This window comes from Syngnathus typhle, linkage group LG12, assembly GCF_033458585.1.
Source record: "Syngnathus typhle isolate RoL2023-S1 ecotype Sweden linkage group LG12, RoL_Styp_1.0, whole genome shotgun sequence".
Classification (NCBI taxonomy): domain Eukaryota; kingdom Metazoa; phylum Chordata; class Actinopteri; order Syngnathiformes; family Syngnathidae; genus Syngnathus; species Syngnathus typhle.
This window is the reverse complement of record NC_083749.1, coordinates 12,989,349-13,061,437: the sequence shown is the minus strand read 5'-3', so window position 1 is coordinate 13,061,437 and position 72,089 is coordinate 12,989,349. Positions and strand designations below refer to the sequence as shown.

The 72,089-nt window shown below is 44.6% G+C and overlaps 2 protein-coding genes across 4 annotated transcripts in view; both read left to right on the top strand.

Moving 5' to 3' along the window:
* slc12a2 (solute carrier family 12 member 2) overlaps positions 1–29,443 on the top strand; it is a 133,076-nt gene extending 103,633 nt beyond the window's left edge. For all 3 annotated transcript variants that reach the window (XM_061293726.1, XM_061293725.1, XM_061293724.1), the window contains 7 exons: positions 1,791–1,838; positions 2,888–3,010; positions 4,526–4,637; positions 22,964–23,050; positions 23,533–23,668; positions 27,608–27,675; positions 27,864–29,443. In XM_061293726.1, the coding sequence (XP_061149710.1) occupies positions 1,791–1,838; positions 2,888–3,010; positions 4,526–4,637; positions 22,964–23,050; positions 23,533–23,668; positions 27,608–27,675; positions 27,864–27,999 (710 nt within the window). In that variant the 3' untranslated portion in view covers positions 28,000–29,443. The remainder of the gene's footprint in view (positions 1–1,790; positions 1,839–2,887; positions 3,011–4,525; positions 4,638–22,963; positions 23,051–23,532; positions 23,669–27,607; positions 27,676–27,863) is intronic.
* A 14,572-nt stretch (positions 29,444–44,015) lies between these two features.
* On the top strand, positions 44,016–67,192 carry ajm1 (apical junction component 1 homolog). The gene is made up of 2 exons (XM_061294280.1): positions 44,016–44,193; positions 61,637–67,192. Exon 2 carries the CDS (start codon positions 61,685–61,687, stop codon positions 64,910–64,912), a length of 3,228 nt encoding a protein of 1,075 aa, XP_061150264.1. The 5' UTR covers positions 44,016–44,193; positions 61,637–61,684; the 3' UTR covers positions 64,913–67,192.
* The last annotated feature ends 4,897 nt before the right edge of the window (positions 67,193–72,089 follow it).

Genomic DNA, 72,089 nt, shown 5'->3' with positions numbered 1-72,089 from the left:
GCAATATAAAAAACAAGAAGGCACAAACAATAAATAATAAGAGTAACAATAAATAATAAATAAATAGATAACACAACGAATAAAAGCCAGTGTGCATACAGACAGTAAAAGTACAGAACGCTACGCAGAACGGGGAAGCGAGTTCAGGATCCTGACAACCTGGAGTATGAAGCTGTTTGAGAGTCTGGTGGTGCGGGAGCGCAGGCTTCTGTACCTCTTCCCAGACGGCAGAAGCTCGAACAAAGAGTGAGCGGGGTGACTCACATCACTCACAATCATGGTCGCCTTGCGGGTGAGATGGGAGGTGTAAATGTCCTTCAAGGAGGGGAGCGAAGCACCAATAATCTTACCAGCCGTATTCACTATGCGCTGCAGGGCCTTCAAGTTGTAGTCAGTGGAGCCGCCACCCCAAACAGCAATACAGCTGGAGAGGACGCTCTCAATGGTGCCGCGGTAAAATGTAGTCATGACGGCCGGAGGGGCGCTCGCTCGCCTGAGTTTCCGCAGGAAGTACAGGCGGCGCTGGGCTTTCTTTGTCAGTGATGCGGTGTTTGACACCCCTGGTTTAGCCTGTTGTTGCTCGTTCATGTCTGCTTTTGGTGTTGGATTTTGTCAAATACATTTCCCCCAAAATGCGACTGATACTCCGGTGCGACTTACGTATATATGTTTTGTTTTTTCACTTTATTGTGCATTTTATGGCTGATGCGACGTATATTCCCGAGCGACTTTTAGTCCGAAAAATACGGTAATCATTTGTTGCAGCCCTACATACAAGTTAGGGTTAGTGGTCACCAGGTCTTAAAATTTCTGTGTTTCTTAACACTGTCGTCTGTCGTTTTTGTCATGTCCAATTTTTATATTATCTATCTGCTTGTTTATGTATTGATTAATTTATACTGCTGGCAACTGAATTTCCCTGCGAGAATCAATAAACTATCCATCCATCATCCATCCATCCAACCGTCAGTGTTGTCAGTCCTTTTTACACATTCTTAAATATGAATTTGTAGCAATTAGCATTGTATTTGTTTATTCATAGCTGTACTAATGAGAATCCTGTTGAAGTTTGTGTGTTTTTCTGACTCAGAGATTGAGGGGTTTTTGGTCAACCATTATGAGGTTGTAGGTAAGGTAGTAAGGTAGCTCAAAAGTCCCTGTCAGTCATAAATAAAAAGTGGTTTATACTAGAGTTTTCACAAGATTAGACTCAATGTTTTATTCACACATCTTCCAAATGACTGATCTGAATAATACATGACATTCTACATAAAAGAACACTGTAACGTTGTTTATTATTTATTACTTATTTCCCAAATCATTAAATCCATCGATCAAATTTCTCGTCCTTTCTGTCATCCTGGTGACAGAGGACATGTCCAGAGGATACGGCACTTTAAAGTGTTAATTACTGTATTTGATTTTTTTCTCTCTATTTTTCATGTTTTGAATATGTTCAAGATAAAGATATCAAAGCATGTGAAGTGATCAACTATACTAAAAATAACATGTGAAGTGGTCAACTATACTTGTAAGTAAGTGATGTGTTAATAATCGAGTAAACATTTGTGACAAAAAAACATATATAAGTCGCTCCTGAGTATAAGTCGCCCCCCCCCACCCAAACTATGAAAAAAAACGCGACTTATAGTCCAAGAATTACGGTAAGTGTTTTTATTGTCTATTGACATTTCTGAAACAATTTGGATCTTCAGCCACAAGAACTCTTATGGGAATGAAATTGTAATTGTAAGTTAAGTTTTTCTCTACTTTTGTCTTATATTTCCCAGATGATGAAGATGATGGCAAATCTACATTCCAGCCCCTGTTGAAAAAAGGCAGGATATCCACTTAAATGAGTGGCATTATGTTTTTCTTTCGCAGCATAACGCTTTCTTTTCTACACTTTTCTTCTTTTGTTCATCCTTTGTACTAATACAACTTTTCCTTAAACTACCTTTTTAAATCATACAACAGTGGTACCTTGACTTACAAGTTTAATGTGTTCCATGATAAAAGGCGTAACTATTGACTCATATCAGATAAACTTTTCCACTAATTGAAACTCTATTCCAGTTCCCACCACATTTTTTGTTACATTCAAAAAATGGATGGATGGATGGATGGATGGTATAGTACAGTCGATAGGATAAATACTAGGTACCAGACTGGCCTGCCATTAGCAAAAATAAATAAAAGATTCTGTGAATATATAAATCCTTAGGTGCCGAAGTGCGAGGTGTAGACTGTATGTGTGATGGTCGGGCTCTACTGTCTGTCACAATTGTTTGTTGTTTAGGTACTATATTTTTTCTTTTCCTGCTATTCAAGTGCAAGACTATTTGCTCAACCGTGCTGTGTGTTCTAGTGCCTGAAACCATACCCAATTCTCTGTGCCAACATTTGTTTCCTCCAAATAGCTTGCGTCTGCTGCTCTTCTCTTCTCTTCTCTTCTCTTCTCTTCTCTTCTCTTCTCTTCTCTTCTCTTCTCTTCTCTTCTCTGCAATTGCCACATTGTCTGTCAGGTGTCTAGCCAACTTGACTAGCCAAGGATGCTTCAAAGCTGGAAAGCTGTTTTCTGTTGTTGATTGTTTATATTTTCTCAGTATTGATGCAATATCAGTACCCATGTTTCTAAAGATTCTGAAAATCACCAGAGTGCTCCTAACTCAACCTAAAAATCCTAGCAAGGATTCTTAGCTCGGGAGTGTTTTAAGAACATTCTCAGTTGTGCACACTAGACATTTAATTTTGTTTGGGTTGGGTTGAAAACCAGCCGTAAATGACAATATAAAATCGACTGTACTCTAAAAGAGTTTAATTGTTTTGTTAGTTTGTTTCCTTGTGCTGTTGTGTACATGCATGTAACTAGCAACCCTCCCTGCAGATAAGAAGAACATGAGTGTGCCATTGAATGTATCTGATCAGAGATTGTTGGAGGCCAGCCAGCAGTTCCAGAAGAAACAAGGGAAGGGCACAGTTGATGTCTGGTGGCTGTTTGATGATGGAGGTGAGGCTTTAAAAGAATGATATATACAGTATATTGGGCTTGATTCCCAAATATGATTGGACTATACATTATTGATTCCCATCATGATTGGACTATCAATTTTTAGACTGTTTAAGAAAATCACTGTCGTGGTGCATTCATTCAGCTGATTTTGGTAGGCAGCATGGGTCCAGTTCCGTGACGGTGGGAATGTACGAGTAAAAAGGGTTCACCAAAGCCTGGGGCACACGACAAGATTGATGACAATAGTTTTGAACGTACCGTGTCTGCTGTGCAGTCACACGGCAAGCCTGAACACATCACACATGAAGGGATTTCCTTCACAAGTGTAAATAAACACAGTGGACAATTTTTTAGCAGAAAAACATTTTTAGCTGAAAAAAGTGCCATAAAAAGATAAAGCCTTTGTCAAAGGAGTGGAGACACTGCAAACACAGACTTTCTGTTGCGCAATGATTGTTTTCATTCTGGATTCAGCGCCGCCTTTGGCACCGTGCTTTCTGATTGGCTGCAAGTCACTGTTAACTGCCCCGTTTGTCCTAGGGGGACGCCACACAATTCTAGGGGTCTGCAGCTCTTCAAGCACGAACATTACCTATCACGATAAATGAGTGCGACTAGTGTTCCCTCTAATTTTTCAAGTGTCTGTGCAAACACACAAGCTCCCTGTGCACACTGTGGACCACTGTGTGCAACACCAGATTAAATTAATGAATACGTAAATAAATAAGTAAATAAATATTGTCAATGAGTACTTTAACTTGCTCGGGGTCGGATTTTGTTTTGTGTGACAGCTCGTCCCTTTCCTGTCGATCTTTTGCGCTTTCTCGCAATAATGTACCGATCCCCTGTCCCATCTTGAGTCTTTGTACAACTCCAACACATTTCAAATAACATTTCTGCTGAATGTGACACTTGAAGTAGTCACACTTCCATTCCTTCCATATTTCTCTCTCCGTAAACTCACCCGCCATCCAATCTTAAAAGAACTGCCGCATCTCTTATTTATTTTGGCTTGGCGAGTGGATGTGTCGATGCTCATTCGTTTCGCCATGATTAGTTAATTTAGCATTTGCATCGCTTGACTCCGCCGCACTGTCGTTAGCTAGCTAACCTGCGCGGCACAGATGGGCAGGACCCATATGTGTCATACATATATGTAGCGTAAGTGAACCATATCATATCATTGGCTGGACACCTGTCAATTACTGATTTACACTATAAAAAGGCACAGAAAGAAAATTATTCATCCACTTAATTAGATTAGATTAGATTAGATTTGATTAGATTAGATTACGTCTAACATTAGATATTAATCAATTAGTTTCCGTTGAATTTTATTTTGTGCGCAGTATGGTGTTTCTTGTGCGCAAAGACTGTGCGACCAGTGCCCAATTGCGCAGCTGCGCAGCTTAGACGGAACACTGAGTGCGACCCAATTCAAGTATTCAAGCAGTATTCACGTATGTATTTATTTAGTTTTTAACATTTGTTCTGTTTCATTTTTTTATGAAGGTTTGACTCTACTTATTCCCTATCTGTTAACCAACAAGAAGCGATGGAAGGATTGTAAGATTCGTGTTTTTATTGGTGGCAAGATAAACAGGATTGACCATGACCGCAGAGCGTAAGTACTGCTCAGTCCTTTCCAAATTTTCCAAGTTTGGAGTAAAATAATGTTGGAAATTAAATTACTTTTGCATATACTGTACATACGAACGCGTACAAGTGAGTGAATATTATAGTGTGTATAGTATAGAATAGTGAATGAATAGTATAGTATAGTATTCTGTATATGCTTTTGTATATACTAAGGATGGGAAGATGAACCAATAAGTACAGGAAAATGCGAGGCCACAATGCAAACGCATCGGTGGAGCAGTTGCAAGTTTCGAACAAAATCAAGATACAATTTTTATGCCACTGCATTGATACAGTAGGATCCATTTAATTAGTATTTGTTCGGTGTCATCTTTTATAAAAGTAATATGTCCATCAATTTGAGTAAGGTACAGTTAACACAGTCACCGGTTACACCTCAACACTGCTGCAGTAGTCATTGCATAGCATTGGGGCACATTCCGCAGATTGCATTTGTTTAGTAGCTAGTCCCATGACAAGCCTCACCTTGATATACCGTATTTTCCGGACTATAAGTCGCTCCAGAGTACAAGTCACACCAGCCATAAAATGCGTAATAAAGAAGGAAAAGACATATAAGTCACATTTTTGGGGGAAATTTATTTGATAAACTCCAACACCAAGAACAGACATGTCATATTGAAAGGCAATTTAAAAGAAAATAGAATAGAAGCGAAAACAGGCTGAATAATTTACAGTATGCTAACAATTGGGTCTGGTGGGGGCGCTCTATTCAAAATTTGTTTACTTGCTGTGACCTATACTACTCTTTAAATTAAATTAAAGAAAGCTTATGACCATAAAAAAATGAGTGGGGTTGCTGGAGCAAGAAGCCAAAGCGTATCACTTTCATACAGAAAAGGAGTTGGACTTTACCTCATTGACTGGGTTGACATTCCCTTTAGCACAGCACCATCTAGTGCAGGGTTCGGCAACCCAAAATGTTCAAAGAGCCATATTGGCCCAAAAAAACATACCTGTCTGGAGCCGCAAAAATCTCAAAACCTTTTATAATGCAACATAGACTGTCAATACATACGTAAGTTGTATGCCTACTATTAAAATAATTTAAAGAAAAATAGCGGTGTCAATTTGATTATTTCTTCTTGCGGCCCATTAGAGTTCACGTGCCTGCATAGCAGCGCTGTCTGTTCGATATCGGTCACGTCACACGACTCATCCATCACAGGCAATTGAGAAAGCTGGAGCTGAATTGATGTTAAGTGAAGTCAAAGTCAAAGTCAGCTTTATTGTCAATCTCTCCACATGTCACAACACACAAAGAGACCGAAATTACGTTTTTCTCTATCCCACGGTGACGAGACACATAACACGATAGACATACATGTACGCGACACAATATAAAAACAAGAAGGCAAAAATTCTAACAATCAATAGTAAGAGTGAGAGTTAAAGTTTAAGTCCCAATGATTGTCACACACACATCTGGGTGTGGTGAAATTTGTCCTCTGCATTTAACCCATCCCCATGTGATTTTGATCCATCCCCTGGGGGAGAGGGGAGCAGTGAGCAGCAGCGGTGCCGCGCTCGGGAATCATTTGGTGATCTAACCCCCCAATTCCAACCCATAATGCTGAGTGCCAAGCAGGGAGGCAATGGGTCCCATTTTTATAGTCTTTGGTATGACCCGGCCGGGGGTTGAACCCACAACCGTCCAGTCTCAGGGCGGACACTCTACCACTAGGCCACTGAGCATGTCCTTGATCTGCTGATTGGTGATATTGTTTGTGCGGAGAGGCATGTCTTTAATTTTTGAATGATCTCGGTTTTGCTTTTGAAGTTCAAAAATAGGCAATGATATTTTTAATGAATTAATCCTTCATGTACTCACCATCAATGGTTTTCCGCACTTTATTATCTCCGGGGCTGCATCAAGACTTGCAGCAGTAGTTTGGAGATGCAATCCACTTCTTGAAACTGATTTTTCGGCCCTCAAATTTTTCCACCAACACTGCAATTGCACCTTTCCTCTCAGTTCCAACTGGGTGATGGGCAGCAAATTTAGATTGCTTTAGCTGAAAATGTCGCTCCAAATTGCTCTTATTTGACAACTTCTCATTGCAAATCAAACATGCAGGCAAAGTCAAGTCAAAGTCAAAAGTCCCAATGATCATCACACACACATCTGGGTGTGGTGAAATCTGTCCTCTGCATTTAACCCATAATGCTTCAGCATTGGCAATGAAAGCAAATACCGTTTTTTTCTGTGTATAATGCGCAAAATTTAACTAATTTATTGTCCTAAAATCTGGGGTGCGCATTATACATGGGTACAAAAAAATTTTTAATTTTTTTTTTTTTTAATTTTTTTTTTTTTTTTTAAGTCCCAATGATCGTCACACACGTAGGGAAGCAATGGGTCCCATTTTTATAGTCTTTGGTATGGTCTTAACTAGGCTGGATGTAATTTTTTTTGTTGGCGTTGATTTCTCCGAATGCCCGTAAACGCACCACCGCGCTCCGTGCGCGCACGGGACAGCAAATGAGCAGGTGATCGAGCAAGCGTCTGATACGAGAGCATTGCGGTCGCATGGAGCGTGTTTGAAGTGAACAGCAGAGAAGAAAGGCAAAGTGTTGTGAAATAAAATGCACAGAACGGATGCGCAAGACACGTCAGCTATATAAAGAGCGAGAGTTGTTTTCTTCCTATTAGTTTCAATTCACAGTTTAATTAGCAGTTTCAATCAGCAAATAACAAAATGCGTATTACAGGTAATATTTTATTTCACAACACTTTGCCTTGTTCCTTTGGTCTCTGCTGTTCATCCTAAAACACAAAGGCGCTCTTTAAGGAATGCGACAGTGAGCGCCCGGCGCGCTGCGGTTGCGCGACCGCACCAAATTAAGCTCCCTGCGCAGTGCGCACTGAGGTCCACTTAAATTTTAGAAAGTACATCAGGACTTTAAAAATATCTTCTAAATTTCAGCGACGGCTCTGTCACACTAATGCGACCAGCGCGGTGCAGTTGGGCGGTCGGCGGCGCGCTACGGTTGAGCGTTCTCTCTCGCGCTCTCTCTCTCGCTCTCTCTCGCTCTCGCACACACGCACACGCGCACACACGCAAACCGGATATCATACGGAGGCCGCCATTACAGATGCGCAGAACGGATGCGCAAGACACGTCAGCTATATAAAGAGCGATAGTTCAGTTCTCTACCTAAATCCGTATTACAGGTAATATTTTATTTCACAACACTTTGCCTTGTTCCTTTCTTCTCTGCTGTTCACTTCAAACACGCTCCATGCGACCGCAATGCTCTCGTATCAGACGCTTGCTCGATCACCTGCTCGTTTGCTGTCCCGTGCGGGCACGGAGCGCGGTGGTGCGTTTACGGGCAGTCGGAGAAATCAACGCCAACAAAAAAAATTACATCCAGCCTAGTTAAGACCATACCAAAGACTATAAAAATGGGACCCATTGCCTCCCTGCGTGTGTGACGATCATTGGGACTTAAAAAAAAAAAAAAATTAAAAAAAAAATTCATAAAAATTGGGTGCGTATTATACATGGGTACAAATTTTTTTCCAGCATCAGCATGCCATTTTTAGGGGTGCGTACTATACATGGGGGCGCACTATACACGGAAAAAAACGGTAGTTCAGTCCATTCTTTCTTAAAGCCTCTGTTCTCCTCAGCAATCTTTCTCTTTTTGCCTTTTGAATCCATGGCCCATTGTAAGGGATTGGACAGTACAGCCAAGTGCGTAGCGATAGAGACTTTATTGCGAGCGGGGGGGTAAGGTGGGAGTAGCTGGAGCTGGCGCTGGATCGGCGATCAGGCTGAGAAGAACAAGCTGTTCTGCGGTATCTTTGATTCTTCATGGACGCCAGTTTGTCGTGGACCGGAGAGCGAAGCAATATCATGCGACAGACGGACACTCGGGTCTGCGCTGGCGGCGTTGATATAGCGCTGAGCCTGTGGCAGGTGGCGGCGATTCCGCTGATAGGGTGGCGTGGTCCTGTCACAGGTGGCGCCGGTATGTGACAGAACCCCCCCCCCACGAGGGACGGCTCCCGAGCACTTAAACACAAAAAAGACCAAAGGACCCCCTGTACGACCAGGCAGTACTCCGTCAAAACGTCCGATTCCTCGTCGGACGCAGGATCGACGGACGCGGGGGCAGAAGACCCCGGCACCGGCGGACAAGGCCGCCACGGGCCCTTACCCCTGGGCCCCTCAACTGTCCTCGGCCGGGGGCCCGGTTGGTCCGGGTGACACCGATGGAACTCTGTGATGAGCGAACGGTCGAGGATCCAGCGACTCGGGACCCAGGAGCGGTGGGCGTCGTCATAGCCCTCCCAATCCACCAGGTATTGGAAGCCACGACCGCGCCGCCGCGATCGGAGCAGGGAGCGGACGGCGTAAGCCGGGCCCCCCTCGACGCCAATGCGCTCTCAAAGACGGGCCGCACACGGGACACGTGGAACATGGGGTGTACCTTCATGGACTCCGGAAGGAGGAGACGGACGGCGGACGGGCTGATCACCTTCTGGATGGGAAACGGTCCAACAAAGCGCGGCGCCAGCTTGCGGGATCCCGTTCGCTGCGGCAAATCCTGCGTCGAGAGCCACACCCGCTGACCCACTCTGTACTCCGGAGCCGGCGACCGGCGCTTGTTTGCCTGGCGGGCGTAGCCTGAAACAGAGCGGAGAAGAGCGGTCCGGGCCCTCGCCCAGGCACGACGACAACGGCGGACACAAGCCTGGGCCGACGGGCACGCCGTGTCCCGTTCCTGGTGGGCGAACAAGGGTGCCTGGTACCCGAAGACGCAGTGGAAGGGCGACAGTCCTGTAGCCGAGCTGGGGAGGCAATTGTGGGCGTACTCCACCCAAGGAAGCTGTTGGACCCACCCACCGCACCGAGCTCGGGAGGATAGTGGGAGGCGGACCCCGTCCCTCCTCCCCGCCAGGAAACGAACGCGACAGGGCATCCGCCTTCGTGTTGCGGGAACCCGGCCTGTAGGAGAGAGAGAACTCAAACCGGTCAAAGAACAGAGGCCACCTTGCTTGCCTCGCGTTCAGCCTCTTGGCCGATCTCAGGTACTCCAGGTTGCGGTGGTCGGTCCAGATGATGAACGGTGTGGTGGCGCCCTCCAGCCAATGCCGCCACTCCTCCAAGGCCAACTTGATGGCGAGGAGCTCCCGGTTGCCGATGTCATAGTTCCGCTCCGAGGCCGACAAGCGGCGAGAAAAAAAGGCGCATGGGTGGAGGCGATCGTCCTGGCAGCTGCGTTGGGACAGCACCGCCCCAACAGCCACGTTCGAGGCGACCACCTCAACCACGAACTGCCAGTCAGGATCGGGGACTCGGAGGATGGGAGCAGACGTGAACCTCCTCTTGAGCTCCTGAAACGCCTGTTCTGCCCATTCCGTCCATTTGTACGGGGAGGCGGGGCTGGTGAGGGCAGTGAGGGGCGCGGCCACCGTGCTGTACCCACGGATGAAACGGCGATAGAAGTTCGCGAACCCCAAGAATTGTTGCAGCCGCTTGCGTGTCTCGGGGACAGGCCATGACGTGACCGCTTGCACTTTCTCTGGGTCCATCTCGACGGATCCCTCGCACACCACGTAGCCGGGGAACTTGACAGAGGAGGCGTGGAACTCGCACTTCTCTGCCTTCACGTAGAGCGTATTTTCCAGGAGGCAGCGTAGCACCGTCCGAACATGCTTGTGTTCAGGGAGCGAGCGGGAGAAGATGAGGATGTCGTCCAAATAAACGAACACGAACTTGTTCAGCATGTCTCGTAGCACGTCGTTTATTAAGGACTAGAAAACCGCTGGGGCATTGGCGAGCCCAAACGGAACCACCAAGTACTCGTAGTGGCCGCTCGGGGTGTTGAAAGCCGTCTTCTACTCGTCTCCCTCCCGGATGCAGATCAGGTGGTAAGCGTTGCGAAGATCCAGCTTAGTGAAGACGGAGGCACCCTGAAGGCACTCGAAGGTGGAAGACAGAAGAGGCAGGGGGTATCGGTTCTTAACGATTATCGCGTTTATTCCCCGGTAGTCGATGCACGGGCGGAGCGTGCCCTCCTTCTTCTCCACGAAGAAGAACCCCGCTCCCGCAGGTGATGAGGACGGCTGTATGATGCCGGCCGCCAGGGACTCCCGGATGTATTCCTCCATGGCCCGGCGCTCAGGAGCGAACAGGGAGTAGACGCGTCCCTTGGAGGGGGAAGGTGCCGGGCAGCAGGTCGATGGCGCAATCGTAAGACCGGTGGGGAGGAAGAGCGGTGGCCCTGGCCTTACTAAAAACTTCTTTGAGTTCGTGATAAACCGCCGGTACGGTGGAGATGTCGGGGCTGTACCTGGGCGGGGCTCCACCGAGCGGGCTGGTGGCCGCCCTCAGGCACGTCCGATTGCAGTGTTTGCTCCACTGCCGAACCACCCCCACCTCCCAGTCCAGTACCGGGTTGTGCTGCCGCAGCCAAGGGTGCCCCAGGATGAGCTGCTGTCCTGGGAGGGGAAGAAGAAAAAACTGGATGGTCTCGTGGTGATTGCCGGAGAGCAGTACCTTGACTGGCTCTGTCACGAAGGCCACCTCGCCGATCAGACGGCCATCGATGGCGCGTGCGGGAATGGGCGGGCTCAGAGGCAGGAAGTTAATCCCCCACTGGCGTGCCAGGCAACTGTCCATGAGGTTACCCTCCACCCCGGAATCCACCAGGGCAGCCACGTTCCGGTCGCCCGCCGCGAGCTGGACATCAGCTCCTGTAAATTCTGAGGAACAACCCGGCGGCATCTGATGGACTGAAACATGTCTCAGAGGTGTTGTATCGGGTTTGGATCAGGTGATCGTGAGGGCCATCCAATTGTGTCAATTCCTTCATCCTCCAGATACTGTCTGCATACTCTTGCCACATGAGGCCAGGCATTGTTGTGGATCAGGAGGAACCCAGGACCTACTGCACCAGCGTAGGGTCTGACCATAGGTGCAAGGATTTCATCCCGATACCTAATGGCAGTCAGACTGCCGTTCTCTAACCTGTAGAGGTCTGGTCGTCCCTCCATGGAAATGCCTCCCCAGACCATCACTGACCCACCACCGAACCGGTCATGCTGAATGATGTTGCAGGCAGCATAGCGCTCTCCTTGGCTTCTCCAGATCCTTTCACGTCTATCACAGGTGCTCAGGATAAACCTGCTCTCATCTGTGAAAAACACAGGGCGCCAGTGGCGGACTTGCCAATTCTAGTGTTCTATGGCAAATGCCAATCGAGCTCCACGGTGCTGAGCAATGAGCACAGGGCACACTACAGGACGTCGTGCCCTGAGGCCACCCTCGTGAAGTCTGTTTCTGACTGTTTGGGCAGGGACATTCACACCAGTAGCCTGCTGGAGGTCATTCTGTAGGGCTTGGGCAGTGCTCAACCTGTTCCTCCTTGCACAAAGCAGCAGATATCGGTCCTGGTGATGGAATGAGGACCGTCTACGGCCCAGCTGGCCGGGGAAGCATTATCCCCAAAGACTCGCGAGCATCTTTAGGCACATCTCAAAACAAAATTACCGTATTTTTCGCACCAAAAGGCGCACCCTCAATGAATTTTTTATTTTAGAAATTACCGTTTTTTTCCGTGTATAGTGCGCCCCCATGTATAGTACGCACCCCTAAAAATGGCATGCTGATGCTGGAAAAAAGCTTGTACCCATGTATAATACGCACCCAATTTTTATGATTTTTTTTTTTTTAAAAATTAATTTTTTTTTTTTTTTTTTTTTAAGTCCCAATGATAGTCACACACGCAGGGAGGCAATGGGTCCCATTTTTATAGTCTTTGGTATGATCTTAACTAGGCTGGATGTAATTTTTTTTGTTGGCGTTGATTTCTCCGACTGCCCGTAAACGCACCACCGCGCTCCGTGCGCATGGAGCGTGTTTGAAGTGAACAGCAGAGAAGAAAGGAACAAGGCAAAGTGTTGTAAAATAAAATATTACCTGTAATACGGATTTAGGTAGAGAACTGAACTCTCGCTCTTTATATAGCTGACGTGTCTTGCTCATCCGTTCTGCGCATCTGTAATGGCGGCCTCCGTATGATATCCGGTTTGCGTGTGTGCGAGAGCGAGAGAGAGCGAGAGAGAGAGCGCACGAGAGAACGCTCAACCGTAGCGCGCCGCCGACCGCCCAACTGCACCGGGCTGGTCGATTATTGTGACAGAGCCGTCGCTGAAATTTAGAAGATATTTTTAAAGTCCTGATGTACTTTCTAAAATTTAAGTGGACCTCAGTGCGCACTGCGCAGGGAGCTTAATTTGGTGCGGTCGCGCAACCGCAGCGCGCCGGGCGCTCACTGTCGCATTGCTTAAAGAGCGCCTTTGTGTTTTAGGATGAACAGCAGAGACCAAAGGAACAAGGCAAAGTGTTGTGAAATAAAATATTACCTGTAATACGCATTTGTTATTTGCTGATTGAAACTGCTAATTAAACTGTGAATTGAAACTAATAGGAAGAAAACAACTCTCGCTCTTTATATAGCTGACGTGTCTTGCGCATCCGTTCTGTGCATTTTATTTCACAACACTTTGCCTTTCTTCCCTGCTGTTCACTTCAAACACGCTCCATGCGACCGCAATGCTCTCGTATCAGACGCTTGCTCGATCACCTGCTCGTTTGCTGTCCCGTGCGCGCACGAAGCGCGGTGGTGCGTTTATGGGCAGTCGGAGAAATCAACGCCAACAAAAAAAATTACATCCAGCCTACCGTTTTTTTCCGTGTATAGTGCGCCCCCATGTATAGTACGCACCCCTAACAATGGCATGCTGATGCTGGAAAAAAGCTTGTACCCATGTATAATACGCACCCAATTTTTATGAATTTTTTTAAAACTTTTTTTTTATTTTTATTTTTTTTATTTTTTTTTTTAAGTCCCAAAGATCGTCACACACGCAGGGAGGCAATGGGTCCCATTTTTAAAGTCTTTGGTATGGTCTTAACTAGGCTGGATGTCATTTTTTTTGTTGGCGTTGATTTCTCCGACTGCCCCTAAACGCACCACCGCGCTCCGTGCGCACACGGCGGCTCTGTATGGGAGAGACGTTGAAGAGGAATAAAAACACCCTTGGAAACCAAAACTTGCCCCTCGTCATGACTCGGAGCCGCAACAAATGTTTCGGATTTGTGTAGGGTACATTGTGACAGACGGCAAACTAGCAGGTGATCGAGCGAGCGTCTGATACAAGAGCATTGCGGTCGTATGGAGCGTGTTTGAAATAAACAGCAGAGACGAAAGGAACAAGGCAAAGTGTTGTGAAATAAAATATTACCTGTAATACGCATTTTGTTATTTGCTGATTGAAACTGCTAATTAAACTGTGAATTGAAACTAATAGGTGGAGAACTGAACTCTCGCTCTTTATATAGCTGACGTGTCTTGCGCAACCGTTCTGCGCATCTGTAATGGCGGCCTCCGTATGACGTCCGGTCCGCGATGGAGATTAAAAAACAAACAATATTTGACAATAACACACCATCGAGGATTGCACCATCGCATCAAACGATGTGTCGTCAATTATGAATTTTACTAAGTGTGTTGGGCAGGATGGCTGAATGCGATGCGCGATTGACAACAAACAAGAAGAAAGGTGAGTTTTATTTCGGGGGAGATTTGTCATGTCTCGTCCCCAGTTTTGCTATGTGTCTAGGTTGCCATAGTTTCTGTTCGTGTCACCCCGCTCTTCCTGTGTCACCTCAATCGATGTAACGTGTTTTGTATTTGAGTCCTGTCTGCCCCTCGCTCACCGTTGGATCATTGCATGTGTTACTGTCATTCTGTTCCTGTCTTTGGTAATGTCACCCTGTCTTTTTGTTCCACGACTTTGTCGGTCAGTCCTGTTGTTGGTTTTGTTGTACCATGACTTTATTTAAAAAAAAAAAAAAAAAAAAAAAAAAAAAAAAAAAATAATTAATTTTTTTTTCTTTGTACCCATGTATAATACGCACCCCAGATTTTAGGACAATAAATTAGTAAAATATTGCGCACTATACACGGAAAAAAACGGTATTTCATATATAGGGCGCACCGGATTAAAAGGCGCATAAAATAGAAGCTATACTGCAACAAACTGAGGTTGACTAGGGTTGCGGTATGCATCCACTAGCCAATAACCTATGAGCCCTCTGTAAACAATCGCGTTTCTCAAACAATCTCCTATAAAATGATCAGAACTGACTAAAGTTCGATCTAACACTGGTACTGCTTACCTATGTTTCCCTTCCATATCAATCCGTAAACTTACTCAAAACATTAACAGAGCAGCCTATTTTGACATGAAATAGCCTTGTGCGTATACCAGCTATTATTGTAGCATTAGCCACCAGCAAACTCCCATGAGCCTCAGCTCGCAGACCCCCATGAGCCTCAGCAAAGTGTAAACAATCGCGTTTCTCAAACGATATCCTGTAAAATGATCGGAACTGACTAAAGTTCGATCTAACACATTGGTACTGCTTACCTATGTTTCCCTTCCATATCAATACGTAAATTTACTCGAAACATTGACGGAGCAGCCTATTTTGAAATGAAATAGCCTCGCGGGTACAACAGCTATTCGGTGACGCCCCCTGACTACAGTTGCCATAATGTTGGGAAGCGATGCGACCTTGTAATATACTAGTTGTACTAAAACGTACTGAAACATTTTGGCAGAGCACTGTGTACAACCAGTATGGATCAACAAATTCATCAATTGATCCATATTAGAGATGCACCGATCCGACTTTTTCAGTTCCGATACCGATACCGATGCCGTGGCTTTGCGTATCGGTCGATACCCGATACCGATCCGATATTATGGTTGACTTAACAAGCTACATAACTCTACATGTGGAACAGAAAAGACCAAAGGCAATGGCATCAGGCAGACTACACAGTTCTTTGCTCTAAATTAGGGGTGTCCAAACTAACGGTCCAGTTTTTATTGGCCCGCAGCAAATTCTGAAAACATAATTGAATATGGCCCGCACAAGAAGCTTGAGCTCAGCTTCTCAGTTTCCACACTAGATGGAGCCCGCCACACAAAGCGTTTGACGTCCCATTAACACCCCCCCGGAAGAGAAGCGAACACGCAGCGTTTGACATCCGATTAGCCTCCGCCCCCCCCCACCCCCATTCGGGAGTGAAGCGAACGCGCAGCCTTTGACGTCCCATTAGCAACCCGAAGAGAAGCGAACGCGCAGGGTTTGACGTCCGCTTAGCAACCCGGGGAAGAGAAGCGAACGTTCGCTCCATGTTTGCGTTTGTTTAGAAAACTCTCGTGGCATGCAGCACACGTGCTGCTGACGTATGACGTAGCCCGCGTCCCAATAGATTAAGGAAAGTATCGGCTCACAGATCGGCTGTATTTTCCGATATCCGATCCATCTATTTTGTTGATATCGGGGCCGATATCCGATCCAGATATCGGATCGGTGCATCTCTAATCCATATATAAGGCGCACTGTGTTTTTTTGAGTAAAATGTAAGTTTTTAAGTGCGCCTAATAGTGCGGAAAATACGGTAGTTAAGCTGTGAATTCGGCTTTCCTCTGTAAACCTAACACACTGGCGGCAGTGATGCGCAACATCCGCCTTATTTTCGGCAGCATTTTGGCGCTACTTTCGTCACATCATTTCCACTTCTTAACTTACACGGAGAACTGTTTTTACACCGCCACAATGTGAATTTGCGATTGGGTTGTCATCACTGATAGACGAGTTATTTAGTCAAATGGGATCAAGAACTGCTTCAGATGGGCATGGCTCGAGAGCAGCGTCATTGTACAAGTCAAGTCAAGTTTATTTGTATAGCCCTAAATCACAAGCAGTCTCAAAGGGCTTCACGTAGACAGAAATTGACAATTATTCTCAAAGCATCCCCTGACCTTAAGCTCCCAAAAGGGCTGTTAGGGTGTTGCTCACTCTAACTTATTTTGCAAGAACCACACTGGAGTCAAGTTAGTCATTTTAGGCACCTGCAGGCGGAGAGTTCACTCGTCGCTGTGCTCACAGCGATGGTCGAATGAAGTCTGACTCAGGCCTCGTCAGGCGCTTATTTATTGAGAGAAACAGAGTGGGGTTGAAAGTGGGGGTTGAAAGTGGGGGTGTGGGAACACACAGGATAGGGTGAAGACGGTCCCCTGCTGATCAAAGCATAGCAGGGGACCTTTTACGACGTTCTGTAAACAAAGCAACTTTGATTGCTTCCTCTGCAGCTAGTCAATAAGTTGAAATGATCTTAGCACTTTGGTAAACTAATTTTGTCTAGACAGGACAAACTAGTTAAATTATTACAGGTTACATTCCAACATAATCATACGATGAAGATATTCTGCAAACCCTAACATCTCCCTCCTGTTTTATCATATGATTATGTCAACCTCGATCAATCAAACATAAGTAAGAAAATACAATGAAAGCAATAACTTCCAGTGAAGATGAGGTTTTTCCTCAATACTCCAGTCCAAAGTATGTGCAACTCAAAAAACCTGCGGCCAGATTATGTGCAGGAAAAGAGTTACACGGTCCCTCTGCCTTAGGCGACCAGACTGTTATCAATCAAGATAAAAAACTGCTCGTGATTGTTCAGCCGTTGGGGGCTTGGCACGCCCACTGGTGGAGGGTGAGCACGATTCTCACCCCCTTCGCAGATCTGCTCCGTCCGGGGAGAACTTGGGAATGTCTGCTGCGTGGTCGTTGTCTTCAGTGGCTCAGGGTGGACTACCTGGCCACCAAGGGGGAAGAGGATTATTCTGCCTCTGTATGAACTGGGGGCGGGGACTGTCGATGGCTGATCTGGTTCCTTGCAGGAACCCTTCACTGGGACACACTGGGACAGATGATACCATGTATCTCCTTAGCCGGCCAGCCGGACAGCATGTGAGATGGGCTCATTCGAGATGTTTCTTCTGCTCCTCCCATCACTGTGTGTTGAATTCTTACGTGTCCTGTTAAGACTCCAAAAACAATTACATTTGACAAAACATTGAATCTTACAGTAGATGAAATCATTCTACTCCCCCACCGTTTTGACGCATTCACCTAATGTGTCAGTAGCGTCGTTGGGGAGCGAAAAGGACCAGCAAGGTGTCTCGGACACATTATCATACCCATCCCAGCTGGACTAGATGGTCCTGTCTTGTCCAGCCACAGGAAACGGGCCTTCTCCATTAAACCATCATGTCAGCTAATGTTAGGCTATTGTCATGATATCATTAAAGAATAAAGTTCCTCTTATCTTTCAATGAACATATACAGTGCCTTGCGGAAGTATTCGGCTCCCTTGAACTTTTCAACATTTTGCAACATTTCAGGCTTCAAACATAAAGATATAAAAGTTAATTTTTTTGTCAAGAATCAACAAGTGGGGCACAATCGTGAAGTGGAACAAAATTTATTGGATAATTTAAACTTTTTTAACAAATAAAAAACTGAAAAGTGGGGCGTGCAATATTATTCGGACCCCTTACGCTAATACTTTGTAGCGCTACCTTTTGCTGCAATTACAGCTGCAAGTCGCTTGGGGTATGTCTCTATCAGTTGTACACATCGAGAGACTGGAATTCTTCCCCATTCTTCTTTGCAAAACAGCTTGTGCTCAGTGAGGTTGGATGGAGAGAGTTTGTGAACAGCAGTCTTCAGCTCTTTCCACAGATTCTCGATTGGATTCAGGTCTGGACTTTAACTTGGCCATTCTAACACCTGGATACGTCTATTTGTGAACCATTCCATTGTAGATTTGGCTTTATTTTTTTGATCATTGTCCTGTTGGAAGATAAATCTCCGTCCCAGTCTCAGGTCTTTTGCAGACTCCAACAGGTTTTCTTCCAGAATGGTCCTGTATTTGGCTCCATCCATCTTTCCATCAATTTTAGCCATCTTCCCTGTCCCTGCTGAAGAAAAGCAGGCCCAAACCATGATGCTGCCACCACCATGTTTGACAGTGGGGGTGGTGTGTTCAGGGTGATGAGCTGTGTTGATTTTACGCCAGACATATCGTTTTGCATTGTGGCCAAAAAGTTCAATTTTGGTTTCATCTGACCAGAGCACCTTCTTCCACATGTTTGGTGTCTCTCCCAGGTGGCTTGTGGCAAACTTTAAACAAGACTTTTTTAAAGATTAAAGATTAAAGTCCCAATGATCGTCACACACACACCTGGGTGTGGTGAAATTTGTCCTCTGCATCTAACCCATCCCCGTGTGATTTTAATCCATCCCCTGGGGGAGAGGGGAGCAGTGAGCAGCAGCGGTGCCGCGCTCGGGAATCAGTTGGTGATCTAACCCCCCAATTCCAACCCTTAAGGCTGAGTGCCAAGCAGGGAGGCAATAGGTCCCATTTTTATAGTCTTTGGTATGACCCGGCCGGGGTTTGAAACCACAACCTTCCAGTCTCAGGGCGGACACTCCACCACTAGGCCACTGAGCTGGTTTATGGATATCTTTGAGAAATGGCTTTCTTCTTGCCACTCTTCCATAAAGGCCAGATTTGTGCAGGGCACGACTGATTGTTGTCCTATGGACAGACTCTCCAAGCTCAGCTGTAGTTATCTGCAGTTCATCCAGAGTGATCATGGGCCTCTTGGCTGCATCTCTGATCAGTCTTCTCATTGTTTGAGATGAAAGTTTGGAAGGGCGGCCGGGTCTTGGTAGATTTGCAGTGGTCTGATACTCCTTCCATTTCAATATAATTGCTTGCACAGTGCTCCTTGAGATGAAGCTTGGGAAATCTTTTTGTATCCAAATCCGGCTTTAAACTTCTCCACAACAGTATCTCGGACCTGCCTGGTGTGTTCCTTTGTCTTCATGGTTCTCTCTGCGTTTTAAACAGAACCCTGAGACTATCAAAGAGCAGGTGCATTTATACAGAGACTTGATTACACACAGGTGCATTCTATTTATCATCATCAGTCATTTAGGACAACATTGGATCATTCGAATATCCTCACTGAACTTCTGGAGTGAGTTTGCTGCACTGAAAGTAAAGGGGCCGAATAATATTGCACGCCCCACTTTTCAGTTTTTTATTTAAAAAAGTTTAAATTATCCAATAAATTTCGTTCCGCTTCACGATTGTGTCCCACTTGTTGATTCTTGACAAAAAATTAAAATTTTATGTCTTTATGTTTGAAGCCTGAAATGTGGCGAAATGTTGTAAGGTTCAAGGGGGCCGAATACTTTCGCAAGGCACTGTGTGTGTGTGTGTGTGTGTGTGTGCGTGCGTGCGTGCGTGCGTGCGTGCGTGCGTGCGTGCGTGCGTGCGTGCGTGCGTGCGCGCGTGCGCGCATGCGCGTGTGTGTGCGTGCGTGTGTGTATACACTAGGGATGCACCGAAATAAAAATTCTTGGCCGAAACCGAAAACCAAAAATGAGGAAACCAAGGCCGAAAACCGAAAACCGAAACACCGAAAGAAATGTCAGTTATTAGAACCACAGCATTTATGGCTACATGTGTACTAACCTCACTAAAATCAAGGCATTGCAATAAACCAGTTACAAAAGTATGAAAATATTTATTTAGCACTGACAACAATGCACAATATAAATTAAAATTCAAAAATAAAATAAAATAAAAAGTTTAACTTGACCCAACTCATGTGTACATTAAATAATAATTTACAGGCTTATAACTGACTGTAAAATTAAATATGTTCTCTTATAAAAACACAAAGAGAACTTTCTTGCCTTTTCAAAAACGTCCCCCACAGACGGAGTGGGCGTGCTCGGTGTCAGTTTCCTTTTCTGTGTCGCCTTCTTCTCATATTCAGAATGGCGATCGGGATGTTTGGATTTCAGATGATGAATTAAACCCGACATGGAGAAACTTTTTGCAGATGCACCCCTTTCAGCATTGCATGTTTTGCAAATCGCTATCCGTGGGTCTTTCTCTGAGATAGTGAAATCAGTCCACACCGCAGACTTATCCCGTTTTCCCGCGTGCTGGCTGCGCTGTTTGCTCACGTCATCACAAGTTTCGGCCGTGTTGTTTCGGTGATTTAGGTCTTTCGGCCAAAAACCGAAAATGCACTTTTGTGTCATTTTCGGCCGAAAATTTTCGGTGGCCGAATTTTCGGTGCATCCCTAGTATACACACATCTATATATATACGTGTATATATATATATGTATATCTATATATATATATATATATATATATATATATATATATATATATATATATATATATATATATATATATATATATATATAAAAAATTAAAATTCCCCTCTCACCCTCCGCGGGTGGTCTCCCACTCCAAGCTCGGGTCCTCTACCAGAGGCCTGGGAGCTTGAGGGTTCTGCGCAGTATTTTGGCTGTTCCTAGCACTGCACTCTTCTGGACTGAGATGTCTGATGTTGTTCCTGGAATCTGCTGTAGCCACTCCTCCAGTTTGGGGGTCACTGCCCCAAGTGCCCCAATGACCACGGGCACCACCGAGGCCTTCACTTTCCAGGCCTTCTCAAGCTCTTCTTTGAGGCCCTGGTATTTCTCTAGCTTCTCAAGTTCTTTTTTCCTGATGTTGCCATCGCTTGGTATTGCTACATCCACTATCACGGCCTTCTTCTGTTGTTTATCCACCACCACAATGTCCGGTTGGTTCGCCATCACCTTCTTGTCAGTCTGGATCTGGAAGTCCCACAGGATCTTGGCTCGCCCATTCTCTGTCACCTTAGGGGGTGCTTCCCACTTTGAACTTGGGGCTTCCAGTCCATACTCTGCACAGATGTTCCTGTACACTATGCCAGCCACTTGGTTATGACGTTCCATGTATGCTTTCCCTGCTAGCATCTTACACCCTGCTGTTATGTGCTGGACTGTCTCAGGGGCCTCTTTGCACAGCCTACACCTTGGGTCTTGTCTGGTGTGGTAGATCTTGACCTCTATTGCTCTGGTGTTCAGAGCCTGTTCCTGTGCAGCCATGATGAGTGCCTCTGTGCTGTCCTTCAGTCCAGCTTTTTCCAGCCATTGGTAGGATTTCTTGATGTCAGCCACTTCACTTATCTGTCGATGGTACATCCCATGTAGGGGTTTGTCCTCCCATGATGGTGTCTCTAGCCACTCCTCCTCTGTTTGCCATTGTCTGAGACATTCACTGAGCACGACATCCGTTCGGGCCTTTTCCTTGATGTACTCATGGATCTTGGCTGTTTCATCCCGAACAGTGGCTCTCACACTCAGTAGTCCTCGGCCTCCTTCTTTACGGCTAGTGTACAGTCTCAGGGTGCTGGACTTAGGGTGGAACCCTCCGTGCATGGTTAGGAGCTTCCGTGTCTTGACATCTGTGGTCTGAGTCTCTTCCTTTGGCCATCTTATTATTCCTGCAGGGTATCTGATGACTGGCAGGGCGTAGCTGTTTATTGCCCGGATCTTGTTCTTGCCATTTAGCTGACTTCTGAGGACTTGCCTTACTCGTTGTAGGTATTTGGCTGTGGCTCCTCTCCTTGTGGCTTCATCGAGGTTGCCATTTGCTTGTTGGATACCAAGGTACTTGTAGCTGTCCTCAATGTCTGTTATTGTTCCTTCTGGGAGTGAGACCCCATCTGTATGGACTACCTTCCCTCTCTTTGTCACCATGCGACCGCACTTCTCTAGTCCGAATGACATTCCAATGTCTGTGCTGTAGATCCTGGTTGTGTGGATCAGTGAATCGATGTCTCGCTCGCTCTTGGCATACAACTTTATGTCATCCATGTATAGGAGGTGACTGATGGTGGCCCCATTTTTGAGTCGGTATCCGTAGCCAGTCTTGTTGATTATTTGGCTGAGGGGGTTCAGACCTATGCAGAACAGCAGTGGGGACAGAGCATCTCCTTGGTATATGCCACATTTGATGGAGACTTGTGCAATTGGCTTGTAATTGGCCTCAAGGGTTGTTTTCCACAGTCCCATCGAGTTTGCGATGAAGGCTCTCAGGTTCCTGTTGATGTTGTACAGTTCCAATATATATATATATATATATACACACGCACGCACGCACACACACACCCTAACCCACCAAAAAGAATTTAAAAATGTAGGATGACTTAGATGGTCCTCGTGTCGACGGACAAGATACATACATAGCAATACAGAGACATGGAATGGTTTTGTTTGTTCTATACGGCCTTCTGCAGTGTGAAAGGACCTTCATTCTACTTCCATTCATTTCAATGGAAAAAAACGCTTAGTTTTGCCTTTGTGAGCCAAAGTTCCACTTGAGCTATATAGTTTTTTTCAAGATGAAATATGAGTTAAATACTTAAATCATACCACATGGGTAATTTCTTGCTTTTTCTTTCCCCCACAATTCATCAGTGCTAATTTCCTTTGTATTTCCTGTGCAGAATGGCAACTCTGCTGAGCAAATTCAGGATAGACTTCTCAGACATCACTGTGCTGGGAGACATAAACACCAAGCCCAAAAAGGAGCAGTAAGTCTTTCTCATCAAGTGTTATGTGTTTTTTATAATTCAACAGTTGTTGGTATAATTATATTGTCCAGTTGGATGACAAGTAATCTTGATTATAATTATCTAAACTCAAATAATTTACTGTATTTGTTGATCAAAAATCTAAATACAAAACACATTTGGGCTGTGAATATTTTTTGTATTATTACTTTATTTAACAGACACTTGAGGTGGCGATAATGATGCTGTAATTTTGATAATAGCTTGAATTTACTCGACTCAAGTCATGCTACATACTGTAGGGAAAATGTGTTCTCAAAAGCTGCATTTTTTGTTTCTTTTCCGGCAGTACAGTTTATCAAAATTAAAATTATGTCCCACTCTACAATGTATTTTGTTTTTAGCCTTTTCTTTTTTCCAGTACTTTTTGTAAGATGAAAGGATGATTTTGTTATCCCTAGCTGGTATTGTAGCTTAAAGCATGATTGTATTCTCCTGTTCAGCATTGCTGCCTTTGATGAGACGATTGAGCCCTATCGGTTGAAAGAAGACGACATGGAGCAGGAGGCAGCTGAACGTTTGAAAAACAGCGAACCCTGGCGGATCACAGACAATGAGCTGGAGCTTTATCGTGCCAAGGTCTGTAACGCATATTATTGTTTATTCATTTGGTTATCTATTTTAATTTAATTTGGCCTTTCTGACCAGCTTATGCAGTATGTACAAACCGGATTCGGTTGAAGTTGGGAAATTGTGTAAAATGTCATTAAAAACAAAATACAACGATTTGAAAATCCTTTTCAACCTATATTCAATTGAATACACAACAAAGACAACATATTTATTGCTCAAACTTTATTTAATTTTTCAAATAATTAACTTAGAATTTCATGGCTGCAACACGTGCAGTAGAAGTTGAGAAAGCGCATGTTTACCACTTCGTTATATCACCTTTCCTTTTAATAACACTCAATAAGCGTTTTGGAAGAGAGGAGACTAATTCTCTTAGCTTCTCATGTGGAATTATTTCCCATTCTTGCTTGATGAACCGCTTCAGTTGTTCAACAGTCCGGGGTCTTCCCTGTCGTATTTTACGCTTCATAATGCGCCACATATTTTCATTGGGAGACAGGTCTGGACTGCAAGCGGGCCAGGGGAGAACCTGGACTCTTTTACTTTCAAGCCACGCTGTTGTAACACGTGCAGAATGTGGCTTGGCATTATCTTGCTGAAATAAGGAGCGGTGTCCATGAAAAAGACGTCGCTTGGATGGCAGCATATGTTGCTCCAAAATCTGTATGTACTTTTCAGCATTTATGTTGCCTTCACAGAAATCTAAGTCACCCATGCCATGGGAACTAATGCACCCCCATACCATCACAAATGCTGGCTTATGAACTTTGCGTTAACAGTCTGGATGGTCCCGCTTCCTCTTTGGTCCAGAGGACACGACGTCCAGTGTTTCCCAAAAAAATTTGAAAAGTGGACTCATCAGACTTTTCCACTGTGCATCAGTCTATTTTACATGAGCTCGGGCCCAGAGAACCCGGCGGCGTTTCTGGATGTTGTTCATAAACGGCTTTTGCTTTCACTTCCCTGGTTCTTTTGCTTTGCATGGTAGAGTTTTAACCCGCACTTACTGATTTAGTATTTACTGACAGTGGTTTTCTGAAGTTTTCCTGAGCCCATTTGGTGATATCTTTTACACACTCATGTCGGTTTTGAAGGCAGTGAGGGATCAAAGGTCACGGTCGTTAACTCTTGGTTTCCGGCCGTGGCGCTTACATGCAGTGATTTCATCAGATTCTCTGAACCTTTTGATGCTATTATGGACCGTAGATGTTGAAATCCCTAAATTCCTTGCAATTTTGCTTTGAGAAATGTTCTTAAACTATTCAACTATTTTCTCACGCAGTTGTGGACAAAGCCCCATCCTTGCTTGTGAATGACTGAGCATGTTTGGGGAAGCTCCTTTTATACCCAATCGTGGTACCCACCTGTTCCCAATTAGCCTGATCACATGTGGGATTGATTGATTGAATATTTATTGATCCCCAGGGGTGGGGAAATTCAGGCCCCAGCAGTATCCATACCACAGAGTGGGTATACAAAAGACAGATGGCATGAGCGCAACTCAATAGGCTCTCATAAGGCTGCCACACAACGGCGCCACAAAGAAAGCCAGAAAGTGCTCAAGATAAAAGCCATCAAAGCAAAACAAAGCTAAAAGACAAAGGAAAAAAAAAAACTGTGGCCAACCAGCACCCCTCAATACAAGAGAACACCCCAAAACACACAAAATAGCCTCCACGGGGTCCATAGACAGGTGTAACGGCAGTCCAGTTCAACGGCGCCCAATGGACCGTGGTCGTGAATCGGTGAAAAACATCACAAAGCAGGCAAACGTGTGAGCAGCGTCCTGGGCACCCAGTCGGATGCACGTGCAGATGGTCACCACGGTGCTAGCATGGCGAAAGTCGTTGGTTCCGACGAGCACGAGGGAGCGGAGTCCCCACAGGGGTTGCGGTTGCAAGGCCAAGGCGAGGGACCCGGTCATCACTGGCCGGATAAGCAGGAAGCCGCCGTAGAGTTACGCCGGTCTCGACCGATGATCCCGGTCCCAGGAAGAAAAAATAATAATACAAAATATCCGATCCGAAGAGATACCGAGGTGCGGTAGAAGGCACCAGCATCGCCGAATAGACAAAAAGACAGAAGGAAAAAGGAGAAAAGAAAGAAATAAAGAGGAAAAGAGAGAACACTGCTGGGAGGCAGCCACTTACGGCGCCATACCGAAAGAAGATGTTCCAAATAGGTGTTTGATGAGCTTTTCTCAGCTTTGTCAGTATTCTTTGCCACCTTTCCCAACTTCTACTGGACGTGTTGCAGCCATGAAATTCTAAGTTAAGTATTATTTGGCAAAAAAAAACAATTTACCAGTTTGAACATTAAATATGTTGTCTTTGTAGTGTATTCAATTGAATATGGGTTGAGAAGGATTTTCAAATCGTTGTAGTTTGTTTTTATTTACATTTACTCAATTTCCCAACTTCAACCGAATCCGGTTTGTAATTAATACTGACCACAAAACAGTTTGTCACGTGTGGAATGGAGCAGGGTGACCAAATACAGTTTGGACCAGGGTTTATTCATGGGAAAATGGTGGTGGAGGACAGGATGAGGGGAACAAACACAGGCAGTCGAACATGGCAACGGACGAGCAGCAAAAATGGATGGGAACCAGACGTGTGGAAAACGCAGACAGAGTGAGCAGGGTAAACAGGATAAATGGGACGATCCGACAGAGAGTAACGCGCAGACAGGACTTAAATACAAAACAAGTAACAAGGGGCAGATGACGGTGATTACAATGATTACAGGTGGGACACAGGAGGGGAGCGGCGAAAGCACAGACGCGGGACAGAGACGCGAACGGACACCATGACAACGAAACACGCAATGTGACACACAACGGTAGCAGAAGGCTTGGAGAAGTTCTACTCCACGGGGCAGAGATGTGATACAGTTCAGTGAGATTTTAGACAGACAACTCCCCCATATATTTTTTTATTGACAGAATATTCCATTTTACAATAAAATAAAATTTTCTTTGTCATTAAAGAACTACTAAGGAGAATTAAAGAATAAATTTATACAAACAATCATATTCAGAAAATTCGATACAATGAAATCTCTCTCCATAGATTTTGCTCTATTATTCAAAGTGACATTAAAACCTCAGTAGCAATTTTGCCGGCTAAAACAACACACATAGATAAGCAGGACGGAAACTCTGTCAGGTTTATAGCATCAACGATTGGCGAGTCATTTACATTTACATTATCATTACATTATCGTCGGCTCTCTCCACCCCAAAAGGAGTGCTCCTCAAAAGCGAAAAACCAATGCGCTTGAATCATGAGCCACCCAACTGACCTTGGGCCATCACGTGACTAATATGACAACAACAATTATTTCTGCCTATTATTGGTTTTAAATAGCTATAGTAACATTGTGGAAAACACATCCACGCATTTGTGAAGAGTGGTCCAAAATTCATCCTAATATTTGTGCACATGGGATCTGCATACTACAGGTAACGTTCAGTTGAGATTATTGCTGCCAAAGAAACTTCAATCCAGGTTTTCACTTGCGTTTTGTGCATGTTTACGTTATTCTCCATAACAAGGGAAAATATCCAATTCTTTGTGTTTTGTTTTTTTACCATACTCTGTTTACTCTTTTGATTAAGAAAATATTAAACCTTTTGTGAGCAGTTAATGCAGAACTTCCAAAGGGTTCACATTGACATTTTTCCTTCTACTCTACCTGTGTCACACTGCCGAAACTGTCAGACTCAAGTGCACACCACATGGAGTAATACAGTATGTGTGAAACTGTATGTACGGCTTAGAAACCGCTGCTTGTGTGAACTTTTTTTTTTCTTTGTTTTTTAAAACGTAATTTGTGGGTGCTAAGTATGGACTGGTTGACAATAAGCTTTTTGTGGTGCAGTTCTTTATGTACATGTAATTTGTTAAAGGTTTGATTGAACATATTTGACGTTTGTTTTTCCAGACTAATCGTCAGATCAGACTCAATGAGCTACTTAAGGAACACTCCAACACAGCCAACCTCATTGTCATGTAAGCCACCTCTGCTTGAGTGTTTGTGCTTGTATGGGTAGAATATATGGGTAAATTAGAACTGCAAATCGCCTATCCCACTGCGTTGGTTACAATTGCGAGTGATTTTTATTACAAATGCAGCTTTTTTTTTTTAAATTTGTAGTGGTTTTCAAAAGCAAACTGACTGTATTTTTTGTTTTCTTCAGGAGCCTGCCATTGGCCAGAAAGGGTGCAGTGTCTAGTGCCCTGTACATGGCCTGGCTGGAGGTGTTGTCTAAGGACTTGCCACCCATCCTTTTGGTGCGTGGCAACCACCAGAGTGTTCTAACTTTCTACTCTTAAAAGCAACAAAAATAACACATGAGGAATGATTCTTACATCCACCTACTGTGTCTGTTTGACATAGTCTGCTCGACTGTGTCGGTTAGACAAACATAATGACGATTGAGTTAAAAAAATAAAGTGACATGATTAAAATACAGAATGGATTGTGCTGAGGAAAAATACATAGAATTCAAGTGGTGAGTGTAGGGTGCTTTTTAAAATTTACCAACTTTTTTTTTTTTTTTTGTTCCTGAAATGTATTTTCTCCAATCTGATTCACATATGGGAATGTCAGTTTCTCAAAACGGTTCTACAAAAAAAAAAGATTATTGCATCATCTTCAATTTGGTGTGACATGGAATGATCGCACTTGTTATTACAATGACTCAACCCGTTAATGTTAATGTTTGTGAAGCCTCAATATTTAATTACCTTGCTGCTTTCCTTAAGTACTTGGAGAGAAGCACATAGAATGCTTTGCAACACCTTTTTAAAGCCTTATGGATGTGCCTTCCATTTAATCACATTAATCTCTAGTTAGATGACAATGTTACTTATTATATGAAATAGTAGTTCATTTTATTGATTTTTTTCAAATATGAGTCCTTCTTAGTGGAGTGAATTGCATGAATAGAAGGGGTCTATTCGTTTTAACTCTTCCCACTTTGTTGTGTTGGGCTGTTGTTATTCTCTGCATTAACTTTTGAGTCTTCCTTTTAAAATATTGTAATATTTCTAATGCCTCAACTACTCTGCAAAAGACACGATTAGGCTTTTAAACAAATGCCTAAAGCATTGATAGAATGGTCTTGAGTTGAAGATTTAATTTGTGGCTGTCATTTTTCATTTGCTGCAGTGTGTCACATTAACAGTAGCCTATTGCAGCTCATGTAGGTTCACAGGTTAGCCTATTGCAGCATATGTAGGTTCACAGATTAACCAAATGGTTTCATTCAACAAAATGTTTGTTCCTTGTATTTTACCCCTGAACACGTCACTATCGAACAAGCTAGTAAACTTTGCCTTAATACCAGAACTGATTCAAGTTTTTGTAAGCCATACTTGTTAGTTCAACTTCTTGTTTTCAGCACAAATAGACAACCGCAACTACTGTATGTATGTATTAACGCGTATGTATGTAATCACCGTCCGCCCATAATGGTCTCTTGAATTGTTTAATGTAGCACAGCTCTGCAAGTAGCAGGTTCTGTGGTGACTCAACATATAACACATCCAGCAATCATACAGTTTAGATTTACTATTGTACTCACATCCTCTTTATCTTGTTTGTCTTCAGGATATATGATGAACTGCTAGTCTTATCCATAGTGACCTTTTTTTCAAACTTGAAAGATTTACAGTTCTGAATAATGTAAAATTGAAATTTGAAAAACCTATACCACTATGCATTTTCACGTGTGTCACATATGTAATAAAAGTCCATCTCTCAATTTGAAAGGTCCACTCGCTTCGCTTCACTTCATTTTGTGTAGGACACAAGGCATGCATTACATTAAAAAAAATTTGATCAACTGAAGAGTTACGAACATTTTTTGAAAGAGAGCTAGATCTTGGGTACTGATTATTGTGAAGGGCTACTTGTTTGATATACAGTGGTACCTCTACTTACGAAAGCCTATACTATAGGCCCTGTACAGTAATCCCTCGTATATCGCGGATAATTGGTTCCAAGACCACCCATGATATGTGAAAATCCGCAAAGTATTTTTTTTTTTAAACATTCAAAGTCTTTTTTAGACATAAATTTTTTTAACATACATACCGTTTTTTTCCGTGTATAGTGCGCAATATTTAACTAATTTATTGTCCTAAAATCTGGGGTGCGTATTATACATGGGTACAAAAAAAAATGTTAATTTTTATTTTTTATTTTATTTTTATTTATTTTTTTTAAAGAAAGTCATGGTACAACAAAACCAACAACAGGACTGACCGACAAAGTCGTGGAACAAAAAGACAGGGTGACATTACCAAAGACAGGAACAGAATGACAGTAACACATCCAATGATCCAACGGTGAGCGAGGGGCAGACAGGACTTAAATACAAAACACGTTACATCGATTGAGGTGACACAGGAAGAGAGGGGCGACGCGAACAGAAACTATGGCAACCTAGACACATAGCAAAACTGGGGACGAGACATGACAAATCTCCCCCGAAATAAAACTCACCTTTCTTCTTGTTTGTTGTCAATCGCGCATCGCATTCAGCCATCCTGCCCAACACAGTCAGTAAAATTCATAATTGACGACACATCGTTTGATGCGATGGTGCAATCCTTGATGGTGTGTTATTGTCAAATTTTGTTTGTTTTTTAATCTCCATCGCAGACCGTATATCATATGGAGACCGCCATTACAGTATGCGCAGAACGGATGCGCAAGACACGTCAGCTATATAAAGTGCGAGAGTTCAGTTCTCTACCTATAAGTTTCAATTCACAGTTTAATTAGCAGTTTCAATCAGCAAATAACAAAATGCGTATTACAGGTAATATTTTATTTCACAACACTTTGCCTTGTTCCTTTCGTCTCTGCTGTTCACTTCAAACACCCTCCATACGACCGCAATGCTCTTGTATCAGACGCTCGCTCGATCACCTGCTAGTTTGCTGTCTGTCACAATGTACCCTACACAAACCCTACTGGAAGTACGATGGCGGCGCGTGCACACGCAGCGGCCTCTCTCTGTCCCGAACGGTGTTTTGTTTTGTCGTTTAATGTGGGTTTGTCCGACAGTTTTGTGTGTTCGTCTCGTCGCACCGGGTTGTGCTACAAGTACAGCGGGCTGGTTCAGCTCGACATCGGCGGAAGCGAGTTTTGTGGCGATCTGGACTTTGAAGCAGGGACATTAAAGGCGCTCGGTCTGCTCCGTCCTGAAGCGAGAGCGGGGGCGTCCGGGCCAGGCTGGCGGCCAACCCAGCTCGACCGGCCGTGCCTTCCTTTCTTCGGGCGAACGTTCGATCGCTGGGCATCAACATGCCTGCGGAGATCTATGAAACGGACAGTGCGTAACTGCTGTGCATCTGGAGCGGCTAGCGTGCTATCGGGCGGACCGGGCCATTGTACGAGGGGGAACATCGCGAGGAGGTGGAATGCGTGTCTACATCCGTGACGAATGGTGCCGGGACTCTGTGGTGGGATGCAAGCACTGCTCGCCTCTGGCGAAGTTTGTGATCTTCAGGCTTTTGGCGTCCTGAACTCTCTCCCCCGTTGTTTACTTGTATGTTACTCGTGTACTGTGTCTCGTCACCGTGGGATGGAGGAAACGTAATTTCGATTTCTTTGTGTGTCTTGGCATGAAGGAATTGACAATAAAGCTGACTCTGACTCTCTGACTCTGACAAATCCGAAACATTTGTTGCGGCTCCGAGTCACGACGAGGGGCAAGTTTTGGTTTCCAAGGGTGTTTTATTCCTCTTCAACGTCTCTCCCAAACAGAGCCGCCTCTTTCCCGTGCGCGGACGGAGCGCGGTGGTGCGTTTAGGGGCAGTCGGACAAATCAACGCCAACAAAAAAAATGACATCCAGCCTAGTTAAGACCATACCAAAGACTATAAAAATGGGACCCATTGCCTCCCTGCGTGTGTGACGATCTTTGGGACTTAAAAAAAAAAAAAAAAAAAAAAATTTAAAAGAAAATAAAAAAAAATTCATAAAAATTGGGTGCGTATTATACATGGGTACAAGCTTTTTTCCAGCATCAGCATGCCATTTTTAGGGTGCGTACTATACATGGGGGCGCACTATACACGGAAAAAAACGGTACATTGTTTGTGAATCCCTAAGTGTATATTAAACCATATAAGTGCATATGTTATCATTAGAACATTAAAAAAAATGTTTGAAACATGTAAATACTATACCATTAATACGTAGTATAAATCAGTGGTCCCCAACCTTTTTTGCGCCACGGACCGGTTACATGTCAGAAATATTTGCGCGGACCGGCATTTATATAAATAAATAATACATTTATATAAATAAATAATACATTTATAATAAATATATAAATACGATGAAATAAAATTATACGACTGACATAAAAACAAGTACATATGACAAAAATAAAACTCACCATTACGTTGAATTAGTGGGAGCACTGAGTTTGTTTCTCAGAAACTGACAGACGTGAAAAATCTAGATGTAATCAGAGACAATGACACCCGAAGTGATTAAGGTTTGTCTTTTATTGCAGGATGCTGGGTCTCCATGTGTTGAAGCAGTTTTGAATGCTTCATTGCCTGGTTAGTTAGCCTGTCGCCACATATTAGCATTGCGGGCTTGACTGGGGAAACATGTCACGTGACCGGGACGAGTGTCTTGACCTGAATTAATTGATCGTCGATACATTTTTATTTTTTTTCTGTGCGGCTTGGCGGCCCGGTACCAAAGTATCATTTTCATGAATCGTGTAAATCCGTTGAGAAAATTATTTTTTTCAACGTTAGCCTCGGCGACTCGCGAGCATTCCCCTGCCCGCCGTGACGGCATCTTTTGGCACATCTCAAGACAAAATTAGTTAAGATGTGAATACGGAAATCAGCTTGCCTCTGTAAACCTAACTCACTGGCAGCAGTGATGCAACAACATCCGCCTTATTTTCAGCAGCATTTCGGCACTACCTTCGTCACATCATTTCCACTTCTTAACTTACGCGGAGAACTAAGTGTTTTTACACCACCACAATGTGAATTTGCAACTGGGTTTTCATCACTTGTAGACGAGTTCGCAAGGGAAGGCTCCTGACCAATGTTCCCTCTAATTTTCCATGTATCTGGGCATACACACAAGCTCCCTGAGCAAACCGAGGACTACTGTGAGCAACATCAGATATGCACGCTTTATTTTTAAATAAGTAATTTGGTCCACTTAAAAAAAGACAAAAATCAGAAAAATGGGATGTGTAGATGTTATACAGTATGTGAGAGTCCTGCTTTGGCCATGGGAAGAGTCCTGCTTTGGCCTGGCTGAGGGTCCTGTTCCGGAAGATATGAGATATATACACCTTTCAGACATAACATTTTGCTCACATTAAAACATTCACATTTTGCACAATGACTTGTGCTGTAGCTTGTGATACAGTGCAAATTCCTGTAACACTTTGTCTGTAAAATATCTAATTACACAGTTTTCTTGGCATTTTTACTACCCATAAATGATCTAATAGTAACAACATTTAATGATTAATATCCATAAAGACAAAATCTTAATAACCGTCACTAGAATATGCACAAATCTGACTTAAATTTTACCTTATTTTTCACGTCTGTCAGTTCTCACTTCTCCAATGGTTGTACACTTTGTCCAGGTTGATGGCTTCGTCTGCTTCTGGCTTTGACTTTATGCGCATCAGCTGGTCCAAATGTGTCCAAAAGACAATTTCTGGATTTTGTTTTGATATGATTCATTAAACTAAATCCTCTTTCACAGTCACTGGAAGCTTGAAATGTAGGACAAATATCCACAAGCTGTGAGATCTCCTTTAGTTCCTCACATCTAAGTAGACCTTTCTGACTTGAAAAAGAAAAAAATCTCACCCAATTTCACCGCTTTTTCTTCAATTTGCACATACTCCGACAGCCATTCCATCTTAAAAGAACTGCATTTCTTTGTTACTGTGGCTTGGTGAGTTGATGTATCGCTGCTTGTTCGTTTCGCCATGATGCGGGGTTTGTATTAGCATCAATTAACCTGCTAGCTATCCTGCACGGCGCATATAGGCAGGGCCCAGACGCAAGCACCGTCAATGCCATGATTAGCTTCGTACCGTAAGTGAACCGTATCGTATCATTGGCTGGACACCTGTCACTCACTGAGTGAGAAACAAAAAAAAACAATATTATTGGGCGAATTAATTAGATTAGGTCTAATATTAATATAATATTTTAATTGATATAATATATTATAATAATATAGAGGGACCATTGCTCCTGACGTCCCAAAAAGAGAACCCCGACCCAGAGCAGGAGGTCGGGCAGGTGGGGGTCAACCTCAGATGCGCGTTAATACCAGTCCGATAAGTCTGAGTCATCGGACGAACACGTCAACCAAGCACCGTCATCAGGTGGCACCACCGCCCATTCCCTTCCTCAGATGTGGCATCGAGAGACGTTGGCCTGGGGGCTGGCACAGGAACCATATGTCTCTCTTCTGAACGACTTTGAATGGGATGCCGGTCAGATTGCAACACCTTGCCTGTGGAACCAGGTTGCGGACGTGGCAACAGCAGTCGAGGACGAGACTGAACCGGAGACTGCGGCTGACGACGAGACCGGGCCGACGGCTGCAGGCTACGGGTTGAAGAAGCCGAGGGCCGAGAGGCAAGGGCATGGGCTGGAGGTGAAGAGCGGGTCTGGAGCAGGGGCGAGAGGCAAGGGCATGAGCTGGAGGTGAAGAGCGGGTCTGGAGCAGGGGATTGCGACAGGTGGTAGGGGCAAGCAAACCATTCCCAAACGGATCCCTGCTAGGCGGGTGCTCTCTGCTCTCTTCGGGCAAGAGGCCACCCAGTGGCCCTCACCCCCGCAGTATAGGCATAGCCTAGCTCTGAAGTGTGTATGACACTCCTCTGGCGAGAGCGAGGTGCGTCCAATCTCCATAGGGTTTGGCTAGCTGGGCTAGGTAGGAGTAGGGTTCATGGTGCGCTGGCTGACTTGGACGAGATCCTGGGCAAACGACAGGTGAGAAGGGACGACAGGGGCTGCCCATGACACCCGAGGTGTCGGGCTGGTGTCACGACAGCGGAGGTGCGGTGTCGCCCGTAAGCTGAGTGAGTACAAACCCCACCTTTGGTGGTTCCGTGGCGAACGTGACTGGCTTGAGGTTGAACAAGACGCGGCAGTTTGTCAAAAAGGCCCGGACGTACTTGGGGTCACCGTTGAACCTGTCAAGGTTGTTGAGTCTGGGCTCCGGCTTGTCGCATAATGGTCAGTTTGTTCTGTCAGGAACAGAGACAGGGCGACCAAATGCAGCACAAACCTTTATTGAACCGGGAAAGGGGAAGTGGAACGCTGAACTGCCGGTATGGCTGGTGTGACTGAGCAGAAGAGCGCAGCGCGGAGTCAGAGGCAGGCAGGTGGTTGAAGGAGGTGGCGATCAGAACGTGGTCAAGGACAGGTGAGTAGTCAGAACGGGCAGCAAGCAAGGCGAGTCGGGTCAGAACACGAGCGAAGTCGACAACGGGAATCGTTCGGCCAGGGTACCGTGAGTGAGCGGTGGAGTCATGGGCAGGCCAAGTGGACGAACTACACACCAATGGCTAAATTCACTGAGTTTAAATAGAGCGAGCCCAACCAGCCGTGGCAGGTGCTGGTGATTAGCTTGATTGGGGGGCGTGGCTGGAAGTCCAGTGACGCAGGCACGTGACAGATATTATAGGCAATTTTTATTACCATTCAATTTTTTAACATATTTTAACAGTTTTTAGTACTCTCTGGTTTCAAAACTAATCATTCATCAGTTTGTTGTTTACCCTATACTCTATACCAGGGGTGGCCAACCAGTCAGAGACTAAGAGCCACATTTTTACTGTCATCGCAAAGAGCCATACACATGAGCACACATGAACACCCCCCCACACACACGCACACACAAACACGCACACGCGCGCACACACACACACACACCCCTCTACTCAGCCAAATTTATTGTGACATTATTGTCACGCGCCAACATGATAATGACAAATTGACTCCTACAGCACTAAAACCACAGACCAAAGACCACGTTTTCAACAATGAACATTGTGTGCATTGTCTCACACAGACAAACTCTCAGTTCAACAAATTCCACAAACAAAAACATAAAAAAAAATTTCACTATGTGTGGCGGGACAGACCATTCGTTTTAGTTTGTCGTTTTCAGGAGACAAAATTTTAGTAAGTCACTGAGGCATATTTTAACGAACCACTTCATTGTATGGCTTTTTAGCCCGTGCAATGTTCCAAGCCAGTTGAAACAATGCAAGTGTGACAATCTCTGAGTGCTTCGTAATTTTTTTGAAAAACTGTACCTTTTTTTCTACCTGACTTTTCAAAGTCTCCAAACTTGTGCTTGCGAAATTCAGTCCCTTTTGCAAAGTCCTTATCGATATTGACCATTTGGAGCTTTTAAATGCGCTAATGACGTCCGACACATCAGGCAGAATGGCTTGCCATAGCGTTCAACAAAAAACAACATTAACTCTGTTAAAAACGTCCTGTGTTCACCGTCATATATTCATTTAGCTGTGCATTTTTTCCTTGCCATTTTGGCATGCGTCTTGTCAGCTTTTCTGGACCTAATGGGCCCCCGTAGTCACAGTCGCCATTCATTAGAAAGCCAGCAAAACCAATCGCTGTTTGTCCCTCCTCTTTTGCGGGATTTCACCTCACGCGCATGCGCGTTTGACCAAAATCCCATATTGAACTCAAGCGAAGCAAATACGCACAAAAAATAAACACAAATGTTATGAACGTAAAAGAGCCGCATGAAACCAGCCAGAGCCACATGCGGCTCACGAGCCGCGGGTTGGCCACCGCTGCTCTATACAATTTAAGGCATTGGAAGTCATAATGGCCCTCCGAAGGTTTGCAGAGAGTTTGCCCCTGTTGGCCACCATACTTAAGGGCTCCTCAGAGAAAAACCTAACTATGATGTGGTCCATAAGTCTTGGGGTCTTGTTCACGAGCGAGGACAGGATGGAGCATGAGATCGACCGGCGGATCGGTGCAGCGTCATCAGTGCCTCCCCAGTCATGAACCTCACCGCACGTCACTGGTTGTTTCATACACAATTACTCTCCATGCGACTCAAGTATACACTAGACCAGGGATGGGAAAACTACGGCCCGCGGGCCACATCCGGCCCACGGGACCGTTTAATCCGGCCCGCCAACCCTGAATAAATTGTATTATAGCCGCGAAGCTACAACACACTGCTTCACTGCTAAAAACCAACAAGCGCGTCCCAAACATGGGTCCGAAGAAGGCATCAACGGCTCCCCTCATTTCGGTGGAGGAGACCGAAGATATTAAAAAGGCGTTGGACTTCCTCACTGAAGAAGTCTCGGCTGTCAGGTTGGAGCAGAAAGCTATCCTCAAGCTGGTCGAGGAGGTCAAAGTTCTCCGCATCCGGAATGCGGAGAACGAAAAGAGAATCACCTTCCTGGAAAGCAGGGTTGCTGACCTGGAGCAATACACCAGAATCAACGACGTGATCATCTCCGGAGTTAATATCAAAACCCGATCATACGCCCGGGCAGTGGCCGCTGGAGAGGGAGGTGAGCCCGATGAACTGGATGTTAGCTCCACGGAGCAACAGGTGGCTACTTTCCTGCAGTCCAAGGGGATACAGCTGGACTGCGACAACATCGAAGCTTGCCACCCTCTGCCCAAGAGGAGCCCCGGAGACAAACCCGCTGTCATCATGCGGTTTGTCAACAAAAAACACAAGATTGCACTATTAAAACAAGGACGAAAGCTGAGAAGAACCGACGTCTACATCAATGAGCACCTGACCAAGCACAACGCTGATATTGCCAAAAAAGCACGCTACCTGAGGAAGCAGAAAAAAATTCAACATACCTGGACTACAAACTGTAAAATATTTATCAAGCTCAATGGAACACCGGAGGAAGCAAAAGTGCTGATGGTAAGGAGTATCGAGGAGCTGGATAGATACCAATGATCATCATGCAGGACTGTAAGGTAAACTCTACTCACAACCATGACACATCGAAAGAAATCAAGCATCTACACCTGAAGACAACAGTAACATAACTCAGAGGATTAGTGAACACGACAAACTGGAACTCCAATCATTTCAATACACTGACCACAGTTCACTGGATATGGAACATGATATAGACCCGGATAACAACTTCTTTAACTCAATCAACAATAACTGCAGTTATTATACTAATGAAGAATTTAATAGAATCAATACAGATTTCAGACTGTCTATTATACATATTAACAGTAGGAGTCTGTATGCCAACTTTACAAACATTAAGGATTATCTTCATCAGTTTACTCGCCCATTCAACATTATTGCAATAACGGAAACATGGATCAACACAGTAAAAGGGGCGGACTTTGAGCTGGAGGGATATGACTTTATACACATAGATCGACAAAACAAAGGTGGAGGAGGAGTTGCGATCTATGTGGAAAAGACATTAAACGTCAGGGTGATACAGGATATGTCAATGGTAGTTAATAATATATTGGAATGCATAACAATTGAAATACTTAAGGGAAAAAAAGAAAAATGTAATCATCAGTTGTATATATCGGACACCAGGTTCTAGCATTGAACTGTTCACAGAATGGATGGAGGAGGTATTTTCAAAGGTCAGTTGCAAAACAATTTTCATCTGTGGAGACTTCAACATTGATTTACTCAATCCAAACAAGCACAAACTGACCGAACACTTTGTTAACACAATATATAGCATGAACTTGTATCCAAAAATCACTAGACCAGTGCTTCTCAAATAGTGGGGCGCGCCCCCCTTGGGGGGCGCGGTGCTATTCCTGGGGGGGCGCGTGTGACCCTGGGGAACAGGCTTTTTTTTTGGCAGTACTAGAATAAAGTGTAATTGCGCGTTTGCTACAGCAGGGGGCAGTGGCGCTCTCATTGTTACTTCTGTCACGTTTGCGACAGTGCAACATTTTACGACTTACAAGACAAGTTAGGATAGTCACGGTGGGGAGGGGGGGCGCGAATAGATTTCTTCTTGCTAGGGGGGGGCGTAACAGAAAATAATTGAGAAGCACTGCACTAGACCAACCAGTATAACTTCTCACTGTGCCACTCTTATTGATAATATATTCACAAATGACATTTTAAACAACACCATAAGTGGGTTATTAGTCAGCGACATCAGTGACCATTTGCCAGTTTTTATGGTTTTTGATGACAACTATAAAACTATCGAACTGGCCAAAAGACAGGAACACAGAAGAATTAAAACAGAAGAAACAATAAACGCATTTAAAAATGGTTTAATGTCGCAAAACTGGGATATTATATACAATGAAAATAATATTAACTGTGCATATGAGGAATTCTTAAAAAATTTCAAAAGGTTATATGACAAATACTGCCCTGTAAAAGTATATAATAGGAAACTAAAGTATGGAGATCATCCCTGGATCACAAAGGGCTTACAAAATGCCTGTAAAAAGGAAAATACACTTTACAGAGAATTTATAAGACAAAGAACTAAAGAGGCAGAAAATAAATATAAACAATATAAGAATAAACTAACTAATATTAAAAGAGCTGCTAGAAAAGAATACTGTAGTAAGATAATAAATGATAATAAAAACAACACCAAAGAAATATGGAATATAATGAATACTGTAATAAAAAATGTCTCTAAAAAAATTAATTATCCTGAATATTTTATTATCAGGAATACTGAGAAGTATGATATGCAAGAAGTGGCTGAAAACTTCAATGCATTCTTTGTAAATACGGGACCTGATCTGGCCAAACAAATCCCAGATTCAGTAACAACTGAGGAGCAATGTAATAGTTTAATAGATAGGAATCTGAGCTCAATGTTCCTCAAAGCAGCGGATGAGAAAGAAATTATAAAGACAGTTTCCCAATGCACAAACAAGACATCCAAAGACTGTGATGACATTGACATGAGTATCGTAAAACGAGTGATTGAGGGGATCTCTAAACCATTAACATACATCTGTAACCTATCATTTCAGACCGGTATATTTCCAGATAAAATGAAAATAGCAAAAATCATACATTTGTATAAAACCGGGAACAAACACCTCTTCACAAACTACAGACCTGTATCATTACTATCGCAATTCTCTAAAATACTGGAAAAACTTTTCAATAACCGACTGGACAAATTTATAGATAAATATAAAGTACTCACTGAAAGTCAATATGGATTTAGATCCAACAGAGCAACATCACTGGCACTAATTGACTCAGTGGAGGAAATTACTAACGCAATAGACCTAAAACAATATACAGTTGGGATATTCATTGATCTAAGAAAGGCATTTGACACAATAAATCATGAAATATTATTCAATAAATTACATCGGTATGGCATCAGGGGGAAACCATTAGAATGGATCAAGAGCTATTTAACAAAAAGGAAGCAGTTTGTGAAGCTGGGTGACACTTGTTCAACGTGTTTGGACATTAGTTGTGGCGTCCCTCAGGGGTCAGTGTTGGGCCCTAAACTTTTTATATTATATATAAATGATATATGCAAGGTATCACATATTTTGAAGATGGTTTTGTTTGCAGATGACACAAATATTTTTTGTTCTGGTAGTGATTTACACACTTTAACAACACTAATAAATAATGAATTAAGCAAATTAAAGGTATGGTTGGACAGCAATAAATTATCCTTAAACCTAAGCAAAACAAGAGTAATACTTTTTGGTAATCACAGAAATAATTTGAAAATAGAGATAAAGCTGGATGGGGTTAATATTGAAAGAGTGAATGAGATTACATTTTTAGGGGTGATAATAGATGATAAGATCAGTTGGAAATCACAAGTTAAACATGTACAAACTAAAATCTCAAGGTGCATCGCAGTATTAAATAGAGCAAAACAGGTTCTGGATCATACAACACTTCGTATCCTTTATAATACACTAGTTCTTCCATATTTCATGTATTGTGTAGAAATCTGGGGTAATAATTATATAAGCACAATATATCCACTTATTATTTTACAAAAAAAAAGCAATACGGATCATTCATGGGGCAGGATAATGGGATCATACAAATTCATTATTCTTAGAGTCAAAACTCATCAAACTCAAAGATATAGTGGAATTCCGGACAGCACAAATACTTTTCAAAGCAAAAAAATAATCTGTTGCCAACTAATATTCAGAATCTTTTCATTGGGAGGTAAGGGGGTTATAAATTAAGGGGGACATTTAATTACAGGATTAGGAAGGCACGTACAACAAAAAAAACATTCTGTATTTCAATATGTGGAGTTAAGTTATGGAATACTTTGGAGGAAACGCTCAGGGAATGTTCAAACATCTATCAGTTTAAAAAAAGATATAAAGAAGAAATTATTTTTACAAGGTACAGAAATGAGGGTGTATGAGTACCATGGGGTGCTTAGTAATTATTGATTTACGTTTCTTTGTTGGTTTTGTTTGTCTGTTTGTCATGTTTTGTTCAGGCTGTTTTTATTTTTTGTTTTTTGTTTATTTCTACCATTCAGGTATTTTGTGTTGTATTTTAGGTTTGTATGTATGTTAAGTGTCTGTGTGTGAAATATACGTACGTATTAATAGTGTGTCGGTACATGTTTAGTGTCAAGTGAGCAGCAGGTGGGAGATAATTTAGTACTTTGTTGGGATAACTGAGGCAAAATGATTTATGGCTGGGTAATTAGGGATTATTAAATAGGCGGTGGGATTAAATAAATTATACTTCTTCCTACTCCTTTTCAGACATGTGAATGTGATTTATGGTTCTTTTGCGGTTATATGCTATATGTATGAATGTAGGTATGTCTGTATGTGTATATGCATGTATTTTGTCATGTCTTTTATTGTGTACAATAAGCTTATTCTTTTTTCACATGTTTGAAATAAATAAACGAAACGAAACAAATTATTAAACATTTTTTGGGGTCATTTTGCCTGCAATTACTGTGTTTCTCCAGTAGATGGACAAACTGTCTTTATAAATAAATAGCACCGTTTTTTTCCATGTACAATGCGCCCCCATGTATAATACGCACCCTAAAAATGGCATGTCGATGCTGGAAAAAAGCCTGTACCCATGTATAATACGCACCCAAATTTCTTTTTTATTCTTTTTTTTTTTAAGTTCCAATGATCGTCACACACACATCTTGGGTGTGGTGAAATTTGACCCATCCCCGTGTGATTTTGATCCATCCCCTGGGGGAGAGGGGAGCAGTGAGCAGCAGCGGCGCCGCGCTCGGGAATCATTTGGTGATCTAACCCCCCAATTCCAACCCTTAATGCTGAGTGCCAAGCAGGGAGGCAATGGGTCCCATTTTTATAGTATTTGGTATGGTCTTAACTAGGGTGGATGTATTTTTTTTGTTGGCGTTGATTTCTCCGACTGCCCGTAAAGGCACCACCGCGATCAGTTCGTTTAAAATGAAAAGAGGAAAGTGACGTGCGGACATGTGAAAAAGGCTCTCTGTATGGGAGAGAAGTTGAAGACGAATAGAAACACCCTTGGAAACCAAAACTTGCCCCTTGGAGCCGCAACAAATGTTTCAGATTTGTGTAGGGTACATTGTGACAGCAAACGAGCAGGTGATCGAGCAAGCGTCTGATACGAGAGCATTGCGTTCGTATGGAGCGTGTTTGAAGTGAACAGCAGAGACAAAAGGAACATGGCAAAGTGTTGTGAAATAAAATATTACCAGTAATACGCATTTTGTTATTTGCTGATTGTATCAAACTATCACATTCATTGTCAGTCAAGAAGAGAACTATTTGCATTGGATCCATAGCGCGCATGCGCAGTGATACTGCCTCCGTATGACGTCCAGTCCGCGATGGAGATTAAAAAACAAACAATATTTGACAATAACACAGGTTTCTGTTCCTGTCTTTGGTAATGTCACCCTGTCTTTTTGTTCCACGTCTTTGTCGGTCAGTCCTGTTGTTGGTTTTGTTAGAGAGTTATGTTAGTTTACCAAGTCTGTGTTTTGAGTTCCTCCAATGAACCCATGTCCAAGTTGCACTTGGTCGCCCTGCTCCTTTCCACACTCCATCCGTGACGAGATTTTCTTCAAAAATTGTTGTACCATGATTTTCTTGCATGTTTTTGGAATGTGGGAGGTAACCAGAGTGCCCGGAGAAAACCCACGCGGGCCCGGGGAGAACATGCGAACTCCACACGGGGAGGGCCGAAGGTGGAATCGAACCCGCACCCTCCTGACTATGAGGCGGACGTACTACCCAGTGCGCCACCGAGCCGCTCCCCTGGAATCCTTCCATTAAAATGAATCGCCCAAGGAAAAGCACGGTGGACACTGTGTGCTGAGTGTTTAAAAAAGAGTGGCCAATTTGACGCGACGTACGTGACGTGACGTTCAGCCACATGAACATCAACATCAACCCGTCACAGATCTAGGTAAACGGACCAACACCTCGGATCTCTCCTAAGAATTGCCACAACAAATTTTACTCCAGACTATGACGCACTAGCAAAAAAGGGAGACCAACAACACTGTTCCCATTGAAAATGAAGGGGAGGCTCTCAAGTTTGTTGTCAAAAAATCCATTTTGAATATGATTTGTACACATAGCAGGGATTGAAACTTGCGACCATTCTCATTTTCAAACAATGCAGGATGCTCAAGGACATTGATGCACCACCTGTTTGCGACTAATCTTAACCTGTAAAGTTCTTAAGGCTTACTTTAAGCAAGTGTTTCCTGTTTCCTCACCTCTGTTACCAGGTGTTTGTGAGTTAAAACTCTGCTCTGATTTTCAGATACCCCTCACCGTGTTGCCATTTTGATTACTTTATTTGGATGTATGCTTTCACCGATTCTTCAAGATGATATATTTGGTCAGAATGTTTGCCGTTTGATGTGAAGACAATTTGCAATTCTAATAATGACACGAATTTGCTGTACAATTTATCTTCGCGGGCCACATAAAATGATGTGGCGGGCCGTATCTGGCCCCCAGGTCTTGAGTTTGACACCTATGCAGTGTCGGAGGAAGTAATCAGTGCTGTGCAAGAAAAAATATCTGAACACGCAAACATACTTTGAACACCGAACACACAACAAAGAAATGATGTGCATTAATTACTATATAGAATACACACGATTTGATATTTCCACGGTATACATTGGAAATGAAGTAAAAAAATAATAATACGGACAATTGAATAAGCATTCACATGCTCTGATGAAAGTAGGGCTAGAGGCAAGCTTTCACCGCAGCAGGAGCACTGAACGATAAAAAGGAGAATGGGGGGGGGGGGGACTGACTGGGTTGTGGTTGCGGCAAGATTAGATGCGGATGGTGCAGCGAGAATGCGCAGCAATCCGCAAGAGACCCATCTCACCTTGTGAGGGTCGCGAGGGAGGGAAACAAAAAGCCTTGTTTTTCATTTTTGCTGATGCGTGATTTTGTTACTCCTTCGTATGAACAATGGATACGCTCAGAGTGGGTCGTCGACCTGATGTGGTAAGATACGAACCACTGAGTTTGCTGAATGATGTTGACATCCAGTCAGGATTGGTGTGCGTGGAAATACGATATTATGCATTTACCATTCTACCAACACTCCGTTGCGACTGTTTGACGTTTATGTCATCCACGTAGCCTTGACATATGCATGCCCGCATAATGCGTAATTTGATATGCAGCCTTGAGTAAAACTCAATTCGTCGTTTAGTTGACGCTTGCAAAACGTCTCATTTTGTATGTGGATGTTGTGTGCTAGTGTGGTGCTGTTGTTGTTGCTGTTGTTGCCATATTAATATTCAGTGTGATAACGTTGTTTGAAATGTCCCATCTTTTCAACACATGACATCATCTTCTTCAGATGTCAAGCTACGGGTAGTCTCCTCCCAATGCCACGGATATGCATGAATAAACTGGGAATTTTGTCAAATAAATCTTCATGTTCATGCCATATTTTCAAGACTTGCAGACTTATTTGAACATGCTCCAAAATTGACATTGAGTGTGTGTGTGTGCGTGTGTGTGTGTATGTATGTATGTATGTATGTACGTACGAACGTATGTTTCCATTCATCCCATATCGATCTATGCAGAGACATACATGCAATTCCATCATTTTCATACAATCGCTAGTACAAGGCAGTGGTGCGACCAGCCTTGTAGACATATGTTGTATGTCTTAGAGAGGGTGGCACTAACAAAAAGACACAGGTGGCACAGATGAAAATGTTGTGATTCTCTTTGGGAATGACGATGATGGACAGGATTAGAAATGAACATATCAGAAGGACACCTCAGGTGGTTTGTTTGGAGACAAAATCAGAGAGGTGAGATTGAGATGGTTTGGACATGTGCTGAGGTGGGATCCGGGTTAAATAGGGAGAAGGATGCTGAAGATGAACCCACAAGCACACTTGTGGTGCGAGAGGAAAACTGACTTTATTCCTGTAGTGAGTGACATTGATATCATATGTAGTATTATTTATGGTAGACAAAAATTGTTTTTGCGTCTCCCAAGCAAATCATTGCAACGCAAAGTGGGGAGTTATCGGTCACTCTCCTGTATCCGCTGTCACTATTTCTCAAGCGATTTACGGCAAAATAAGGTGGCAAGTTGCCGTCTGTTGCTGTCACTCTCACTCCTGTATTCCTCCTCTAGAATGTTTCTTCACGCTCAGTCACAAGCTGTAACATTACCCGCAACAACACCAAAAAGTTTAAAGTATAAGTATAGTTTAAAATGAAATGGTTCTATTGGCTTGTGTCTTCCAAAAGCTCCATTTGCCCTGCCACAAAATGTGGACAAAGGCTATAATGCACCGAAAATGTCAGTGTCCTTGTGAAAACCCTGCAAGAACGCTATAACACGGAAATGTTGCCCATTAGGACGCCCTGTAAAACTAACAATAGAGTAAGATGTTCAAGTCATTTTTATGTTGAGAAACCGAGCTCTTTTAAACACTGAACATTTTCTTTGTCTGTGTGCGATTAATATAGAATATACAGCAGCATCCAATCAACAAATAACCACTTGAGTTTCAAAGGAGAAGCGTTTCAATGAAAGGGAAAACAAATGTTTGTAGCTCAGTACCAATGGTACAGAGGTACACCACTGTGCACCACAGTGTTTATCCCCTCAGAAAATACTCTCAATGCACCATTAAAGAAAGAGCTCCATCAAAATGCCCACTGACCTGAAGTTAATCACTATATCTCTACTGAATGAGTGACATCAATGAGATAAAAAGTCTCTTTATTGTACTGACGGAGTTACTGGTTTCACTCCACCACAAACCACCAATCTATCATAATTCATTAAGAAAGCCTGAAAAATAAAGCCTGTAATGACCTAAGAAGTGTTAGCCAACCTGTACCGCACTCATTGCATCACAATGTTTGCGTGCAACATGGAAAAAGGACCGATCTTCGGCTATAGAAATTAGCTCCAGGGACATGGGATGTCACCTCTGGCAGGGATATATATATATATATATAAAAAAAAAAAAAAAAAATTCCCCTCTCACCCTCCGCGGGTGGTTTTTTCCACTCCAAGCTCGGGTCCTCTACCAGAGGCCTGGGAGCTTGAGGGTTCTGCGCAGTATTTTGGCTGTTCCTAGCACTGCACTCTTCTGGACTGAGATGTCTGATGTTGTTCCTGGAATCTGCTGTAGCCACTCCTCCAGTTTGGGGGTCACTGCTCCAAGTGCCCCAATGACCACGGGCACCACCGAGGCCTTCACTTTCCAGGCCTTCTCAAGCTCTTCTTTGAGGCCCTGGTATTTCTCTAGCTTCTCAAGTTCTTTTTTCCTGATGTTGCCATCGCTCGGTATTGCTACATCCACTACAACGGCCTTCTTCTGCTGTTTGTCTACCACCACAATGTCCGGTTGGTTCGCCATCACCATCTTGTCAGTCTGGATCTGGAAGTCCCACAGGATCTTGGCTCGCCCGTTCTCTGCCACCTTAGGGGGTGCTTCCCACTTTGACCTTGGGGCTTCCAGTCCATACTCTGCACAGATGTTCCTGTACACTATGCCAGCCACTTGGTTATGACGTTCCATGTATGCTTTCCCTGCTAGCATCTTACACCCTGCTGTTATGTGCTGGACTGTCTCAGGGGCCTCTTTGCACAGCCTACACCTTGGGTCTTGTCTGGTGTGGTAGATCTTGGCCTCTATTGCTCTGGTGTTCAGAGCCTGTTCCTGTGCAGCCATGATGAGTGCCTCTGTGCTGTCCTTCAGTCCAGCTTTTTCCAGCCATTGGTAGGATTTCTTGATGTCAGCCACTTCACTTATCTGCCGATGGTACATCCCATGTAGGGGTTTGTCCTCCCATGATGGTGTCTCTAGCCACTCTTCCTCTGTTTGCCATTGTCTGAGACATTCACTGAGCACGTCATCCGTTCGGGCCTTTTCCTTGATGTACTCATGGATCTTGGCTGTTTCATCCCGAACAGTGGCTCTCACACTCAGTAGTCCTCGGCCTCCTTCTTTACGGCTAGTGTACAGTCTCAGGGTGCTGGACTTAGGGTGGAACCCTCCGTGCATGGTTAGGAGCTTCCGTGTCTTGACATCTGTGGTCTGAGTCTCTTCCTTTGGCCATCTTATTATTCCTGCAGGGTATCTGATGACTGGCAGGGCGTAGCTGTTTATTGCCCGGATCTTGTTCTTGCCATTTAGCTGACTTCTGAGGACTTGCCTTACTCGTTGTAGGTATTTGGCTGTGGCTCCTCTCCTTGTGGCTTCATCGAGGTTGCCATTTGCTTGTTGGATACCAAGGTACTTGTAGCTGTCCTCAATGTCTGTTATTGTTCCTTCTGGGAGTGAGACCCCTTCTGTATGGACTACCTTCCCTCTCTTTGTCACCATGCGACCGCACTTCTCTAGTCCGAATGACATTCCAATATATATATATATATATATATATATATATATATATATATATATATATATATATATATATATATATATATATATATATATATATATATATATATATATATATATATATATATATAATGTACAGTGTGGCAAAAAAAGTATTTAGTCAGCCACCAAATGTCCAAGGTCTCTCACAAGATGAGAGATGCCTGTAATTTTCATCATAGGTACATTTCAACTCTGAGAGACAAAATAAAAATCCGGAAAATCACATTTGGCCAATAACCAAAGTTCATATTTCAATTTTCCAGATTTGTTTTTTATTTTTTCTCTCATAGTTGAAGTGTACCTATGATGAAAATTAGAGGCATCTCTCATCTTGTGAGTGGGAGAACTTGCACAATTGGTGTCTGACTAAATACCTTTTTTGCCCCACTGTAAATATAGCTTGCCTCTCCATACAACTTGGTCTCTGGTACCAGTGTTTTCACCAGGGAGCGAAAAAAAACTCCAGCCGAATCGGCCACTACTGGTTAATTAAAGGCCATATACATGTGTGACAATGACAATAAAGATCTATTCTATTCTATATCATAGAAATGTGTCTTTAAACGTGTCTTAAATTTTTCTACTGAGGTAGCAGTTCTAATATCCATTCGTAGGGCATTCCAAAGCTCTGGAGCCAGAATAGAAGATGCTCTAGACCAGTTATGGGCAAACTATGGCCCGCGGGCCACATCCGGCCCACGGGACCGTTTAATCCGGCCCGCCAACCCTGAATAAATTGTATTATTAAACATTTTTTTGGGTCATTTTGCCTGCAATGACTGTGTTTCCCCAGTAGATGGGAAACCGCTCACCTGCGCATTTACTACCGGAAGCCGTGTCAGAAAGCTCGGTGCACACTCACAAGTGCGTGTACGTACTCAGTAGTACGGACATGGCAACTCGCGCTCTATTTGTATGAGTGCCGAATTTAGAGCGTGGCATTCTTGTAATTCGCCCGCTGAGCTTTCAGATACAGTTTTACGCTAAAGCCACCCACAAACCTTCCCCTGGAATCCTTCCATTAAAATGAGTCGCCCAAGGAAAAGCACGGTGGACACTGAGTGCCGAGTGTTTAAAAAAGAGTGGCCAATTTGACTCGACGTACGCGACGTGACGTTCAGCCACATGAACATCAACCCGTCACAGATCTAGGTAAACGGACCAACACCTCGGATCTCTCCTAAAAATTGCCACAGCAAATTTTACCCCAGACTATGACGCACTAGCAAAAAAGGGAGACCAACAACACTGTTCCCACTGAAAATGAAGGGGAGGCTCTCAAGTTTGTTGTAAAAAAATGCATTTTGAATATGATTTGTACAAATAGCAGGGATTGAAACTAGTGACCATTCTCATTTTCAAACAATGCAGGATGCTCAAGGACATTGATGCACCACTTGTTTGCGACTAATCTTAACCTGTAAAGTTCTTAAGGCTTACTTTAAGGAAGTGTTTCCCGTTTCCTCACCTCTGTTACCAGGTGTTTGTGAGTTAAAACTCTGCTCTGATTTTCAGATACCCCTCACCGTGTTGCCGTTTTGATTACTTCTTTTGGATGTATGCTTTCACCGATTCTTCAAGATGATATATTTGGTCAGAATGTTTGCCGTTTCATGTGATCTCATAAGATAAACATCTTTCATTAATCTGACCTGCAGGCACTGAAGTGATGGAGACTGTTATTCATAATAACAGTGTCGTATTTTATGAGAATCACTGATAGCAGTTTTTTAGTGATTTTTTTTTTTTAATGCTGTTAATAAGTGCATCCATCCATCCATCTTCTTCCGCTTATCCGGGGTCGTGTCGCGGGGGCAGCAGCTTCAGGAGGGACTCCCAGACTTCCCTCTCCCCAGCCACTTCATCTAACTCATCCCGGGGGATCCCAAGGCGTTCCCATGCCAGCTGAGTGACATAGTCTCTCCAGCGCGTCCTGGGTCGTCCCCGGGGTCTCCTACCGGTGGGACATACCCAAAACACCTCCCCAGGGAGGCGTCCAGGAGGTGCCCGAGCCACCTCATCTGGCTCCTCTCAACGTGGAGGAGTAGCGACTCTACTCCGAGTCTCTCCCAGATGACCGAACTTCTCACCCTATCTCTAAGGGAGAGCCCGGACACCCTGCGGAGAAAACTCATTTCGGCCGCTTGTATCCGGGATCTCGTTCTTTCGGTCACGACCCATAGCTCGTGACCATAGGTGAGGGTAGGAGCGTAAATCGACCGGTAAATTGAGAGCTTTGCCTTTTGGCTCAGCTCTCTCTTCACCACGACGGACCGGTACAGAGTCCGCATTACTGCCGACGCTGCACCGATCCGCCTGTCGATCTCGCGCTCCATCCTCCCCTCACTCGTGAACAAGACCCCAAGATACTTAAACTCCTCCACTTGGGGCAGGATCTCGTCCCTGATCCGAAGAGGGCATTCCACCCTTTTCTGATCGAGGACCATGGACTCGGATTTGGAGGTGCTGACCTTCATCCCGACCGCTTCACACTCGGCTGCGAACCGCTCCAGTGAGAGCTGGAGATCACGGCCTGAAGAAGCCAAAAGCACCACGTCGTCTGCAAAAAGCAGAGACGCAATGCTGATGTCCCCAAACCGTACACCCTCAACGCCTCGGCTGCGCCTAGAAATTCTGTCCATAAAAATTATGAACAGAATCGCTGACAAAGGGCAGCCTTGGCCAACCCTCACTGGGAACGAATCCGACTTACTGCCGGAAATGCGGACCAAACTCTGGCATTGGTGATACAGGGACCGAACCGCCCTTATCAGTTGGCTCGGTACCCCGTACTCCCGAAGCACCCCCCACAGAACCTCCCGAGGGACACGGTCAAACGCCTTCTCCAAGTCCACAAAACACATGTGGACTGGTTGGGCGAACTCCCATGCACCCTCGAGGATCCTCCTGAGGGTGAAGAGCTGGTCCACTGTTCCACGGCCAGGACAAAAGCCACACTGTTCCTCCTGAATCCGAGGTTTGACCTCCCGACGGACCCTCCTCTCCAGCACTCCTGAATAGACCTTACCAGGGAGGCTGAGGAGTATAATTCCCCTGTAATTGGAACACACCCTCCGGTCCCCCTTCTTAAAGAGGCACTGTCCCCGATGTCCACGCGATGTTGTAGAGACGTGTCAGCCATGACAGCCCCACAACATCCAGAGCCCTTAAGAAATCCGGGCGGATCTCATCCACCCCCGGGGCCTTGCCACCGAGGAGTTTTTTAACTACCCCAGTGACTTCGACCCCAGAGATTGGAGAGTCCGCCTCAGAGTCCCCAGGCCCTGCTTCCACAATGGAAGGCGTGTAGGTGGAATTGAGGAGGTCTTCGAAGTATTCTCCCCACCGACACACGACGTCCCGAGTCGAGGTCAGCAGCACGCCATCGCCACTGTAAACAGTGTTGATGTTGCACTGCTTCCCCCTGCTGAGACGCCGGATGGTGGACCAGAATTTCCTCGAAGCCGCCCAGAAGTCATTCTCCATGGCCTCGCCAAACTCCTCCCACGCCCGGGTTTTTGCCTCAGTAACCGCCGAAGCCGCCTTCCGCTTGGCCATTCGGTACCTGTCAGCTGCCTCCGGAGTCCCGCAGGCCAAAACGGCCCGATAGGACTCCTTCTTCAGCTTGACGGCATCCCTTACCGCCGGTGTCCACCAGCGGGTTCGGGGATTGCCGCAACGACAGGCACCAATGACCTTACGGCCACAGCTCCGGTCGGCCGCCTCAACAATGGAGGCGCGGAACAAGGTCCACTCGGACACAATGTCCCCCGCCTCCCCCGGGACGTGGGAAAAGCTCTGCCGGAGGTGGGAGTTGAAGCTCTTCCTGACAGGGGATTCCGCCAGACGTTCCCAGCAGACCCTCACAGAGCGTTTGGGTCTGCCAGGTCGGACCGGCATCTTCCCCCACCATCAGAGCCAACCCACCACCAGGTGGTGATCAGTTGACAGCTCCGCCCCTCTCTTCGCCCGAGTGTCCAAAACATGCGGCCGCAAATCCGATGACACGACTACAAAGTCGATCATCGAACTGCGGCCTGGGGTGTCCTGGTGCCAAGTGCGCACATGGACACCCTTATGTTTGAACATGGTGTTCATTATAGAAAATCCGTGTCGAGCACAGAAGTCCAATAATAGAACACCACTCGGGTTCAGATCGGGGGGGCCGTTCCTCCCAATCACGCCCTTCCAGGTCTCACTGTCATTGCCCACGTGAGCATTGAAGTCACCCAGTAGAACGATGGAGTCCCCGGAAGGAGCGCTCTCCAGCACTTCCTCCAGGGACTCCAAGAAGGGTGGGTACTCTGAGCTGCCGTTTGGTGCATAGACACAAACAAAAGTCAGGACCCGTCCCCCCACCCGAAGGCGGAGGGAGGCTACCCTCTCGTTCACCGGGGTGAACCCCAATGTGCAGGCGCCCAGCCGGGGGGCAATAAGTATACCCACACCTGCTCAACGCCTCTCACCGTGGGCAACTCCAGAGTGGAAGAGAGTCCAGCCCCTCTCGAGAGGGCTTGTACCGGAACCCAAACTGTGCGTGGAGGCAAGTCCGACTATATCTAGTCGGAACTTTTCTGCCTCGCACACCAGCTCAGGCTCCTTCCCAGCCAGAGAGGTGACATTCCATGTCCCAAGAGCCAGCTTCTGCAGCCGGGGATCAGACCCCCAAGGTCCCTGCCTTTGGCCGCCGCCCAGCTTGCACTGCACCTGACCCCTTTGGCCCCTCCCACAGGTGGTGAGGCCCGGCCACCAGACGCTCGCCTTCGAGCCCCGCCTCCAGGCCTGGCTCCAGAGGGGTTAGGGGTTAGCCCGCGTCCGGGCGAGGAAAATCTGTGTTCATATATATTATTCATCATAAGGGGCTTTTTGAGCCGTGCTTTGTCTGGCCCCTCACCTAGGACCCGTTTGCCATGGGTGACCCTACCAGGGGCATGAAGCCCCAGACAACATGGCTCCTAGGATCATAGGGGCACGCAAACCCCTCCACCACGATAAGGTGACGACTCACGGAGGGGGTTAATAAATGCATTTGTTTTCAAAAAACGTTTTTTGAATATCCGTGCTTTACTACCTACTAAAGGCCAAAACCTTTTATGCAATGACCTTTACAGGTCGTTTATATTACTTCACACAAACACTACATCCATCTGCTCCTGGTTCGGCCCTCCGGTCCAAATTTAGAACCCAGTTCGGCCCGCAAGTCAAAAGGTTTGCCCACCCCTGCTCTAGACCATTCAGACATTTTCTTGGCCCTCTGTGTCACTGAAAGACTAGCGTTTTGCGAACGAAAGTTACATGACAACTAAGTCGACGAGATATGAAGGCGCTAAGCCATGCAATGATTTATAGGTTAATAGAAGAACCTTGAAGTCACAAATTAAATGGACCGGGAGCCAATGTAAGTTGACTAATATTGGGGTAATGTGATAAAATGTTCTTGGCCGTGAGAGCAGCCTTGCAGCAGCATTTTGCAGTAACTGTCGACTTTTGATGCTGGACTTAGGAAGAACAGAGAATAATGCATTACAGTAGTCCAGGTGAGACGTGATGAACGCATATATAATAGTTTCCGCATCACCGGTCAAGAGGATCGGACAAATCTTAGCAATATTACGAAGGTGAAAAAACGCAATTCTGGTTGTATTCTTAATGTGCTTTTGAAAGGAGGGCGTTTGGTCAAATATTACCCCGAGATCAGTTACCGTATCGAGTGATAGTACGGTTATCTATGGTTATAGTGGTTTCCTTAAATAAGTGTTGATAACGAGCTGGACCAATTATCAACATCTCAGTTTTATCTGGGTTAAGACAAAGGAAGTTGAGAGACATCCATTGCTTGATCTCCGCAAGGCACACCTCAAGATTACAGCAGTCCCGCGGATCTGTCATCGATAACGGCATATACTGTCATGATTCGTCCCCAGTTTTGCTAGGTTGCCATGGTTTCTGTTCGCGTCGCCCCTCCCCTCCTGTGTTCCCTCAATCAGTGTGATCATTCTCACCTGCCTCTCATTTCCAGTCTTGTATTTAAGTCCTGTCTCTGTGTCACTCCCCTGTCGGTTCATTGCTAATGTCACCCGGTCCCGTTGTCTCACATCTCGTTCAGCTTCTGGTGTTGGTTTGGTTGCAAGTCATGTCTGTTTACCGAGTGTGTCTGTAAGTTCCTGCAATAAACCCTTTTCCAAGCTGCACGTGGTCGCCCTGCTCCATCTTCCACTCCGTTCTTGACAGAATGAACCGACCACACAGCGATCAGCGCTTGGACCCCCCTCTACCACCAGCTTCCGTCAGCCAAGCCAAGCCAAGCCAAGCAACCAAGCCACGGTAAGCAACCAAGCCACGCCAAGCCACCAAGCCACGCCAAGCAACCAAGCCACGCCAAGCAACCAAACCAAGCCAAGAAACCAAGCCACGCCAAGCAACCAAGCCACGCCAAGCAACCAAGCCACGCCAAGCAGCCAAGCCAAGCCCAAGAAACCCAAGCCAAGCCGAGCCCAAGAAACCAAATCCAAGCCAAGCCAAGCCAAAGCCAGGAAACCAAAGCCTAGCCAAGCCCACGAAACCAAAGCCAAGCCAAGCCCGAGAAACCAAAGCCAAGCCAAGCCAAGCCCAAGAAACCAAAGCCAAGCCAAGCCCAAGAAACCAACGTCATGCCAAGCCAACCCAAGCCCAAGAAACCAACGCCAAGCCGAGCCAAGCCAAGCAAAGCAAAGCCAAGCCCAAGAAACCAAACCCAAGCCAAGCCGAGCCAAGCCAAGCCTCGTCGGCGCGGATGCCACGGCCACCACAAATCCAGGTGGCGTGGATCCAGCGGCCGACCCCCGACCCTGTCCGGTCGGCGCGGATGCTACGGCCGCCACAAATCCAGGCGGCGTGGATCCAGCGGCCGACCACCGACCCTGTCCCGTCGGCGCGGATGCTACGGCCGCCACAAATCCAGGCGGCGTGGATCCAGCGGCCGACCCCCGACCCTGTCCCGTCGGCGCGGATGCTACGGCCGCCACAAATCCAGGCGGCGTGGGTCCAGCGGCCGACCCCCGACCCTGTCCCGACGGCGCGGATGCTGCGGCCGCCACAAATCCAGGCGGCGCGGATCCAGCGGCCGTCATCCAGTCGGTCTTCGGAGGCGTGGGCAGTGCGGCTGACTCTTGCCGCTGCGCACAGCACCGCCTTCCAATTGCCGCTGAATGCGGTCCGGACTTCAAACTGCCACCAATTGCGGTTCTGACTTTTCAAGTTTCCGCCGAGCACGGTTCCGGTCCCCGAGTTTCCACCGAGCGCGGTTCTGTCCCTGAGATGCCATCGTTTGCTTTTCTGTCCCTGAGTTGCCGCCGTTTGCGGTTCTGTTTCCCCAGTCGCCGCCCGAGTGCGGTTCATGTCCCCCAAGTCGCCGCCCGAGTGCGGTTCATGTCCCCCAAAGTTGCTGCCAATTGCGCGTCAGGCCCCCAGTACGTGCCGCGATTGTAGCCCTGGGCCCCTGACCTCCGCTGAGTGCAGTTCTGTTCCTCAAGTTGCTGCCAATTGCGCGTCAGGCCCCCAGTGTGTGCCGCGATTGTAGCCCTGGGCCCCTGACCTCCGCTGAGTGCAGTTCTGTTCCCCAAGTTCCTGCCGATTGCGCGTCAGGCCCCCAGTGTGTGCCGCGAGTGTGGCCCTGGGCCCCTGACCTCCGCTGAGTGCAGTTCTGTTCCCCAAGTTCCTGCCGATTGCGCGTCAGGCCCCCAGTGTGTGCCGCGAGTGTGGCCCTGGGCCCCTGACCTCCGCTGAGTGCAGTTCTGTTCCCCAAGTTCCTGCCGATTGCGCGTCAGGCCCCCAGTGTGTGCTGCGAGTGTGGCCCTGGGCCCCTGACCTCCGCTGAGTGCAGTTCTGTCCCCCAAGTCGCCGCCGAGTGAGGTGGTTTCCCTAGTCGCCGCCGCCCGAGTGCGGCTCTCTGCCCCTTGTCGCCGCCCCCCGGGTGCGGCGCTCTGCCCACCCGCCCCCCCCGCGTGCCGTCGTGAGGGATTGGATTTTTGGGACGTCGGGAGCCGTCCCTTGTGGGGGGGGTACTGTCATGATTCGTCCCCAGTTTTGCTAGGTTGCCATGGTTTCTGTTCGCGTCGCCCCTCCCCTCCTGTGTTCCCTCAATCAGTGTGATCATTCTCACCTGCCTCTCATTTCCAGTCTTGTATTTAAGTCCTGTCTCTGTGTCACTCCCCTGTCGGTTCATTGCTAATGTCACCCGGTCCCGTTGTCTCACATCTCGTTCAGCTTCTGGTGTTGGTTTGGTTGCAAGTCATGTCTGTTTACCGAGTGTGTCTGTAAGTTCCTGCAATAAACCCTTTTCCAAGCTGCACGTGGTCACCCTGCTCCATCTTCCACTCCGTTCTTGACAATATACATATACCGTTTTTTCCCGTGTATAATGCGCCCCCATGTATAATACGCACCCTAAAAATGGCATGTTGATGCTGGAAAAAAGCCAGTACCCATGTATAATACGCACCCAATTTAAAAAAAAAAAAAAAAATGTATTTATTTATTTTAAGTCCCAATGATCGTCACACACGCAGGGAGGCAATGGGTCCCATTTTTATAGTCTTTGGTATGGTCTTAACTAGGCTGGATGTAATTTTTTTTGTTGCCGTTGATTTCTCCGACTGCCCATAAAGGCACCACCGCGATCAGTGCGGACGTGAAAAAGGCAAAGGTATGGGAGAGACGTTGAAGAGGAATAAAAACACCCTTGGAAATCAAAACTTGCCCCTCGTCGTGACTCGGAGCCGCAACAAATGTTTCGGATTTGTGTAGGGTACATTGTGACAGCAAACGAGCAGGTGATCGAGCAAGCGTCTGATACGTCTTTTTGTTCCACGTCTTTGTCGGTCAGTCCTGTTGTTGGTTTTGTTGTACCATGATTTTCTTAAAAAAAAAAAAAAAAAATTTATATTTTTTTTAAAAAATTGTACCCATGTATAATGCGCACCCCAAATTTTAGGACAATAAATTAGCTAAATTTCGCGCATTATACACGGAAAAAAACGGTAATTGGGTGTCATCCGCGTAACATTGAAAACTAATATTATATTTACGTATTATGTTCCCAAGCGGAATCATATAAATATTAAATTGAATTGGTCCAAGTACCGATCCCTGTGAGACACCACACGTAACATTATAGAGCTCAGAAGACGTATTGCCATGGACCACTCGGTGCGTCCTGTCTGATAGATAGGAATAGAACCAATCTAGTGCTGACCCTGAAATACCAACACAACTTTTAAGACGCTCTAATAAAATATCGAAGTCTACAGTGTCGAAGGCAGCACTGAGCGAGTAGTAACAATACCGATGAAGTGTTTGAATACATAGCTATAAGGAGAACCAGCTCAGTGGCCTAGTGGTAGAGTGTCCGCCCTGAGATTGGAAGGTTGTGGGTTCAAACCCCGGCCGGGTCATACCAAAGACTATAAAAATGGGACCCATTTCCTCCCTGCTTGGCACTCAGCATTAAAGGTTGAAATTGGGGGGTTAGATCATCAAATGATTCCCGAGCGCGGCGCCGCTGCTGCTCACTGCTCCCCTCTCCCCCAGGGGATGGAATAAAATCACATGGGGATGGGTTAAATGCAGAGGACAAATTTCACCACACCCAGATGTGTGTGTGACAATCATTGGGACTCTAATCTTTAATCATTAGTCACTTTAGCAAGTGCTGTCAGTGGAATGATTAGCTCTAAAACCAGACTGAAAGGTTTCATATCGATTATTGGCGACCAATAAGTAATCAATAAGATGCTGCGCTACTACTTTTTCAAGAAGTTTTGCTATGAATGGGAGGTTTGAAACTGGCCTATAATTACTGAGACAGTGCGGGTCAAGATTTGGTCGCTTAAGTAACGGTTTAATGATAGCGGTTTTAAAGGCTATTGGCACTATCCCAGAGGAGACAGACAGATTAATTATATTTAAGACGGACGGTCCTAAAATTTGAAATAATTCTCTAAATAGTTTGGCTGGGAGCAGGTCCAGTAAACATGTTGTTTGTTTAGCCGCACTAACCAATTGTGTAAGCCTTTCAAGTGACACGGTTTTAAAATTTGAGAGGGTTTATTGCATGATTGGAATGGTCATCTTGATCTCATCCCGAATGGATTCAATCATTCGAGCGAAAAATTTCATGAACTCGTCAGCTGAATGGAAGGAGCTATTGGGGTCAGCTGGCATAGTGTTAGCTTTGCCACTGTATCAAATAGGTATTTAGGATTGTTTTTATTGAGATTAATGACTTGCGAAAAATAACAAGTTTTTACTAAGATAAGCGCATCTTTATATTTCAGGAGGCTGTCACGCCATGCCTGATGGAAAACCTCAAGTTTGGTTAAATGCTGTTTGCGCTCATGCTTTCTACATAATTGCTTAAGCGTATGTGTTTCATCTGTGAACCACAGAGTAGGCAATCTACGGCGGGTTTTCAGACGTAGCAGTGCCACAGAGTCAAAGGCATTTAATGTCGCATTGAATTCATTTGTAAGATTATCAATAGAGGCGATATATGCGGGAAATATGGCAGTTGCCGGCGACAGTAACTCAGATAGAGCTGTTGCAGTCATGGAGTTAATATTACGGCTGCCATAATTCTGATTGCTCTCTTGTCTTTGACAAAGAACTAAAATTTCAAATTTTATTAAGTAATGATCAGACAAAACAGTAGTGTATGGCAGTACTGTTATATTTGAGGTTGCCAGTCCTCGGGATAATACCAGATCTAAGGTATTTACATTCGTATGTGTTGCTGCCTGTACGGCTTGCGTAAAACCAAACGTATTAGTTAAAGTCTGAAACGCCGAAGTAAGTGGCTCTGACGGTAAATTCATGTGGATATTGAAATCGCCCATGATTATTATCCGCATTTGTCATTAGATCAGACGGGCACCATTTCATCAGCAATACCGGTCGGGGTGGAGTGACTGGATTTGTCTACTACACGTGTACTGTAGCACTATTCAAACTGATGCTCTAGTCTACACAAGGAGCTATGTGCATGCTGGAAGTCTAGCCTAGCGCTAGTTAACTTTAACTTAACAGACTCCAAATCCATCCTAACAGGTGGTCTAGTCACCTGTGCCCCGGCCTGCTCTAAAGTGACCTGTCATGAGAGGTTCAAACGGTAATCTTTATTCCTAGAAGAGTGAAGGCCCCTTCACGGTTAGGCAGGGCTCGAAACTAACGATTGCCCGATTGCCCGGGGCAAGTAGCGATGGCAGACGGGCAAGTAGAATTTTTCCTCACTTGCCCGAACTTGCCCTGCCATAATACCATGTTTTCAAGCTGTAAAAAGACGATTTTGTGCATAATTTCTCGCAACTTCTGCCGCTTCTGGTCCGACAATTTGTTTTCTAGGGAGCGGTTAGTTTCTCGTGTAAGTCTGCAATACATTGATAACGGCAAAGCGCTTCGTAATTAAATGCATGCTCCCTCACCCGTCCCTGGCTCTTCTGCGCCTGCGCACCAGCAGAGCTTGTTTCCGTGTCGGGCAAGTAAAAATCCACTCCAAAAAAATTCGGGCAAGTAAAATTTTGTTTCGGGCAAGTAAAATTTTGTTTCGGGCAAGTAAAATTTTCTCCAACTTGCCCGAGGGCAACTTGGGCAAAAAATAAGCTTCGAGCCCTGTTAGGATGAAGGCCGTCCTTCCTCAGCAGGTCAGGGCAGCCCCAGAAGGAGGACCAGTTATCTATAAAATACACTCCCTGCTTTTTACAGAATCCAGCCATCCATCGATTAAGGGAGACTAATCTACTAACGCTCTCATCAGTGCCTCTCCCAGGCAGGGGGCCAGAGACAAATACTCGATGCTGACTCAGCTTTCTGGCGAGATCACAAGTCCTCGCTCTGTTTTTCTTTGGGATCTCTGATTGCCTCATCCTAACATCATTGGCGCCGATGTGTATCACTATGTCCGAGTAGCTAGTGTTGTTGGAACTACGCTGTTGACTAGGCCTATTGCGAGTCAGCTCCCTAAGATTAGCTTCTATGTCTGCCCCCAGGAATACACATTACCGTGGCTGGATTTTTAAGCGTGATATTTCAGGTAATAGAGTCACCTATGACCAAGGCGCGAGGGCCAGTAGATGACTTTGGACGGCCATGTATCTTACCTGGCTCATCGCAATTAGTAAGCCACTTGGGGCTAATGCAAACTGGGCTAGCGAGCTGACTGGAGTCCGCGTCTTTGTCTGCCCCATCTACTGTTAGCACACTATTCTGCTCTAGCTGGCGGACACGCAGGGACAACTTCTCTAAGAGAAGGGTGCAGTTGGTGCACGAAGCCGTACAAATCTCTTGATCCGCAGCCATACTTTATGTGTCTGATGATCGACGGTAGACAAACGGCCACGAAACCTCCGCTAGGAGCCAGACAGTAATGTGGAAGAAATGGCAGGGATGGTCTGTCCGCGTGTCCAATGATCGACGATCGAGAGCCAAACAGTGACGTGGTCGAAATGGCAGCGTCAATCCCTGCCGCGACTTTCAACAAAAGTAAACTCCCAAAAGTGGAGTAAAAAACGTAAAAAGCAAGGAAAAACTCAAACCTCGTCACCAGATTAGACCACGGATAGGTAATGGGAAATGTGACTGCATCTCAACCAAAACCCTGAGTTTTCTGACCCGACACGTGGTTTCATGAGGCGATGTGGAGTAACAGTTGGTTCTTTATTTGCAAGATCTTGGGTTGTTTAATGGCGGTCAGTACACGAGGCACTACAGCAGATAAAACATCAGCCCCCACCCTCCAGGTCAGAAGGTTTTATACTGTCCGCCCGTAGTGACAAAGAAAGGAAAAGGCGGGAAAGGAAAAGGCGGGAAAGGAAAAAGCGGGAAGGGAGAAGGCGAGGAGGTAAAAACATCTCCTTATAACCTGTTCTGTTATCACGTGGCCATTTGAAAAAGTATACGAGTTTGTCTCACCTAATAAAATATGTACACATTGCTGTTGCTCTCTCGTCACACTTAAAAGAGTTTTTCTTGTTCTGTGTTTTTTGTTTGTGCTTCAAAACGTTTTTATCGATTCTTTTTTTGGCACAAATCTGCTTTCATACATGTTGGTCTGATCGTATTGTTTCCAACTCATTGATAATCAAACGGAATAGCACATGGATAAGTTGACATGGGAAACATCACAAGTATGGTAAATTGGTTCCCGGAACTCAGATAATGTGCATATACTATGGTAAGACTAATTTACGCCACCTCCCCACCAAGGCAGGGGAGGGGGATACTAACAGAGGGATGACACCAATGTTCCCTCTAAGCTGCGGGCGTGCGCACTGCCCGCACATTTTCAGCGCACAAGAAAATCTATCCAGCGCATAAACAACATCCCCCCCCCCCCCCCGGAAGCGAAGCGAACACGCAGTGTTTGACGGCCCATTAACCCCCGGAAGCGAACCGAACACGCATCGTTTGACGTCCCATTACCACCCTCAACCCCCCTCCCCCCCGCCGCGGGTTGGCCACCTGATGTTGCTCACAGTAGTCCTCAGTTTGCTCAGGGAGCTTGTGTGTATGCCCAGATACATGAAATATTAGAGGGAACGTTGGATGACACCTCATAGTCTAGTGAGAAGAGCAACAGCCTTCATAGTGTAGCATTTTGGCATTACCAGTACCGCTATTACCAAACCTAGGTTTTTCCATTTCTTTCTTATATTTTTTTAAATGTTTGCAATTCCATGCAGTGGTTTGCGAGAAGCAAAGGAGCCATTGTGTTTCATTTGCTTATTGAAAACTTGGGCGCAAATCACCCCTACAGAAACATACGACACTGACAGACAGTTGCAATCTTTACAAAAATGTTGAATCATGAAAATACAAATGTTGTTCAAGTAATGTTTCCTTAGTTGATTTGTCCACATATGTATTCTTGATTCAGGAATTCCACTGTACACACCAATACACCACAAAAATAATGTTTCAATCACTCCCACATGGCTTTTTGGTAAAGATCTTAATTTGTCCTCATGATTTTTTTTCTCTTCTAGGAAACAACCATGGAGATTAATGACGAAAACTAAAGGAGTCATTTTAAGATGACACTCACAGGACCACCTGACTTATTGGTATCAAGTGTGCATCGAGACATAAAAATTACCCCCATTTCTTCACTCAGCAAATCCTTGCAACGCTACAAAGAATGTAGTTCTTTAAATTGCAGCACACTGGAAGAAATTAAGAGCAAGGATAATAAGCAGCGCTGCCGTGTCTTTGAAACTACCTTGCTGGAGTACCCAAAACATTATAAATACGCAATGAATTCCCCACACAAAAAGACTGAGAGGCATGGCGCTAATCCAGATATTGTCTGGAATGCCCTGGGTCACCATCAAAGGTACCGCTTTTCAGCTCCAGATATTTTCAACTTTCGGTTAACATCTCAACCAATGGATGCAAGTATGAACAGTGAGCCTGCCATCATCCCTGAGCAAAAACGAAGAGCTCGGTCAAAAAGCGCACCTCGAGTCCAAACTAATCTCACCCCTATATCATGTGAGTCCTCACCCTCCAGGAGGAAGGGAAGGGAGTCCCGATGCACCGTAGGAGAATCTCATTGGAGACCTGACATATCCCCACGTAAAGAGTCCTCCTCTGCAGCAAACAGAGCTCATTTATTTGGACTTCAGCCTCAAATGAGTGATAATAATATATTTTCAGCCCATTATTTATCAAATACTTACGAGGAGGCTACGCTGGATAAACCAGCAACCAGCCCTCATGTCAGATGTCGGTTAGACATTAAACCAAATGATTCAGCATTATATCATAAGGGACAGAAACACCTTACACCTCAAATGGACATTCAATGTCAAAGGCACCACAATTGGGTAAGTAGGAGCCTGACTGTGCCGCGCCACTTCTCCTATTCAAGAGGACCAACGTCTGATTCATTGGTTACAGAGAGTCAGCAAGCTTCTCAAAATTCCTACAGTTTGCCAAATAAGTACAAACACCAAATGGAAGTTCCTTTCGAAGGGATGGAATCCACTGGATATGAAATGGAAAACAGAAGTCACTCCAGTCCTAACATGCCAATCCCAGTGTTTTATGAAGAGGATCCTGGTAGATATGTTACCACAGTTCCCCCTCAGCCAAGTTCTTATTTTCATGATCAACGTATGAAAGGACCAACCTCCAAAGTGCAATATGTACATGATCAAAGAGGTCGAATGGTGCATGCTATGGGTCCAAGGTCTTATAACAATGAAATTGAGCATTATCCATACACTTTACTGGCAGGGTATCCACAATTGTTTAAAGCAAATGAGCCAGGGCCATATATTATACAACCACAGCCAACAAGAATCTTTTATGGAAATGAGCCAAGGTCTTATCAAATTCAGTCTGCTCCTCCAAGGTTCTATTATTCACGTGACACGCATGCCATGCCACCACAGCACCATATACCAGCAAGGGCCCATTATGCAGAAAACCAAAAAAACGTGAGGATTATTCAGGCACACGCAGATGACTGGTATAGTTCATATAGTCCTGGATATTCCTCTATTCCAGTAAATGATGTGTCCCAAGTCACTCCAACCAGGATCCAACAAAAGACTGTATTTATGCCTTGTTATTCAAACCCTTCTGCAGAACCTCAAAGAATTGGCACAGATTCCAAATCCTACTCAAGATCATTGGACGATATCCTCACCTCATATGTAGAAAGGGAACAACCCCCTTCTGTTCAGCGGCATCAGAGCTATAATGACCTTGATCCAAGGAAACCTATAGGAGGCTTGGATGACAAGCCACAGCCAGTGGTAGTCAATCTCTCCACTTCACCAAGACGTTATGCAGCTTTGTCCATGTCTGATAACTCTTTGATTGACCAAAGCCCTTCATCAACATCAAAAAACACAACTAGTAAACAGTGGTTAGTAACTCCAGAGATTACAATTACGGATAATGACTTTCGTACTGGGAATCTTAGGAAAGCTGAACGAAAGTCTGCCAGCTGGGATATTCTGGACTCTCGAGGCACTGAAGGTGAGCATGACATTAAAGCCTCGACCAAAGAAAAGCCACATGACAATTCTCTTCAGCGGAGCCTTGAACAACTTGATGAGCTGCTGGCTGATCTTGTGACTGACTACAAACCACCAAGTCGAAGGGCGAGTCAGGACATACTAGATCAGCTGAAGAAGCTAATTGACGAGGAAGAAGCAGTATCTCTGTCGAGGAAGAACTTGGATACTGTTGCTCAAGAACCACCTCCTCTTGACAAGCAACCAACTTCAATAAGATTAAATCCTGATTCATTTCAAGATCTAGATGGGGCAAGTGATCCAATGAAGGGTCCAAATGAGTGCTCTCCAGATCAGAGCCCAGATGAGGATGATACAATGATGTGTTCAAACAATAAATGCCGGAGAACAGAAACTCTGTTTCATGCTTGCCTTTACTTTAAATCTTGCCACAGCTGCTACACTTATTACTGCTCTCGCAACTGCCGCAGAGAAGACTGGGACATTCATAAAGAGAGTTGTGTATATGGTAGAATTGGCAGCTCATGTCGACATATCATCAAACATTGTCGTGAGACTATTGAAGTCCACAAAGCCTTCTCCCGTCTTGCCAAAGTTGGTTATCTTTCTCGAGGCAGGGGCGTACTCTTCCTTGGTTTCCCTAACACTGTGTCTTCCAGTAACTTTTTACAAGCAGGGCTGGATAGTCTGCCTATGTCACCCACATACTTGTCGCTAAGAGAGCTTGAAAGTTTCAAAGACAACCTTGGTGAGCACTGTAAAGAGTTGCAAGAAGCTGGAAAAGAATACGACCCAAATGAATGTTTCATATTGAATGTATCAATTGCTGTCGGTGAACAGCTGCCAGATGAGCCTTCACCAAGGACCCAAGCTCCAGCAGTCAGAAAATATGCAAAGGTTGCTCTTGCTTCTTTCAGCCCTGACAGAAAGATCCACAAGAAACAGGGTGAGATGGAAACCCTGATCTTAACTCCACCACCAGGAACAACAGATATTGACAAAGCTGGAGAAGAAGGCAGGAAGGCCAGAGAAATATGCTTTATCAATATACAACGAGAGTTAAGGATTCGAGGAGTATTCTTACGCCATGAATACCCACAAGTGTATCAACAGCTCTGTGAGTTTGTGGAAAATAACCTCCGATTCACCCCTACCACCATTTATCCAATTGATAAGAGGACGGGGAAGCAGTTTATGTGCATGATTATGGCCGCCTCTGAGCCAAGAACATTGGACTGGGTAGGAACTCCACATCTTCTTGATGACATCATTTAAATGCATATATGTGTATGGAGTACACAAATCATACATTACTGTACTTTTAGTTACTTTATTTTGTCAGCCTATTTTTTTTAACAGAATATTGTACAGCATATTATTTTTAACATACAGAACAGTTTTTAGCCAATGTAAGTGTATGTATCTTTATATGGGCTGCTATGTTTCTTTATATGGGCTGGTTACTGTTACATTTACATTTTTCCTTCACATTTAATGTTCCAATATTTAATAATGTATTATGGGGAAAATATTGATTATTGTGTTCTTGACGTCAAAGGAAATTCTATGCAAAGCTGATTTCTCTAATTATGACATTTTGTACACATACAAGCATGCACACACACGAACAGGCGTACACACGCATTTACACACACACAAACACTCACACACTGACACTGCTGATTATAATACATTGGATGCAGTATCAGTAATTCAACAAAAGTGTACGGTATAAAATGATTCACAACCTGGCTAATGAGAGAAATATTGATTCCAAAGGAAATATATTATATTAGTATATTATATATTTTATATTGTATTATATTATATTATCCTCACAATGGTCACAAGCATTCTAGAGCCTATCCCATATGTCTTTGGGTGGTAGGCAGGGCACATCCTGAACTGATTGCAAGCCAATTGCAGGGTACACAAATAACTATTCACACTCACAATCACACATACGGACAATTTGGAGTAATCAATTGGCATACCCTAAATGTTTTTGTAATGGGTGAAGAAACTGGAGGACCTGGAGGAAACCCACGCAGTGATGGGGAGACCATGCAAAAGCTGGAATCGAACCCTGTACCTCTGAACTGTGAGGTAGACAGTGCTCCATCATGTCACCTTGTAGAAGACAAAACAAAAATCCTAAACTTTTAATATTTTTGTAGGTACTTTAAAGGTGAAATGTAGAAAGTTTCTTCAATGGGAATTTTTAGCATTGTAAGGATGAACGGTTTAAAGTTTGAATGATTTGAATTAATCAAAAGATGTAGAAATAGAGAAAGAATTATGTTCTACAAATTTATTTTTGTGGGTATTTTAAATGTGAAAATGTTTGATTTTTTGGTGAGTGGGAATGGGAATTATTATCTATGTCATTAGGAAAGTGTGGCCTGTTGGTTGACTTGCCACCAGACTTGGTTGATTGAGCTCGGCCTTTCACTCAAATCATATTTACAAAAAATGTAAGTACCCTATCTTGTTTGTTGGGTGAAGAATGTTCTCCCGTGTTGTATTTATTTTATTTTGGTTTGCTTTGCTTTTTGTTTTACTGAAGCAATACTGCTGGACATGATGGCTATCTTTGCACTGAAAGATTCTAATATTTAAAAATTTTACTGTTAACATTTTAACAGTAAGAATAATTACCTATTTTAACAACAAGACTTGTCGTAATAATTGCAATGTCCTCACGTGACACATGAAAGCGTAACAGGAATAATTGTTATCAGAACAAAGTGACACAGTTGTTCCATAATAGATACTGTATGTGTTACATTAAATATTCAGTGTTCCGTGGCATTTTTAGGCTGTGTTTATTGTGTGTGATTTATGCCTTCAGTTTTACATTGTAAACCATGACACTGTTCCTTTGTTGCATGAGTTTATTATGAAATGAACATATTTTAATGGTGACACCTTAGGCTATGTTCACTCTGCAGCAGCCACGGCTTTCTGTTGAATTGTCTTAAACTCCACAATATTATGGCATTCATTTTGCATGCAAACTAAGTTGTCATGTGGGAAACATATTTCTTAGACTTTTTCCCCAGGTGAATCTTGACTTTTTCTAAAATGGGAAATGTGTGAAGCATTAGCTCACCCAAAATCAACCAGAATCAACCAGATTCCTGAGATTGCACTTAAATAATTGATATGGATGAGAACTGATGGCCGAAAGGAAGTCGGACGTATTGCACTGTAATTCCTACTGCGTTGCATGTGCACACTTTCTAAAGTCATTTTCATATTCCTCATTTTTTTTATTTGTTTTTTTATTTTGTACTATGCAATGCTGTTATTTCCCTTTCTGTATCACAATGAGTTGGTAAGTCAACAAATGCAAACGTGCAAACACCATTCCATCCTCAATTATACAAACCATTTTGTCCTCACAAGGGTCGCAGGTGTACTGGAGCCTATTCCACCTGACTTTGGGAAGTAGGCAGACTTTGGGAACTGTTTGGCAGTCAATCAAAGGGCATACGTAGACCAAACAAACAACCGTTCACACTCATAATAAAACTTGAGGGCAATTTAGAATAAGCTACCCTGCGTCTTTTTGGAAAGAAAACCCATGCAAGCTCAAGGAGAATACCGTTTTTTTCCATGTATAATGCGCCCCCATGTATACGCACCCTAAAAATGGCATGTTGATGCTGAAAAATATATGGATAATACGCACCCCAATTTTTTTTTTTTTTTTTTTTAAGTCCCAATGATCGTCACACACGCATCTTGGGTGTGGTGAAATTTGTCCTCTGCATTTGACCCATCCCCGTGTGATTTTGATCCATCCCCTGCGGGAGAGGGGAGCAGTGAGCAGCAGCAGCGCCGCGCTCGGGAATCATTTGGTGATCTAACCCCCCAATTCCAACCCTTAATGCGGAGTGCCAAGCAGGGAGGCAATGGGTCCCATTTTTATCGTCTTTGGTATGGTCTTAATTAGGCTGGATGTATTTTTTTTTGTTGGCGTTGATTTCTCCGACTGCCCGTACAGGCACCACCGCGATCAGTTCGTTTAAAATGAAAAGAGGAAAGTGACGTGCGGACATGTGAAAAAGGCGGCGGAAAAAGGTATGGGAGAGAAGTTGAAGAGGAATAGAAACACCCTTGGAAACCAAAACTTGCCCCTCATCATGACTCGGAGCCGCAACAAATGTTTCAGATTTGTGTAGGGTACATTGTGACAGCAAACGAGCAGGTGATCGAGCAAGCGTCTGATACGAGAGCAATGCGTTCGTATGGAGCGTGTTTGAAGTGAACAGCAGAGACAAAAGGAACAAGGCAAAGTGTTGTGAAATAAAATATTACCTGTAATACACATTTTGTTATTTGCTGATTCTATTAAACTATCACATTCATTGTCAGTCAAGAAAAGGACTATTTCCATCGGATCCATAGCGCGCATGCGCAGTGATACTGCCTCCGTATGACGTCCAGTCCACGATGGAGATTAAAAAACAAACAATATTTGACAATAACACAGGTTTCTGTACCTGTCTTTGGTAATGTCACCCTGTCTTTCTGTTCCACGTCTTTGTCGGTCAATTATGTTGTTGGTTTTGTTAGAGAGTTATGTTAGTTTACCAAGTCTGTGTTCCTCCAATGAACCCTGGCCCAAGCTGCACTTGGTCGCCCTGCTCCTTTCCACACTCCATCCGTGACAAGATTTTCTTCAAAAATTGTTGTACCATGATTTTCTTACAAAAAAAAAAAAAGAATTAAAAAATTGTACCCATGTATAATGCGCACCCCAGATTTTAGGACAATAAATTTGTTAAATTTTGCGCATTATACATGGAAAAAAACGGTATACAAACTCCAGCCTGGATTCAAACCTACTGCTTCTACACTGTGAGGTGGCCTATGCTACCACAGTAAAAGTGAAATGTGACTCTTGCCCAGTCTCTTGCATTCAATCTTTCCATTTACCTGTGTATCGTCACTACCAATTGAAAATAAGTAATTTGTCATCCAAATTGAAGCAGCAGTTAACACCCAACAGAGCACACTTGGGTATATATATATTATACCGTTTTTTTCCATGTATAATGCGCCCCCATGTATAATGCGCACCCTAAAAATGGCATGTTGATGCTGGAAAAAAGCCTGTACCCATGTATAATACGCACCCAAATTTTGACTCCTACTTAAGTCCGTAAACGTAAAATTATTTCAGAAAGAAGATCTTTGGGAACAACCGGATGTTATTCTGCCGGTCAGTATCACTGCGCATGCGCTAGCAAACTCGATAGCGAAGAAATGTTTCGGATTTGTGTAGAGTACATTGTGACAGCAAACGAGCAGGTGATCGAGCACGCGTCTGATACGAGAGCATTGTGTTCGTATGGAGCGTGTTTGAAGTGAACAGCAGAGAAGAAAGCACATCTGTAATGGCGGCCTCCTCCTATCCGGATTAAAAAAAAAATAATGTTTTGTACCCATGTATAATGCGCACCCCAGATTTTAGGACAATAAATTAGTTAAATTTTGCGCATTATACATGGAAAAAAATGGTAGTTTTAATAACGAGCAATTTAACAGTCTTATCCATACACAATGACATAGACAAGTTCAGTGACACAAATATTTACTGAGAATAAATAAATTTTTGAGGAAGAAAATGGCTTTTGCAGAGGAACTGTAGTGTTTTGCCATTTGTACGAATTGTTTTGAGAAATGTACTGACTGTTTTGCAAGTTTCAATTCTGATTTGAGAAATGTACCAAAGTCACTGAGAAAAGCCACAGTATTGTTTTGTGTACAGCAGGGGTCTCAAACTCCAGTCCTCAGGGGCCGCATTCCTACATGTTTTCCAAGTTTCCCTCGTTAACGAGGGAAACTTGGAAAACATGTAGGAATGCGGCTCCCGAGGACTGGAGTTTGAGACCCCTGGACTGTACAGCTTTGTAACAGCTGCAGCTGTTGTGAAATTGTTGTATAAATAAAGCGGAGTTGAGTAATTTGAAATTTTCAGCTAAATGAACACACCTGAAAAATCCATCCTTCCATCCATTTTCTGTACCGCTGTATCCCCACGAGGGTTGCGGGCTTGCTGGAGCCTATCCCAGCTGTCATCGGGCAGTAGGCGGGGGACACCCTGAACCGGTTGGCAGCCAATCGCAGGGCACACAGAGACGAACAACCATCCGCACACGCACTCACACCTAGGGGCAATTTGGAGCGCTCAATCAGCCTACCAAGCATGTTTTGGGAGATGTGGGAGGAAACTAAGGGCCCGGAGAAAACCCACGCGGACACGGGGAGAACATGCAAACTCCACACAGGGAGGGCCGGAGGTGGAATCGAACCCGCACCGTACATACTGTGAGGCAGAGGTGCTAGCCAGTGTGCCCAAAATACAAAATATAGCTGCAAACAGTGATAAATGGGATCTCCATTGAGAGTTCAAATAAGTCAGGAGGTGCACCAGTCACCAGTCTGTATAGGTATAGTGCTTGAAGGACATCTGAGTAGCTGGTGTGTATTAATGATTTGTAATTATCTACTTCCAGGAGTCTCACTAATAGAGCTGGACAGTATGTTGTTTTCATACTGATCACTACCAAAATAGATTTCAAACTATTGATACATAAGAACCTACAGAAAAGAGGCTGAATTTGGGTAAATTAATTTTAACATAGAATATTTAACTTTCAATATGTCAAACAGGACAGGGCAGCCAATTGGAGCAAGATGCAGACTTTATTGTTGGGTACATGGAGTGCTAGAGGTTTGGCTGGTCAGGTGTGGCTGGGTTGCAGGGATGCGACTGGTGGGCACGGATGGCAGCGCCACAACGGGTCATCTCCCATAGCGTGACTGGCAGGGTGGTGACTGAAACCAACCTAGGGAAGAACGCAACTGATCAAGAGCGCAGCATGACAAAGTGTAGGTGGGATTCATAGTCTGTACCAAGCAGGTGGTCAATGAGGACCAGCGGCATTTGGAACGTAGTTACAAACGGGCAAGTGATCAAGGGGAGCAGTGAGCAAGGAGTGGTCGAAAACGGGCAAGTGGTCAGGGCAGGCGGCGGGCAGGACCAGAAGGGTCAGAAACGAGCAAAGTCGGCACTGGGAGTCAGACAGGATCGCCGCGGTAGGCTAACAAGTGGCATCACGGGAAAAACTGACCAAAAACAGTTGGGATCACGGGGTTTAAATAGGAGCTACTAACAAGCAGTAACAGGTGCAGGTGATTAACTTGATTGTGTGGACGTGCCTGTGAACGAATGACGTCGATGGAAGGTAACAACTGGATGGCAGGTGATGCAGGCACATGACACAATAAGCGGTCAAAACAACTATGAAATAGTTGAAGTTGCCAATATTAAGATAAGCTATTCATTTATTTGTCCCACACGAGGAAATTACAGTTCACAGCAGTCATAATTTAGAAAATCAAAAAGAAACAAACGGGATTTAAAAAACAGGAGTTTAGAACAGGGGTGGCCAACCAGTCAGACTAAGAGCCACATTTTTTACTGTGTCATCGCAAAGACCCACATCATACACATGAACACACATGAACACGCGCACACACACACACACACACACACGCACACACACACACACACACACACACACACACACACACACATCTGCTCAGCCAAATTTATTGTGACACTATTATGTCACGCACCAACATGATAATGACAAATTGACTCCTACACTACTAAAACCACAGACCAAAGACCACACATTTTCAACAATGAACATTGTGTGCATTGTCTCACACAGACCTCAGTTCAACAAATTCCACAAACAAAAACATAATACGTTTTTTCACTTACTATGTGTGGCGGGACAGACCATTCGTTTTAGTTTGTCGTTTTCAGGAGACAAGATTTCAATAACGTCACTGAGGCATTTTTTAACAAACTCCACTTCATTGTATGGCTTTTTAGCCCGTGCAATGTTCCAAGCCAGTTGAAACAAGAAGTGTGACAGTCTCTGAGTGCTTCGTAATTTTTTTGAAAAACTGTACCTATTTTTCTGCCTGACTTTTCAAAGTGTCCAAACTTGTGCTTGCTGAACATTTGAAGCGTTTAAATGCGCTAATGACGTCCGACATATCAGGCAGAATGGCTTGCCATTGCGTTCAACAAAAAACAACTTTAACTCTGTTAAAAACGTCCTGTGTTGATCGTCATACATTCATTTAGCTGTGCATTTTTTCCTTGCCATTTTGAGAGCGAAATTGACACTCTTCAAATGGGTTTGTCCCTCCTCCTTTGCGGGATTTCACCTCACGCGCATGGGCGTTTGACCAAAATACCATATTGAACTCAAGCGAGGCAAATACGCACGAAAAATAAACACAAATGTTGATATGAAGTAAAAGAGCCGCATGAAACCAGCCAAAGAGCCGCATGCAGCTCGCGAGCCGTGGGTTGGCCACCTCTGGTTTAGAAGATAGAATATAAGTCCATGAGTTTGAT

What these genes read in the sequence shown, in the direction of transcription:
- ajm1 (XM_061294280.1), top strand. Translation starts at nt 61,685, where the DNA reads ATGACACTCACAGGACCACCTGACTTATTGGTATCAAGTGTGCATCGA.